The following is a 72,089-nucleotide window of genomic DNA, read 5'->3' as shown; positions in this document are numbered from 1 at the left end:
TGGAGTGCTGCATCAAATGACCCGGCCTCCACAATCACCCGACCTCAACCCAATTGAGATGGTTTGGGATGAGTTGGATCACAGAGTGAAGGAAAAGCAGCCAACAAGTGCTCAGCATATGTGGGAACTCCTTCAAGACTGTTCGAAAAGCTGGTTGAGAAAATGCCAAGAGTGTGCAAAGCTGTCATCAAGGCAAAGGGTGGCTACTTTGAAGAATCTCAAATATAAAATATATATTTTGATTTGTTTAAAACTTTTTTGGTTACTACATGATTCCATATGTTGTTATTTCATAGTTTTGATGTCTTCACTATTATTCTACAATATAGAAAATAGTTAAAATAAAGAAAAACCCTTGAATGAGTAGGTGTGTCCAAACATTTGACTGGTACTGTATGTATATATGATGGGATGTATAGACATTATGGACCAAAAGTATGTGGACAACTGCTCGTCGAACATCTCATTCCAAAATGATGGGCATTAATATGGAGTTGGCCTCTCCTTTGCTGCTATAACAGCCTCCACTAGATGTTGGAACATTACTGCTGGGACTTGCTTCCATTCAGCCACAAAGAGCATTACGCCTTGATCACACCGATAGTGTCATTGCATTTTGGTACACCAGAAGTGTATTAATTTCCATTGGAACGCTGTGTTTGCATTGCAGCCTTGCTTTGCAGAGGTAGTTGCAGTGCGTTCTTTGTGGTGCATGCATTGGATTGACATGTTTTCTTTATTTCACCTTTATTTAACCAGGTAGGCAAGTTGAGAACAAGTTCTCATTTACAATTGCGACCTGGCCAAGATAAAGCAAAGCAGTTCGACACATACAACAACACAGAGTTACACATGGAGTAAAACAAACATACAGTCAATAATACAGTAGAAAAATAAGTCTATATACAATGTGAGCAAATGAGGTGAGATAAGGGAGGTAAAGGCAAAAAAGGCCATGGTGGCAAAGTAAATACAATATAGCAAGTAAAACACTGGAATGGTAGATTTGTAGTGGAAGAAAGTGCAAAGTAGAAATAGAAATAATGGCGTGCAAAGGAGCAAAATAAATAAATAAATACAGTAGGGGAAGAGGTAGTTGTTTGGGCAAAATTATAGATGGGCTATGTACAGGTGCAGTGATCTGTGAGCTGCTCTGACAGTTGGTGCTTAAAGCTAGTGAGGGAGATAAGTGTTTCCAGTTTCAGAGATTCTTGTAGTTTGTTCCAGTCATTGGCAGCAGAGAACTGGAAGGAGAGATGGCCAAAGGAGGAATTGGCTTTGGGAGTGACTAGAGAGATATACCTGCTGGAGCGCGTGCTACAGGTGAGTGCTGCTACGGTGACCAGTGAGCTGAGATAAGGGGGGACTTTACCAAGCAGGGTCTTGTAGATGACCTGGAGCCAGTGGGTTTGGCGACGAGTATGAAGTGAGGGCCAGCCAACGAGAGCATACAGGTCGCAGTGGTGGGTAGTATATGGGGCTTTGGAACAAAACGGATAGCACTGTGATAGACTGCATCCAGTTTATTGAGTAGGGTATTGGAGGCTATTTTGTAAATGACATCGCTGAAATCGAGGATCAGTAGGATGGTCAGTTTTACGAGGGTATGTTTGGCAGCATGAGTGAAGGATGCTTTGTTGTGAAATAGGAAGCCAATTCTAGATTTAACTTTGGATTGGAGATGTTTGATGTAAGTCTGGAAGGAGAGCTTACAGTCAAACCAGACACCTAGGTATTTGTAGTTGTCCACATATTCTAAGTAAGAACCGTCCAGAGTAGTGATGCTGGACGGGCGGGCAGGTGCGGGCAGCGATCGGTTGAAGAGCATGCATTTAGTTTACTTGTATTTAAGAGCTGTTGGAGGCCACGGAAGGAGAGTTGTATGGCATTGAAGCTCGTCTGGAGGGTTGTTAACACAGTGTCCAAAGAAGGGCCAGGTAGTATACAGAATGGTGTTGTCTGCGTAGAGGTGGATCAGAGACTCACCAGCAGCAAGAGCGACATTATTGATGTATACAGAGAAAAGAGTTGGCCTAAGAATTGAACCCTGTGGCACCCCCATAGAGACTACCAGAGGCCCGGACAACAGGCCATCCGATTTGGCACATTGAACTCTATCAGAGAAGTACTTGGTGAACCAGGCGAGGCAATCATTTGAGAAACCAAGGCTATTGAGTCTGCCGATGAGGATGTGGTGATTGACAGAGTCGAAAGCCTTGGCCAGGTCAATGAATACGGCAGCACAGTATTGTTTCTTATCGATGGCGGTTACGATATCGTTTAGGACCTAGAGCGTGGCTGAGGTGCACCCATGACCAGCTCTGAAACCAGATTGCATAGCGGAGAAGGTGCGGTGGGATTCAAAATGGTCGGTAATCTGTTTGTTGACTTGGCTTTCGAAGACCTTAGAAAGGCAGGGTAGGATAGATATAGGTCTGTAGCAGTTTGGGTCAAGAGTGTCCCCTCCTTTGAAGAGGGGGATGACAGCAGCTGCTTTCCAATCTTTTGGAATCTCAGACGACACGAAAGAGAGGTTGAACAGGCTAGTAATAGGGGTTGCAACAATTTCGGCAGATAATTTTAGAAAGAAAGGGTCCAGATTGTCTAGCCCGGCTGATTTGTAGGGGTCCAGATTTTGCAGCTCTTTCAGAACATCAGCTGACTGGATTTGGGAGAAAGAGAAATGGGGAAGGCTTGGGCGAGTAGCTGTGGGGGGTGCAGTGCTGTTGACGGCGGTAGGGGTAGCCAGGTGGAAAGCATGGCCAGCCGTAGAAAAATGCTTATTGAAATTCTCAATTATAGTGGACTTATCGGAGGTGACAAAGTTTCCTATCCTCAGTGCAGTGGGTAGCTGGGAGGAGGTTTTCTTATTCTCCATGATTTATCGAACGTATGTATCAAACTGTATGTGTAGACTGCTTGACAGAAATGGTAGCAGAAGATGAATGTTGAACTTTTGTTGCATACATATCCAGATGATGCTGCATACCATTTTGCGCAATGACGCTGTCGGTGGGATCAAGGTGTTTGCGAGGTCGGGCAATTAGGACTGGCTCACAGTCGGTGTTCCAATTCACCCCAAAGGTGTTCGATGGGGTTGAGGTCAGGGCTCTTTGCAGGCCAGTCAAGTTCTTCCACACCGATCTCAACAAACCATTTATGTATGGACCTCACTTTGTGCACAAGGGGCATTGTCATGCTGAAACAGGAAAGGGCCTTCCCCAAACTGTTGCTACAAAGTAGGAAGCACAGTATCGTCTAGAATGTCATTGTATGCTGTAGTGTTAAGATTTCCCTTCACTGGAGCTAAGGGGCCTAGCCCGAACCATGAAAAACAGCCACAGACCAATTATTCCTCCTCCACCAAACTTTACAGTTGGCACTATGCATTTAGGCAGGTAGCGTTCTCCTGGCATCCGCCAAACACAGGTTCGTCCATCAGACTGCCAGATGGTGAAGCATGATTCATCACTCCAGAGAATGTGTTTCTACTGCTCCAGAATCTAATGGTGGCAAGCTTTACACCACTCCAGCTAACGCTTGGCATTGCGCATTGTGATCTTAGGCTTGTGTGCGGCTGCTCAGCCATGGAAACCCATTTCATGAAGCTCTCGACGAACAGTTCTTGTGCTGTCGTTGCTTCCAGAGGCAGTTTGGAACTCAGTGGTGAATGTTGCAACTGAGGACAGATGATCTTTACGCACTACACGCTTCAGCACTAAATGGTCCTGTTCTGTGAGCTTGTGTGGCCTATCACTTTGTGGCTGAGCCGTTGTTGCTCCTAGACGTTTCCACTTCACAATAACAGCACTTACAGTTGACCAGGGCAGCTCTAGCAGGGCAGAAGTTGGACTTGTTGGAAAGGTGGCATCCTATGAAGGTGCCACTTGAAAGTCAATGAGCTCTTCAGTTAGGCCATTCTAGTGCCAATGTTTGACTATGGCGATTGCATGGCTGTGTGCTCGATTTTATACACCTGTCAACAACGGGTGTGGCTGAAATAGCTGAATCCACTAATTTCAAGAGGTGTCCATATACTTTTGTACATAAAGTCTATGTACATCAATAGTTGAATTGGATAGCCTTGACTAGAATACAGTATATACATATGAAATAGGTAAAACAGTAAGTAAACATTATTAAAGTGACCAGTGTTCAATGTCTACTGTATGTACATAGGGCAGCAGGCTCTATGGTGCTTGTATGAGTAACTGGGTGGTAGCCAGCTAGTGACAGTGACTAAGTTCAGGGAAGGGGACTGGGTGAACGCTGGCTAGTGATGGCTATTTAACAGTCTGATGGCCTTGAGATTGAAGCTGTTTTTCAGTTTCTCAGTCCCAGCTTTGATGCACCTGCACTGACCTCGCCTTCTGGATGATATGCACAGGCCGTGGCTTGGGTGGCTGAGATCCTTGATGATCTTCTTTGCCTTCCTGTGACACCGGGTGCTGTAGATGTCCTGAAGGGATGTCCTGAATGAGACATGGATTGTGTGCCATTCAGAGGGCGAATGAGCGCGAAAAAATATTTAAGTGACTTTGAACAGGGTATGGTAGTAGGTGCCAGGCGTCAAGAACTGCAACACTGCTGGGTTTTTCACGCTCAACAGTTTCCCATGTGTATCAAGAATGGTCCACCACCCAAAGGACATCCAACTTGACACAACTGAGGGAAGCATTGGAGTCAAATGGGCCAGCATACCTGTCAAATGCTTTCGACACCATGTAGAGTCCATGCCCCAACGAATTGAAGCTGTTCTGAGGGCAAAATTAAGCTGTTCCTAATGTTTTGTAGACTCAGTGTATGTCAGACGTGTTGGGAAAACCAAAAGGTGTTTGCGGATAAGCTTGCTTTTTAAATATTTTTTGTTAAACCATTTGGTCATGTTTCTACGTAGGCTTGCCCATGCCTACAGTTAGTGGACTAAACTCCACTCCATGTTGATACTTCAAAACATTTATTAAACGTCCAGCTTGTATCTATCTATGTTTGTCCTTTGTAGTTGTGGGCCTTTCTTTGTTTTATGGAATCCATACTTTTTCAATAAATGTTAATGAAATACCACAACGACTGTTTCCTTGTTGAGATTCAATTGGCACATCCACATTTGCACTGAGCTGCCATCTTAGAGCAACAGCAACGAGCAAACAGTCGGTGGTTGTATTTTAGTCATGTTTACTCTATCAGATACTGGGTGCGCCCTCTAGTGAGATACCGTAGTATGACATTTAAAAAAAATTTAAAACACCAAACATGAGTCAAACTAATGTTGGGTTGAAGACAGACTTGGTAAACAATTTCAGGATAAAGAAGGGTCACACACATAGCTCATTTCTGAACTTGTTTGGAATATCCATTGCAAAAGCACAACTTTACTCAATGTGTGAGTAAAGTTTGAAGAGACGTCGACTGCTGTTGCTTTTGCTTTGACAGCGGTTGTTTATGAATATGCCAGGTGCTTTCTTGGAAGTAGGAAAACAGCAGACTCAAGCGATGTCAATGTTTGACCGCTGGCTTCCTATAGGTAATACTCATACTGTAAGTTTGACCTATTAATTAATATGACCCACAATATAGAGTTCCAAATAGTTATGGATTCTTAAGTTATAAAGTGTATATAACTGGGCTTTACCTACATACCTTACTTTTTTCTGTGACTTCATTTAAATGCTGAAAAGTTATCAAGACTTCAAGTGTTCCCCATCTGCTCTAAAATCTGAGACATTAGATTGTTTGATTAGATGTCATGACTCATATTGTACCCAGATAGCACACATATTTCTCGCCAACGTTAGCCTGATGTTTACAGGATACATCGGGAAGATGTAGTATGGAGAGCGTTTGGTAATTGGCAAGATGTCAGTGAGACGTATGTGTGCTATCTGGGTATTCAATGGTCTAAATTGGTCAAATTGCACCAGATAATCTGCTTTACCCACATTTTACTGGTGGTTGAACTTGAAGGTGAATCAGAAGTGCAGAGAAAGTTGTTTCCCATGTGGTTTCCCCTGTCACCACTAAAACTGTGATCACATTGCACCATCTAGAGGCAAAAGTGAGCCTGCTATATCTTATGTCAAACCCTGCATACCAACTAGTCAAAAGCCTAGTTTATACCTGCGGTGTATTCATTACGTCTTGCAACGGAAAACACTTACCATTTAATAACCTAACAGAAACAAACAGAGCAAATGGAACGAAGGGACCGACCTGTCCAATAGAAACTCTTTTTCGTTGCAAAATATTTTCCATTGAATACACCCCTTGTTCTAACATGGATCCTGTGTCCTGATCTTATCCACATTCTGATTGTGCCCACATTTTCAGGCGTGTCTGCACGGGGTATTGTATTTGATCTAGCACTGTCTCATCTCATTCTTCACATTGTGACCAGATTTCCTGGTCCTGTATGACGCATATTGAAGCCATAAGTCAATGTTGTCAGCTGTAAATGATTTTAGAGGGCGGTATAATGATGATTTAAATCAAATAGTATTTTATTTGTCACATGCGCCAAATACAGTTAAAGACTTCACTGTGAAATGCTTACTTACCAGCCCTTTCCCAACAATGCTGAGTTATAAAGTGAGAATGATTTGTAACACAATAAAATAACAATAACAAGGAGTACCGGTACCGAGTCAATGTGCACAGGTACGAGGTAGTTGAGGTAATTGAGGTAATATGTACATGTAGGTAGGGGCAAAAGTGACTAGGCAATCAGGATAGATAATAAACATAGTAGCAGCAGTGCATGTGAAGAATGTGAGAGTGTGAAATTATGTCTATGTGTGTGTGTGTGTGTGTGTGTGTGTGTGTGTGTGTGGCGTCAATATGCATGTGTGTGTGTTTTGTGTGTGTTAGCGTATGTAGTGTGTGTGTGTATGTGTGTGTTGGTGTGTCACAGGGCCAGTGTTGTGGGTGGGCCTTACGGGGCCTGGCCCACCCTACCATACCTCCTCGCCCATCCAAATAAAATGTTGAAATATTGATCATTTATTTGACCGAGACGCACACCGACAGAAAGATGAGTCAATCTCAGATAAAGCATCGAACGAGCTAAACAGTGCCCCTTTGTCTTAGTATGTGTAGACCATGTGTCTGATACTGTCTGGACTAAAAGTGTATAGCATCTCGTACTATTTCTGTCTAGACAGCATCAGATACAGGACTACATTTAGTAAGACAAAGAGGCGCTGTTTCGCTCATCGGATGCTTTCTCTGGTGAGAGAGATTCTGCAGAGAGGAAGAGGTGAAGCAAAAGGGCTTACTCTTGCCATAGTCTGTCCAGAATAAGCCCGATGCATTTCTATGGGCATAAAATGCAGACTTAAGCTTGACGCGTACCTTCCCACCTTTGGGACAACAACTCCCATTGTTAGGGCGGAGACATGAGCATCTCATCATAATATACGGAAGTCTGATATCAGCCTCTTGAAAATCGTAAAGGAATGTTGGCGTGTGCACAGTGCACTATTAAGATGCTGGCTTCCCCTAAAGTAAACAAGGCACTCCCCCGACCTCCTTTCAGCAAATCTGACCATGACTCCATTTTGCTCCTCCCGACCTATAGGCAGAAACTCAAACAGGATGTACCCGTGACAAGAACTATTCAACGCTGGTCTGACCAATCGGAATCCATACGTCAAGATTGGTTTGATCACGCGGACTGGGATATGTTCAGGGTAGCCTCAGAGAATAATATTGATTTATACTCTGATTCGGTGAGAGAGTTTATAAGGAAGGGCATTGGATATGTTGTACCCACTGTGACTATTAAAACCTACCCTAACCAGGAACCGTGAATAGATGGCAGCAATCGCGCAAAACTGAAAGCATGAACCACCATATTTAACCATGGAAAGATGACTGGGAATATGACTGAATTCAAACAGTGTAGTTATTCCCTTCGCAAGGCAATCAAACAAGTGAAATGTAGGTATAGGCACAAAGTGGAGTCGCAATTCAACGACTCAGACATGAGACGTATGTGGCAGGGTCTACAGGCGATCACGGACTACAAAAAGAAAACTAGCCACGTCACGGACACCGACGTCTTACTTCCAGACAAACTAAACACCTTCTTTGCCCGCTTTGAGGATAATACAGTGCCACCGACGCGGCCCGCTACCAAGGACTGCGGGCTCTCCCTCTCCGTGGCCGACATGAGTAACGTGTTAACCCTCGCAAGGCTGCCGGCCCAGATGGTATCCCTAGCCGCGTCCTCAGAGCATGAGCAGACCACCTGGCTGGTGTGTTTACGGACATATAAAATCTCTCCCTATCCCAGTCTGCTGTTCCACATGCTTCAAGATGGCCACCATTGTTCCTGTACCCAAGAAGGCAAAGGTAACTGAACTAAATGACTATCGCCCCGTAGCACTCACTTCTGTCATCATGAAGTGCTTTGAGGGACTAGTCAAGGATCATATCACCTCCACCTTACCTGCCACCCTAGACCCACTTCAATTTGCATACCACCCCAATAGGTCCACAGACGATGCAATCGCCATCACACTGCACACTGCCCTATCCCATCTGGACAAAAGGAATACCTATGTCAGGATGCTGTTCGTTGACTACAGCTCAGCATTCAACAACATAGTACCCTCCAAGCTCATCATTAAGCTTGAGGCCCTGGGTCTCAACCCCGCACTGTGCAATTGGGTCCTGGGCTTTCTGACGGGCCACCCCCAGGTGGTGAAGGTAGGAAGCAACATCTCCACTTTGTTGATCCTCAACACTGGGGTGCGTGCTCAACCCCCTCCAGTACTCCCTGTTCACCCATGATTGCGTGGCCATGCACGCCTCCAATTCAATCATCAAGTTTGCAGACGACACAGCAGTAGAAGGCTTGATCACCAACAACGACGAGACAGCCTATAGGGAGGAGGTGAGGGCACTCGGAGTGTGGTGTCAGGAAAACAACCTCTCACTCAATGTCAACAAAACAAAGGAGATGATCGTGGACTTCAGGAAACAGCAGAAGGAGTACCCCCTATTCACATCGACGGACAGCAGTGGAGAAGGTGGAAAGTTTTAAGTTCCTCAGCGTACACATCACGGACAAACTGAAATGGTCCACCCACACAGACAGTGTGGTGAAGAAGGCGCAACAGCGCCTCTTCAACCTCAGGTGGCTGAAGAAATGTGTCTTGTCACCTAAAACCCTCACAAACCTTTACAGATGCACAATTGAGAACATCCTGTCGGGCTGTGTCATGGCAACTGCACACAACCGCGGGGCTCTCTAGAGGGTGGTGCGGTCTGCACAACGCATCACCCGGGGGGAAAACTACCTGCCCTCCAGGACACCTACAGCACCTGTTGTCACAGAGAGGCCAAAAAGATCATCAAGGACAACAACCACCCGAGCCACTGCCTGTTTACTCCGCTACCATCCAGAAGGCGAGGTCAGTACAGGTGCATTAAAGCTGGGACCGAGAGACAGAAGTTGCTTTTCAATCTCAATGACATCAGACTGTTAAACAGCCGTCACTAACACAGAGAGGCTGCTGCCTACATACAGACTTGAAATCATTGGCCACTTTAATAATGCTACTTTAATAATGTTTACATATCTTGCATTACTCATCCCATATGTATATACTCTTTTTATACCATCTATTGCATCTCAATTAGTATTTGGTAGCATTGCTTTTAAATTGTTTAACTTGGGTCAAACATTTCGGGTAGCCTTCCACAAGCTTCCCACAATAAGTTGGGTGAATTTTGGCCCATTGCTCCTGACAGAGCTGGTTTAACTGAGTCAGGTTTGTAGACCTCCTAGCTCACACACACTTTTTCAGTTCTGCCCACAAATGTTCTATAGGATTGAGGTCAGGGCTTTGTGATGGCCACTCCAATACCTTGACTTTGTTGTCCTCAAGCCATTTTGCCACAACTTTGGAAGTAAGCTTGGGGTCATTGTCCATTTGGAAGACCCATTTGCGACCAAACTTTAACTTCCTGACTGATGCCTTGAGATGTTGCTTCAATATATCCACATAATTTTCCTCCCTCATGATGCGATCTATTTTGTGAAGTGCACCAGTCCCTCCTGCAGCAAAGCACCCCCACAACATGATGCTGCCACCCCTGTGCTTCACGGTTGGGATGGTGTTCTTCGGCTTGCAAGCCTCCCCTTTTTTCCTCCAAACATAACCATGGTCATGATGGCCAAACAGTTCTATTTTAGTTTTATCAGACCAGAGGACATTTCTCCAAAAAGTACGATATTTCTCCCCATGTGCTGTTGCAAACCATAGTCTGACTTTTTTATGGCGGTTTTGGAGCAGTGGCTTCTTCTTTACTGAGCGGCCTTTTAGGTTATGTTGATATAGGACTTGTTTTACTGTGGATATAGATACTTTTGTACCTGTTTCCTCCAGCATCTTCACAAGGTTCTTTGCTGTTGTTCTGGGATTGATTTGCACTTTTCGCACCAAAGTACGTTCATCTCTAGGAGACAGAACGCGTCTCCTTCTTGAGCGGTATGACGGCTGCGTGGTCCCATGGTGTTTATACTTGTGTACTATTGTTTGTACAGATGAACATGGTACCTTCAGGCGTTCGGAAATTGCTCCCAAGGATGAACCAGACTTTGTTTTCTGAGGTCTTGGCTGATTTCTTTTGATTTTCCCATGATGTCAAGCAAAGAGGCACTGAGTTTAAAGGTAGGCCTTGAAATACATCCACAGGTACACCTCCAATTGACTCAAATGATTTCAATTAGACTATCAGAAGCTTCTAAAGCCATGTCATCATTTTCTGGAATTTTCCAAGCTGTTTAAAGGCACAGTCAACTTAGTGTATGTAAACTTCTGGAATTGTGATACAGTGAATTATAAGTGAAATAATCTGTCTGTAAACAATTATTGGAAAAATTACTTGTGTCATGCACAAAGTAGATGTCCTAATCGACTTGCCAAAACTATACAAGAAATTTGTGGAGTGGTTGAAAAACGAGTTATAATGACTCCAACCTAAGTGTATGTAAACTTCCGACTTCAACTGTACCTTAAAAAAAGGTAGGAGCATGGATCAGAAAACCATTCCGTATCTGGTGTGACCACCATTTGCCTCATGCAGCGTTACACATCTCCTTCACATAGAGTTGTATCAGGCTGTTGATTGTGGCTTGTGGAATGTTCTACAACTCCTCTTCAATGACTGTGCAAAGTTGCTGAATATTGGCGGGAACTGGAAAACGCTGTTGTACACGTCGATCCAGAGCATCCAAAACATGCTCAATTAGTGACATGTCTGGTGAGTGTGCAGGCCATGGAAGAACAGGGACATTTTCAGCTTCCAGTAATTGTGTACAGATACTTGAGTCATGCATTATCATGCTGAAACATGAGGTGATAGCGGCGGATGAATGGCACGATAATAAACCTCAGGATCTCATCACGGTATCTCTGTGGATTGAAATTGCCATCGATAAAATGCAATTGTGTTCCTTGTCCGTAGCTTATGCCTGCCCGTACCATAACCCCACCTCCACCACGGGGCAGTCTGTACGTTGACATCAGCAAACCGCTTGCATACACAATGCCATTCATGCTGTCTGACATCTGCCTGGTACAGTTGAAACCAGGATTAATCTGTGAAGAGCACACTTCTCTTATTTCAGCTCATGAAACATAGGAACAACAATTTACATTTTTATATTTTTGTTCAGTATAAATGTAAGTTTTGCAAAAATTATATAATTAATCCTGTCTAAATAAAAATAATCTAAATACTTCACCAGAGAGCATGACTTAGCCTGGAAACCATGTGTTTGATGTATTTTATACTATTCCACTCATTACCACGAGCCCGTTCTCCCCAATTAATGTGCCACCAACCTCCTGTGGTGTAGACTTATGCCTATTTAGGAATCCTGCAATTTGGGCAGCACGCTAATAGCTGATTGAGTTGCGGCTGTCAGTGAAATGCATCTAAAATTTGTGTGTCTTGAGTATAATTTAAAAAGTTTCAACAAAAAGAAGAGGGGTGGGTAGCTATGATGTGGCATGTAGAGGAGACCGGGGATGGTTGTAACACATTTCACCTTTTCATTCGTTTCTCAGAGATCGTTTATGGTAGTGTATTCAAAACTTGATACAAACAACCTACATCTGTCCTGTACAACTTAGTGTGGTTACTATATATGTAAATCAAACTGCAAATGCATGGTGTTGTCTTAAATACAAGGAGTGAAGTGTTACAATTTACCCCATGGTCTGGGTTAGTTGTAACAGTGCTTGTGGTGAATTGTAACAGAATGAAAAAAGTGCGTATATCATGACATGCAACTAATTATTGAACACCTTAATTGAGACCACGAGAGCATCATTGCCCTATTTAACATTTTGTTTGGCAGAAATAATAATAAATAATAAATACATGTTTATTATTTTACCCTCTACTAAATGGTCTTTCTCAAACAAACAACATCTAAGCTAAACTAAACATTTAAAAGTTTGTGGTCTGTGTGTGTGTGTGTGTGTGTGTGTGTGTGTGTGTGTGTGTGTGTGTGTGTGTGTGTGTGTGTGTGTGTGTGTGTGTGTGTGTGTGTGTGTGTGTGTGTGTGTGTGTGTGTGTGTCTGTTGGCGGGTGTATCCGTCAAAATCACAGTTAGTAATTTACCTGGGCCCTGCTTTTGGGAAGGGGCGTACATCAACTGTGTTGAAACCAGAAGAGTAATCAGGTGTTTCCCAGCCACAGCCTGATACATGTGGGGATGTGGCCTGTGAAGTGGCTGGAGAGGTGGGCTGGAAGGCAGTTGGAGAGGTGGCCTGAAAGGTAGTTGGAGAGTTGACCTGGAAGGCAGCTGGAAAGGTGGGCTGGAAGGCAGCTGGAGAGGTGACCAGGAAGGCAGCTGGAGAGTTGACCTGGAAGGCAGCTGGAGTAGTGGGTTGGAAGGCAGCTGGAGAGGTGTGCCGGAAGGCAGTTGGAGAGGTGGGTTGGAAGGCAGCTGGGCCTTTCTCTCCCAGTGATCCCTTGTTTTCGAGCTGCAGCTTTCTTCGTTCCCCTCGGACCGCTAGAAGATAGCGTACATTATTATGCTGATGTCCGGGAAGGCACACGCCTGGACCACGGCGGTGTTGGAGCGACACTCCGCCGTCTGCCTCAGTCTGGAGGTATTCGTGGAGGAGGTGAGAAATGTTTTCGAGGCTCCGGTGTCCGGGAGAGAGGCTGCCTGGAAGTTACTCCAGCTTCGGCAGGACACCCTCAGTTTGTGTGTGTGTGTGTTTTCTGAGTTAAAACCATGTCTGACTGCCCCTTGTCTCCTGTTTCCAGGCCCAGCCCTCTCCCCCGTATCATCGACGGCCGACCGGCGTACATGATGAGACGTCTCCTGAAGGTTCGACCTCGGTGCAGGGGATTCCAGTACCTGGTTGACTGGGAGGGTTATGGCCCGGAGGTGAGGTGCTGGGTCTCCGCTAGGGACATCCTGGACCCAGGCCTCATCTCTGAGTTCCAATGCCGGCACCCCGCTCAACCAGGTATGTGCCCAGGTAGGACGCCAGGTGGCGTCCCTAGAGGGGGGGTACTGTCACGCCCTGATCTGTTTCACCTGTCTTTGTAATTTTCCACCCCCTTCCAGGTGTTACCCATCTTCCCCATTATCCCCTGTGTATTTATACCTGTGTTTTCTGTTTGTCTGTTGCCAGTTTGTCTTCTTTGTCAAGTCAACCAGCGTTTTGTCTCAGCTCCTGCTTTTCCCCAGTCTCTCTTTTTCTCACCCTCCTGGTTTTGACCCTTACCTGTCCTGTCTCTGAACCCGCCTGACACCTCTGCCTGCCCCTGAACCTGCCTGACGTCCTGTACCTTTGCCCCACCTCTGGATTACCGACCTCTGCCTGACCTGACCCTGAGCCTGCCTGCCATCTTGTACCTTTGCCCCTACTCTGGATTATTGACCCCTGCCTGACTTGACCTGTCGTTTGCCTGCCCCTGTTGCTGTAATAAACATTGTTACTTTGACACAGTCTGCATCTGGGTCTTACCTTCAAACCTGATAGATAAGGCTGACTTCCGGGTTAAGCGAGCAGTGTGTTAAGAAGCAGTGCGGTTTGCATATTTTAATCATCTACTCCTGTCTTAAAATGTGGACACATACTGAATGCAAATAATAACTGGACAAAGGACCAGGTATAAACAGGGCTATAATGGCTGCATTTAGACAGCCAGCCCAATTCTGATATTCTTTCCACTAATTGGTCTTTTGACCAATCACATCAGATCTAGTCACTTAAAATACCAATTAGTGAAAAAAAAGATCAGAATTAGGATGCCTGTGTAAACGTAGCCAATGAACCTTATGCATATGTTGGGTTGGCGAGATCTTGTATTATGGTTTACATGCAAACGCTCAGTAAAAAAAATGATATATACATATTTGGATGTTTATTACCGTGCAATTGGTTTCTCACAGGCTTCCACATAGGTCTGTCACGATGATCCTCATAAAAATAACAATTATAAAATTCCTTATAAACTCAGCCTTGGGTTAAGTTAACCCTTCATCATGACAAATATTGTACAATTTAACAGTGGATTCAGTGGTGTGTAATGTGACGTCAACTGTGAGTCTGAAACCTTTATGATGCTCAGTTTAAGTCTAAGAGTAGGATTTTACACTTTTCAGACATATGTATTTAATTTTTCCTTATACACATAGTCATGTACCTTAGGATTTCACGATCCTGATTCCTTAAAAGTAGCTTTCATTCATCATTTTATATAATAATAAAAGCTATTATTTTGTCAAACAATCTTTAACTCTTGACTTGACCAACCTGCAGACAGGTGTAAGGTCATTGTGGGGGCTAAAGACAGAAAGAGCCCCACATTAAAGTAAATGTACCTTAAAAACACACACACAACCATACACACACACACACACAAGATACAGCGAAGGCACAGGTGATGTTGTGTATCTGCTCAGATGCTGTGCTAGGCTCAGTCACACCCTGATGTGGATCTGCTTGCGGTAGAACTCATAGTCCTCTGGTACAGTATCTGATGGAAAAAGATAGAAAGAAATATTATAACATAGCCAGGTTAAATTCAAATTCAAGAAAATGTTCTTCTGAGAGCGTTGACGTACCGTTGCAGCGATAGCCCAGGTTGGACCAGATGATTTGCTCCTGGGAGAAGCAGAAGACGCCCAGCCTCCCGCCCCTCATTGAGGTGTCCACCACCACGCCAGAGTCTGCCACCAATGTCATGCCTTCATACAGCCTCACCCTGTGACATGGGTATACACAATGATCTCTCTATACACTGAGTGTACAAACCACCTGCTCTTTCCCTGATATTGAGTGACCAGGTGAATCTGGGTGAAAGCTATGATCCCTTATTCATGTCATCTGTTAGAGCGTGAATGGTCAAGACAAAAGACTGAAGTGCCTTTGAAACGGTTATGGTAGTAGGTGCCAAGGGCACTGATTTGAGTATGTCAAGAACTGCAACGTTGCTGGGTTTTTCACTCTCAACAGTTTCTTGTGTGTATCAAGGATGGTTCACCACCCAAAGGACATCCAGCCAACGACAGGTCATTTATTAAAGAGGACAAAGGAGGCTGACACAAATTGTGCAATAGACGGGCTACAGTCCAGTATAACATTGGTGCCCAAAGACCCATAAAAAAATGCACAATTCGGCGTACCTTGACACGAATGGTGTATGGCAACCAACGACATTACAGAGTTCCACTTTCAGAAAAAAAAAAAAAAATGCGGTTGCAGTGGGCTAAGGAACAAAAACACTGGACAATGGAGAATCCCGGTTCCTGCTGTTTCACGCTGATGGGAGGACTAGGGTATGGAGTAAACCAGTACATGTATCCATCATGGCACGTGTCAACATTGCAGGCTGGTGGTGGTAGTGTGATGGTGTGGGGTGCGTTTTCATGGCACACATTGGGCCCCTAGATAAAAGTGGAGCAACGTTTGAATACCATATGATATCTGAACATCATTGCCAATCAGATGCATCCCTTCATGGCAGCAGAGTGTCCATCTGCGAATGGATTTCTTTAGCAGGATTATGTCCCATGCCACAAGGATAGGATTGTCTAGGAATGGTTCCACAAAGATGACAGTGAATTCAGCTTACTGCAGTGGCCTGCCCAGTCACCAGATCTCAATCCAATTGAGCATCTGTGGGATGAGATGGAACAAGCTATTCGGAGTAGAGATCCAGCCAACTTGACACAACTGTGGGAAGCATTGGAGTCAACATGGGCCAGTATCCCTGTGGAACGCTTTCGACACCTTGTAAAGTCCATGCCCCGACGAATAGAGGCTGTTCTGAGGGGAAAGGGGGTGCAACTCAATATTAGGATAGTGTTCCTAATGCTTTGTACATTCAGTGCATAATCTGAATTATATACAGATAGCCATGAAGAGCTATAGATATATCTCTATACAGGAAACGGCTCAATTAAACAGTGAGGAACGTTTGTGATGACGAAGTGCATTGGCAGGAGAATACAACTAGGAGTATAGCATTTGTGGCTGTAATGCCCTTTGATGTTTTGCTCACCTGATGTAGCCCACCTGCGGGCGGTGGCTGAGGTGCCAACGGTAAGATGTCTTGTCCCTCCAGCCCACATTCCTGGGGTCCTTCCACAGCAGGGTGACCTCACCCGGGGTGTCGCCCGTGTGCCACAGGGCATTACGGAGGTACTCACCGGGACCCGTACGTGACTTAACTGCCTGTAGCGCAGAAGGAGTAAAGTCAAGTGTTTGGCTGTGGTAATCTAATATCTATTACATTTGAAGTTGAGGCATGTAGCTGGAACAACACAACAGGATGGAGGTGGGATGTGTATTCCTATTGACATAAGACAACTTTGAAGGTCTGAAAACATCTGACACACGTTTGATGTTGGAGTATAATGTCCCTTTAAAGCCAATAGATGCAGTTTTCTGTGTGCCCCACCTTCAGTTGCAGGCCTGGCTGGGCCATGGCCCTAAAAGGCAGCGACTGCCAGTAGGTCTGCTCCATCTGTTTCCACATGACCACGTAGAAGCTGGACGAGTCCTGGTAGCCGAAGATGAAGCCTACGTAGTCATCGTCCGTGGCCGTGTTGATGTGGAACGTCCCCTCAAAGTCTACCCCGTTAAAGGCTGTGATGCCTGGTGGGGATCAGGTGGAGGGAGAGAGAGATACTTGACTTGTCATGCTCTTTATTGATACATCTTCATTTAAAACTGAGAGAAAGTGGGATAAAGACAGGGGGAGGAGGAAAGAAAGACAGACAGAAAGATACACAGAGCGGCAGAAGGAGGTTTACAGACTTACCTATGGCCAAACCAGGGTCACTGTTCATGGTTTGAACAATTTCCATACCCTTAAACAAAATTCCAGAACAATTCTTAATTAATTAAAGTACATACAATATAATGTTTGTTTTCTATCTGGGAATATTCCAAATGGTCACCCGATTGAGCACTATCCAGTTGGGGTCGATTTGGGCTTCGCCCTCCTGGTCCAGGATGACCGTCTGATAGGCTCTGAAGTCGGTCATTGTGACCTCAGCGCTCTCTGGACACACGTCAATCAAGTCTATCACTGAGTCATTGTCAAAGTCATTCTCGCACATGTCACCAATGCCATTTCCTGATTGGATAAGGGGGACAGAGGGAGAGATCAAAACACAAAATATACCACTCTGAGAACACCGATGGGGATGGGAGTATAGAGAAAAATAGGTTACTCTGGTATGACATACAGTATATTTTAGGACAAACATAGGTTCCTGTGGTAGCTTGTCAGCAGGCCAATAAAATTCCAAACATTTAAAACAGAATATGAAATTCTAATCTAACTTTAATTTCCAGTAAAAAGTGCCCCCCCCCCCGTGCGTGTCTGGAAAGTAAAGTAACAGATTGGGCCTTTAATCCTGTTTAGACTGGGCTACAAAGCATTTCTTTCACTGTGACTCCTTCCATACTGTCAGTGTCTGTCTGGCTGGGGTTGGGGATGAGACGGCAGTTATCCGGCCCGGGAGGTCCCGCATCTGGAATGCCATCGTTGTCGTCGTCATCGTCGCATTCGTCGCCGATGCCGTCGTTGTCTGAGTCCAGCTGAGAGCTGTTAGGGACGTCTGGACAGTTGTCCCTGGAGTCCTGGTGGCCGTCCCCATCCCTTGACACGTGAGGACAAGACAGGGACACTAGAAACAGGCTCATTGACCCAGCAGGCAAGACTGGTTGAAATGATGTCAGCCTGATGTATTTTTCAACGTCATGGTCACGTTTTTCTTTTTCCCAACACAGTTAAACCAAAACCACGCCCCGTTATTCAGAGGGGCGTTCTACTACACTCCCATTGGCTAGCTAGCAATGTAACACTCACAGGCCATAAGCACAGAGACAGTGACCTTCCAAGGTAAGGAAGGAAAGTGTAATTGAAAAATTAGCTGCCTACCGTAATGCAGTCCTATTATTATCATGTTTGGTAACATTTGCCAATGTATTTATTTTCAGAGTTTCAATGAGTTGTAAAAATGTCTCAGAGAACTCTGCTGAATTCCCTCAACTGAAGGTCAGCTAAGTTAACCTAGGCTACTTAATAACGTTATTAGCTCGGTATTTGAAGTTGTTATATTATTATTAGTAGTCTATTATCAGGTAAAAGCATATGCTTATTATTCATAATTTCTCAAATATTTATTAGCTAATCATTCTGCCGAATCGCTATGCTACAGCCATTGAATCTGTCTTTGAGCGTTAAGGGACGTCAATGGCTAGCTCGGTCCATGACATTATGTTATTATATTTTTCAATCTTGAAGTACATGGGCAAATGTTATTGATCAGTGACTGAAATTTCACGCTACGTGATATTCACTTCCAGACTTGGAGACTTGGAGAGTGCTCAAAGCGTTGTAGAACGCCCCTCTGAATAACGGGGCGTGGTTTTGGCTTAACTACGTTGAGAAGAAGAAAGACGCATCATGGTCAGTTTATATACTTATTGTAAAAGACAGCTTAACCTGGTTCAGCCTGGTTGTCATCTGGAGATATAACCAGATAACAACCAGGTAAAGGGTTAATTTTTGGGTTGTTATCTGGTTCTGAAGTCCCCTAAACCAGAAAACTAGTAGGATCACTCACATATCCTGGTTGGTGTCACACACATCTCCCACCAGGTCATTGTCCACGTCAGACTGAATGGAGAAAATATGTTTCAAAGATTTCCTCAATAAACTATATTTTTATTTCAGCGTTAATCTCTAAGAACTGTATTCTTGACCTCTGACCTGCAAGGGGTCGTTGACTTCTGGGCAGCTGTCACATGCGTCTCCCACTCCATCCCCGTCACGGTCCGTCTGCATAGGGTTGGGCATCTTGGGACAGTTGTCCAGCACGTTTGGGATACCTGGCGAGAGGATGAGAAGGAGGAAGATGAGCGATTGAATTACGGTCTTGGGTCCGTATTCACAAAGCGTCTCAGAGTAAAAGTGCTGATGATCTGGGATTAAGTCCTCCCTGTTCATATACTCTTATTCATTGTGATCTGAAAGACAAATGTGATCCTATATCAGCACTCCTACCCTGGAGGACTGAAACACTTAGGTTTTCCATTCTCTCCCTCTAATCAGGAACTAAATCAGACAAGGAACACAATCAATACAATGAATCAATCAATTAACTACCAGTGGGGAAAAAAACCTAGCAGTAATTTGGTCCTTGTGGGACAGTAATTGAATAGCCCTGTCATAAGCGATCCATAGCCTACCATCCCCATCAATGTCATTGTCACAGGTGTCGCCAGCCCCGTTTCCGTCGGTGTCCTTCTGGCTGCCGTTGGGAACATTGGGGCAGTTGTCACACGCGTCCCCATATGAGTCTGTGTCCGAGTTCTGTTGGTCCTTGTTGGGGACCAGACGGCAGTTGTCCTAGAAAAACAAAGAGGAAATACAAAATGGTGGGAAGTGGAGTCAGGGAGATTCCGTTTTGCTTACTGAACATAACCCCGCACCGACAGAATACAAGGCTAGACTGACCTCCACGTTCTGGATTCCGTCTCCGTCCGCATCTTCGTCACACTGGTCACCTATGCCGTCTCCATCTGCGTCTTCCTGGCCAGAGTTGGGTGTGTTCACACAGTTGTCCTGCACAGGGAACACAACACATCATTTTTATGGCAAGTAAGACATTTTGTGTGTGTGTGTGTGTGTGTGTGTGTGTGTGTGTGTGTGTGTGGACATGCTTACGGCTCGACAGTGATAGTCATTGTCTATGCAGGGGAGAGGCTGGTCGGGGTAGCCGTCGCTGTCTGTGTCTGGACCACACGTATATCCATTTCCTGCCCAGCCCACATTACACTGGAAGAGATATTCAGAGAGAATATACTAAGTAGTAAAAAATTGGAACATGATTTCTTAATGATGTGATACTGTATAGCCAGATTACAACCAACTGGTTTCTGTTACAACCAGATAAAGACGTCTTTTCCATGACAATACATTTTGGGAAATATGTCATATTTTGGTGTTTTGTCTAGTTGCTAAAACGATATTGAAGAGATAGTTCACCCAAATAAAAAATGGCATGTTGGTTTCCTTGCCCTGTAAGCAGTGTATGGACAAGGTATGACCGCAAACCATGCTTTGGTTTAGTTTCCCTGGTACTAAAACATTAGCATGTGGAAACAGTGCTAGGGAACTAACCCAAAGCATACACTATCCATACACTGATTACAGGGTAAGGAAACCAATGTGTCATTTTGTAATTTGGGTGAACTATCGCTTTAGCAACTTCCTTTTTTTAGCCTATTGAGATGTGCTATATGTGTCTTACCTCGCAGGAGACCTCGGCAGCACCCTTTATGACACAGTGGGCGTTGACGTCGCAGGGGTTGAAGCCCAGCGTGGCGCAGGACCTCCGCAGGAAACAGCCCACCGTCTGGTTGCCCACAAAGCTCTCCTTACACAGACCACACCTGAACGAGCCCTGAGGGGGGAGAGGGACAGGAGGGTAAAGGGGTGTGTGAGAGAGAGGAAGGGTGAGAGGGAGAGATGGAGGAGGGAGTTGGGGGAGACAGAAGGGGAGAGAGAGGGAGACAGAGAAAGACACAAAGAGAGAGAGAGAGACTACTGACCTCTGTGTTGATGCAGACAGAGTTGGGGACGCAGGTGTTGGAGAGGTCAGCACACTCATCCACATCTGTGCACTCCTACAGAGACAGACAAAACACAACAATTTAAGGACAATACATCATGGCCATAGAGGCAATCACTTTGGCACGGTGCACATCCATACAGTGGGTGAGAAGAGGTGTCAATAGTGATGGTGTGTGTGCATGCCATGCATGTGCAAGGCTCCCGTGTGCGTGTGTATGTGTGAGTGTCGTGTGTGTGTGTGTGTGTGTGTGTGTGTGTGCAAAATGTTTATGTGTGTATGTGGGTGTGTGTGAGAGGCATGTTGGTCAGACCTGCTTGTGGCTTTTGGCAAACTCCATCCCAACCCCACTGAGGACGGATCCTGAGAAGCCGACGGGACAGGGTTCACAGGTGAAGCCCTTGGCCGTGTTTACACACCCCTCGGGCGAAAAACAGGGCCGGGCTACAGCACACTTAGACATAGAGACAGAGAGAAACAGAACGTAACAATACAAATGTCATTGTATTCGTGTTATTTTCGCACTGCAAAGTGCTTCACTTAATGAAGGCTGGCCGCCAAACATCAATTTTCTAATTGTTATTCTCTTGCAGCTGGGTTGTCGAAAGAAATAATGTGCCAACTTATCTACAAAGCTTTTGGGAAAATAACCCAAGAATGTTAAGTAAATGATGGGAACATATCATGCTTATCATTTTTTGGTGCTCAAGAAATAGAACCCTTAGAATACCTCGTCAATGTCCTGGCAGTGGGTGCCATTCCCCGTCATGCCTTCTGGGCAGGCACCACAACGGTACCCTGGGTACTCCCGGGTCTCTGTACAGGGAGCGCCCTTATAGCAGAGGTTGGGCTCGCAGCGAGAGTTGGGCTCGTGGAAGCCTGGTTAACAAAGACATAGAACATACCAGACCAGCGTACAAAATAGGATTAGACATTTTTCAGCATGCCTTCGAGCCTGCACAGAGTACCATACGGGCAGGGTTATCACTTTTTTTTTACGTATAAATGAATGATTATGTAGCCATTGATTCTTGAAGAATAGCCCTTATAAATGCCTCGTGAGCTTAGTTCAACTGTCGTATCCCATCAGAACCCATAAGCTTGTGTTACTCCAATCTTTGTAAACAAAGTAAATGTAAACAAAAACTGTAGCCTCAAAATATAGTTAAAACTATAATTTTGACATCATGTAAGGTCAGTCCTTCCATCCATAGCTCTGTCTATGAATTTCCGAGTGGTTACATTTCTCCAGCCCCATCCCTCAGCTTATTACCGAAACAGTGGCGGGGAGATCTCCTTTTTACAGTGAATTGCCTTTTTAAGGGACTTTTCCATTGGTTGCATTGTGCCAGGCAAGACCAATAAAACACAGCTAAAGTATTTAATAGATTTAAATATATCTCTCTGTTGATTTCCTGTGCTTCTCATCTATTTTTGTTTATCTTTTCTTTATTTTATCCCCTCTGTTTCATACACTAAGGCCCAGCCTTAGTATTGTACTGCTCTTCAAGCACTCACCACACGCTTGGCACTCCAGAATGGTGTTCCTAATCAGAGACATCTCCTTCACCTGTGAAGATCACAAACATACAGCAGTCACCAGAAATGTTTTGTACGTATACTGTAGTTACTTTCGAGAACAAGGGTATTTGTTCCCTGGAAGGTACTTCATTTTATTTTTTATTTTTCAGTGGAAAATGTCATGTTTATTTAATGAATAAAGCTAATATTTTTTATGACATACCTACAGTAGAAAAGGGGATAATGCAACTTTATTTCTCAACTCCTAATATTGACCAATTACACTCAATGGGGTATCTGACTTAGGCTTTGATAAACTATCTAGCAAATCTATTCATTTTAAAATGTTGATTACTTTTCCTTGCCATTATCATTCACCTGATAAGACAATACGTGAATCACTGTCACTTCCTCCTGTGCCTGTCTCCTCCCCTCTCGCTCTCTTACCTGTTCCCTGATGTCCTCTCGGAGTTCACCCAGGATCTGGTTGAAGATGATCAGCTGGCCAATCAAAGCCTTGGTATGGTCACCTGACACAGATGTCCAACCATTAGAACATAAGCACAGGGAAACATTTTAAAGAGAATGATAGCATTATACCGGTAACTATAATTGTTAGTTAGCATTTGGGTAGGGGGAGGTTGATAAACCAGAGTTTTTCTGATTGATACTCACCCAGAATGGCATTAACATCGGCACCAGCTATGGAGACAGAAAAGTCCACACAACACAGTCTAGTTACTTTAATCACAACACAGTCTAGTTATCTTGATATACTATTCCTAACAATGCCTCTCACATACATGAACTACTACCTGTAAACATCCCTGGCATTCAAATGGTCATGCTGAAAATAGAAAGGAGGACAACCAACTTGTAATGAGATGAAAAAAGAACAACCAATATGACGTTTATATGTTATTTATGTTGTCTCACCACTAGAGGGGGTTAAAGTGATAAGAATACAGTACTGAGATCAGCTTCTATTAACCCAACGAATCCCACCGTATCGCCGGCACGTTTCGGACTTCTAACCCCTTTTAAACATTGTGCGTTTGAGCTACAGACTTCTGGGTTGGGTCCCAAAGGGGTCCGGGGCCGGGTCTTTTATACAAAAAGTCTGAATGGTTTGAGCTACTAAACTATTAAAAGCTATTTATGAAAATCTGAGACTTTCACGAACACGTACATTTTGCTCTATGACGCTCACAAGCTACACAAGAGTCATTAGAAGGTAAGGGGTTCTTCTACATAGAAGATCATTGGAAATTCCAGGACATAGTGTCTATAATACTGTAATAAGCTTACATAGTTGCTGTCACAAACTCAAAACTCCACACAGTTGTCACTGACTAGTTGGATATTCATTTCCCAGTGAGCAAACAATTTCTGTACTTACAGCATTCGTATACATTTATTTTGATCAGGTTTTTGCTTTGGCAAACCTTATTTCTTTATTGACATGTCAATAAAACTCATGAATGCAACTGTTTATGTCAAATGTTGTGTTCTACTTTATTGTGAGCTTAAATATAACATGCAGATAAAGTCAGATAAATGAAAAGCCAATTTTTGCTGGGCTCTCTGGACTGACAGTTAACTGACCAACTACCTAAGGTGAGGTTTGTGTAGGAGGATGTGGATGGGCATATATATCAGCAGATACCAAAGGTAACAGTCTCTCTATATAGATGGGTTGCCTCCCAAAATGTACCAATGTTCCAGCTTTCACGTCTGTAAGTAATACATGTCAATTTGGCATAGAGGAAAGGGCAGAGTTGGGATATCTGGCTTTCCTACATCACTGCCTTATGCACCTGTTGCCCTAGCTTGAACATCCCCCGGACACAAAATAGTACAGTAGCTAGCAAGATAGAGATCACGGAGGTAATTGTTTATGAGTGCATTTCCCAAGTGGCTAGTCTGAAACAACTACCTTCACTAAAACCACTACAAAGGTTTTGCCTGCAAACATCTTCCTTGTGATTTGTTTGGAGAGTTGTCTGTCTGAAGAGGACCTTCACCGGAACATTTTTTTACCCCTTTTCGAAGTTACCATGACAGTGTTTCCGAGACTAAAGTGAACACAACATTATAATAAATGAGTATGAGGATCATTTGCATGTGTTTATGGTTGTATACCATAAACACATGGGGTGGCAGGTAGCCTAGTGGTTAGAGCGTTGGACTAGTAACCGAAAGGTTGGAAGATCAAATCCCTGATCTGACAAGGTGAAAAGCTGTTACAGGTGTCCTATAGAGGAGACCAAGGCGCAGCGTGTGGAGTGCTCATTGTATATATTTTAATGAACTCTAGACAAAAATAACTAAATGACAGCCAACAGTTACAAACTAAACAGAAAGCAACTACCCACAAAACAAACAAGGCTGTTCCTAGGGTGTCATTGAAAATAAGATTTTGTTCTTAACTGACTTACCTAGCAAAATAAAGGTATAAAAATACAAAGATTTTACCTGAATTTTGAAAATATGTATCACCCTGAAATGGACAATCGGTCAAGATTCCTGCTTTGGCTATGGAGCCACCCAGAGCCAGTTTCAGAGAGTCCACTGAGCCCTGAAACACACACATGCACACAGTACAGTTAAAGATGCACTATGTAAAAATAATTTAATGGTTGCTAAAATTCTATTAGTTTGCCTAATTTCAGTTTGTGTGACAAAACAAGCAAGTATAGTGTAAATATAGTTGTACCATCTAAACCGCTGTGAAGTACATTTTCCATAACCAAAAATATTGTATTTTCAGCTCTTTGAACACAGAACAATGAGCCAGATATTTCTCCCAGTGGAGGCTGCTGAGGGGAGGACGGCTCATAATTATGGCTGAAATGGTGTTTGATGTATTTGATACCATTCCACCTATCCGCTCCAGCCATAACCATGAGCCTGTTCTCCCCAATTATGGTGCCACCAACCTCCTGTGATTTCACCGGATGTATAAATGTGAAGCATCAGGTTGGAGTTTCCGCTCACTACCAAATATGGTGATGAGAGGAAGCCCAATGACTGGCAGTGGCATATTGTTCTGCCCAACATGATTAGTTGCACATGCAAACCGGCACATGATTCATTTGCTCCCATTGGAAATGACAGTCTCTGGTCTGTCTTGGGTTAGTTATCAAAATCTTTAGTGCGTGTTGCAATAACTCAATTCGCCCTTGAACTCCTCCTAAACAATGCAAAACAATGTACTTTGTCAAAGGGTAAAGTCTACATAACGCAGTCCACTCTGTTTGTTACAGATTCTAGTTTTGGAAACAGAAAATTGAATATTCTGTATGGATCAAACGTTTCATTGATGAGAAAATTTGCAGAAAGTCGGCCAAAATCCATCTCGCTTCATCTTCTCACCGTGCCGGTGTTGTGCCGAAAATCTCCCCCCCTGACAGAATCCCCCCCCCCTACTTCTAATTTCCTTAATTTTTGGACTAGAGTCAAATACTTTCTGTGACACATCAGAGTCAATTACTTTCTATAGAACAAACTTCACGTCAGGATAGTCAACCAAAATGAATAATTAATGTATGTATGTTATATTAAACATAGAGGAGGAAGTAAAATGTTGGCAAGCAATAAACATTTCAGAACAATGGCTGAATTATCCTTACACTTTCAAAAATACTAGTCAAATAAGACATGGGAGAGATGATGAATTTTGGCAAAAATATTTATTTATAGACTAATACAAAAATCAGTAGCGGATTTAGTTACGGGCGACACCCATGGCGGCATCCGCCGCTCCCGCACTGAAGGGGGGGGGGTTTGCCCAGGGCGCCATACAAGCTACACTTGAAACAAATAGCTAAACCGAAAACCGTAGACAAAAATGCTTTCTGTTACTAAAATCAGTGAAATGTGGGCTAAACTGACAACGGAGTGAAGAGCAGAAATCTCAACTAGCAAGCAAGTCGCAGCTAACAAGTGGGGAGAATTCTGGCAGGGGGGAGATTTTCGGCACAACAAGTGGGGAGAATTCTGTCAGGGGGGAGATTTTTGTCACAACAAGTGGGGAGAATTCTGTCAGGGGAGAGATTTTCGGCACAACAGCCGGCCACTGGGCTTCCTCTCATCACCTCATTGGTAGTGAGTGAAAACGCCAAGCGGATGCTTCACATTTACACACCCAATGAAATATCTGTCTCAGTGTTCTATCTGTGTGCGTTCTTCACAGAGTAGGCCTTCCCTAACGGAAATATGCAAATCAATTATAGAACGCGCCAATAGGATATCACTAGCTCGTCCTTAGCTCTACCCACCTATTTTCTTGTTCTGCCCACTATGATAAATTTGGTTCCATTGGAAACTACAGGCCTTGGTCTTTCTTGGGCTAGTTATAAAATATCTTTGGTTTGACGCAAAAAAGAAACTTAAGTACGGGATATATAGCATATATATAGCACAAATAGAACAGATCTACCACTTCTTATACAGTGCTCAAAAAAATAAAGGGAACACTTAAACAACACAATGTAACTCCAAGTCAATCACACTTCTGTGAAATCAAACTGTCCACTTAGGAAGCAACACTGATTGACAATAAATTTCACATGCTGTTGTGCAAATGGAATAGACAACAGGTGGAAATTATAGGCAATTAGCAAGACACCCCCAATAAAGGAGTGGTTCGGCAGGTGGTGACCACAGACCACTTCTCAGTTATTATGCTTCCTGGCTGATGTTTTGGTCACTTTTGAATGCTGGCGGTGCTTTCACTCTAGTGGTAGCATGAGACGGAGTCTACAACCCACACAAGTGGCTCAGGTAGTGCAGCTGATCCAGGATGGCACATCAATGCGAGCTGTGGCAAGAAGGTTTGCTGTGTCTGTCAGCGTAGTGTCCAGAGCGTGGAGGCGCTACCAGGAGACAGGCCAGTACATCAGGAGACGTGGAGGAGGCCGTAGGAGTGCAACAACCCAGCAGCAGGACCGCTACCTCCGCCTTTGTGCAAGGAGGAGCAGGAGGAGCACTGCCAGAGCCCTGCAAAATGATCTCCAGCAGGCCACAAATGTGCATGTGTCTGCTCAAATGGTCAGAAACAGACTCCATGAGGGTGGTATGAGGGCCCGACGTCCACAGGTGGGGGTTGTGCTTACAGCCCAACACCGTGCAGGACGTTTGGCATTTGCCAGAGAACACCAAGATTGGCAAATTCGCCACTGGCGCCCTGTGCTCTTCACAGATGAAGCAAGTTCACACTGAGCACGTGACAGACGTGACAGAGTCTGGAGACGCCGTGGAGAACGTTCTGCTGCCTGCAACATCCTCCAGCATGACCGGTTTGGCGGTGGGTCAGTCATGGTGTGGGGTGGCATTTCTTTGGGGAGCCGCACAGCCCTCCATGTGCTTGCCAGAGGTAGCCTGACTGCCATTAGGTATCGAGATGAGATCCTCAGACCCCTTGTGAGACCATATGCTGGTGCGGTTGGCCCTGGGTTCCTCCTAATGCAAGACAATGCTAGACCTCATGTGGCTGGAGTGTGTCAGCAGTTCCTGCAAGAGGAAGGCATTGATGCTATGGACTGGCCCGCCCGTTCCCCAGACCTGAATCCAATTGAGCACATCTGGGACATCATGTCTCGCTCCATCCACCAACGCCACGTTGCACCACAGACTGTCCAGGAGTTGGCGGATGCTTTAGTCCAGGTCTGGGAGGAGATCCCTCAGGAGACCATCCGCCACCTCATCAGGAGCATGCCCAGGCGTTGTAGGGAGGTCATACAGGCACGTGGAGGCCACACACACTACTGAGCCTCATTTTGACTTGTTTTAAGGACATTACATCAAAGTTGGATCAGCCTGTAGTGTGGTTTTCCACTTTCATTTTGAGTGTGACTCCAAATCCAGACCTCCATGGGTTGATAAATTGGATTTCCATTGATTATTTTTGTGTGATTTTGTTGTCAGCACATTCAACTATGTAAAGAAAAAAGTATTTAATAAGATTATTTCATTCATTCAGATCTAGGATGTGTTATTTTAGTGTTCCCTTTATTTTTTGGAGCACTATACTTGCTTTCAATGAGAATGACAGATCTATAACTCACATGTTAATGTGAATTTGGTTGGGTTGCCAAGAAAGTTACATATTGCAGCTTTAAATTGTGTGCGCAGTCTTATTGAACTCTCTCACACACAAAGGGGCATGGTAAGTGGAAATTCATGCTAATTTGTATTTGGAGTAAAGTACCACTTTAAATCAATGTCTAGGCCTAAGACTATGTTTACGCATGACAGAACAGCTATTTCCATGTTAAAATGTTACGGGGTGCATTTTCTCCCAAAAATTGCTTATGGTAGGCCACTCCGGTACAGTAGGTCTACCTGGCCACTTTTAAAATTGTAACTTAAAGTGGGTACAGCCTCAGTGTTCACAGTAAACACGTGCAGGAAGTTCAGCAGACCTGTAATTTGCTCAGTGTCCGAAAACAATTAGAGGGAGCAATGACCCCAGGTCTTACTTAGACAAATTGAGGCACATGCTCTGGGTTGTGTTCATTGGGGCACACTGTGGCAAAAAATTATCAAAGCGCTGTGAGATGGAAAACAACTGTTTCTTATTGGACAAGTTCTGATAGTACCTCCCCTGTTTCACTCCCCTTCCGACCGTTCCTTCTGTTTTATGGCTAGTGAACATGATCCTGGTCAGTACCCATGTACACCTGCATGCATATCTCATGAGCGGCCCATTCAAGATAAGAGACACAAACTAGGAACAATAGCTGCAGTGTACCCTCTCATTTTAGATCTTTCCTTCCTCCCTCCCTTTCTCTCTCTTTCATCCATCCTGACACAGCACTCTCTTTGTCCACAGCGAGTGTGGTATCTATCAGTCAGATAGTCATACATGCTGACAGCACCACATGGTTACAGCTAACTAGTTCTCCATTTAAGCTTCAGCATGAGCCATAGACATGTAGCTGAGAGATAGGATGTGCAGCTCAGCTCTGTTCCATGTATTGGAAAGTAGACATTTAACTGCTCACAAAACTTGAAGTTGCCTGTGAAAACTAATGTCTACAACATCTTATTAGCCATGGAAAATCTAGGCAATTTGATTAAGTGGCATAGATGTCAGTTGTGGATAGAATATTAGGCATGTAAAACAACCATAAATGAGCAACACTCGTGAAATGAAGAATTTGTCTATCATCGTGGGCAGACTGGGTTTGTGTTTCATGTACTGTATAGCCAAATTAATGACCTAATTACATGATTTCGATGGGGATCTGGAATACTCTCTGTATTTGCTTTAGTCTTAAAGTAGTGTAGTAAAAATGGTTAAGTTAGGAAGTACGATTAGAGACTTTCTGAGTCTGAAAGCATTCTCTGAAACGTGTTCTGAAGAAATAGAGGTAGACTAAGCAGTATGACAATCTGCAGCCGTGCCACTTTCTGCTTCACAAAAACTATTGGCTCTTCCCAATTATTGCACTCCCTTGAGGCATGCCCACATTGGGAAGAGCCAATAGTGGCAGACATAGGGCAGATTAAAATGTTGTTGTTGTTGGTTTCTGTAAGCAGGATGCCGCACTGTGTATGATGATTTCTTATTTCTGAGTCTACCTTTAACTTCAGTCTAGGACTGCTGGGAACTTAGAAAAAATATGAAAAAGTTGTGTTTTATCACCTGTAGCCTGGCATAGGCCTTCTGCCCATTGCGAATCTCCACAGACTCTGCCTCTGATGGGAGCTGGACCAATGACGGCAGGACCTGTGCTGAGTCGGCCAATCGGCAGTTAACATAGAGTTCCATGTGGAGGTGGTTCCGTCGGAGCCCACCCACATGGAGGATGAGTGACTGGGTGCGTCCGTCGGAGAGGCCGGGGTTCTGGAGGTTCACTGTGTGGAGTTTACCGTCCTCACGTACATAGCGCACCAGAACTGAGAAATATAGAGGATAAAAAAATCAGGTAATCTCTTGTCGACAGATCCACGGAACTATAACTGGTACCATAGAATTTGTCTGGAAGGAATGGAATGCGAGGGATAACAAGCAGCAGTAGTTCCTGTGTTTGGATTTTTCGTCACTGGTTATTTGGACAAATCACAATTTCGCAGGTGTTAGCATCTTTAGATTTTTGGAAGAGGAGGGTACATTTGGCACATAGACTTTCCCCTAATATCTCTTGGACAGTAGTTCCTAGTTTTGGGTTTTCGTTGTTCCATAGCCACAAAGTCAAAATTGGCTGTATCGTAAAAATGCATGAAAATATAAAAAAAAGTGATTTTTGCTCAAGATAAACACGGTTGAAATTAGCAGAAGGGAGGGGTTTGGCCAAGAGTTTCTGTTTGAAAAGGGGAGGAGACTTCGCTTTCTACAAAGGTAATCACAGTTGTTAATGGAACCCCCCCCAATTTTTTTTACAAACTTTCGAGAGATAATTTGACTGAGATGAACTTGCCCGTAATTTGCAAAGAAAGAGGGTGGAGCTCCATGTTCCGGTTCCACTCCTCATTCTAGGATATCTTAATCCCTTCTCTTAACATGTATGGACCCAGAATTTAGAGATCAGGCAACCCCGAGCATCATTGAAGCTAGCCTACATAGAACAGTTTGTAGAACGAGAACACCATATGAAAAAACAACAACATGCATATTGGTCATTGTTTTGCAACTATACAACCCTCTCAGATCTCCAAGTGTCAATGGGGTATGGCTAGGGGTCGATTGGGGAATCCCACTAGTGGGATTGGGTGACTATGTCTTAGGTATAGGCCTTGAAGAGAATCAATTTAGGCTACAACAAAATATCTATCTACCACACTTCCCTCCCTATCCCCTCTACTGACAATACCCTACCTTTGTTGACCTTGCCCATGAGGGCCACTTCCAGGTACTTCCTGTTGTCGTCTTTGTTGTAGACGCCCAGCAGCACTCCTCCCAGTTTGGGCGGCAGTCGCAGAGTGGACACCAGGTACAGGTCCGACACGAAGCCCAGAGCCCCCGACATCTTCCTCACCGCGGACGCACTCTGCTTGGCGTCGTGCAGCTCCAGCATGTCAATCACTGAAAGATGGTGGTCCAGTTTGAATACTTTGGAAATGCATCCGTCAACCTCTTTTCTGCAGTCAAATGACCATGGCCTCATGGGTGGAAAAGCCACCGAAAATCCAGTGTTTCTATATCAAACGTTTTTGTTAAATGTAAGTCTTCTGTGATGTATATAAAGTATAATATTGGGATGCAAACTCAAAATTGAATACTCAACTCTATATCTGACATGGTACAGGTGTCTTTTTTTAAGCCCATAACCATGTTTGTGAGGTGTACACTTTTGTTTCAAAGTAGATTTGTTTCAGACTACCAAGAAACATTGTGTTTTCCTGATTTAGCCCGCTGCAGTAAATTAAGTGTGCACATGTGTAGGATGTGAAAAAAAGGAGGGCTGGATAGTGATGCAAAGGGTAGAACAAGAGGGATATTGCAATAGAGAGAAAATAGGCATACACAAAAGAAAGAAGGCGAAACAGGTGACACAAAAAAATGTATATGGGAGAGAGTCAGAGAGATGCAGTGAGAGAAAAAGAGAAAGGATTCATTTATTGACAATGAGGGATTCATCCTTTTGAGTTTAATGCCACTTTGGAAGGTTTATTGAGAAAGTATAAGCCAGACACAAACTCAATGCCTCTTGTCTTCATCGTTCTGGTCCGTTGCCCCTGCCGCAAAATTAACACATCTCACAGAAAATACCAGCCTTTGCTGTCACTGTTGGTGGCAGAATTTATGTCTGTCGGTGAACTGGGTGCTGCTGGAATCTTTTCTTTATGAGATGACTCTCCATTTATGGTGAAATGTATTGGTCTTATAAACATAAGTTAATGGCCAGGGTTTAGCAATAGCGCCTGATGTGCAATATACAATACGTTCCTTTGCTTTTTTCTAGGTGTCTGAACATATTGGAAACACTTTGAGAGGTCAGAAATACTGTAGGGAGAAACAAACTGGAGTGCAGTTGACAGGGAAAGTCTTAAAATGCTTGTAGCTTCATGAGTTGCAAATGTGTGCAGCAAACAAAAATTGAAATGTATAAGTTCTCACTTGTAAAGTAACAAATGCTGTATGTACAAGGCCTAGATAAATGAGATAATTTCCCCTACGAGTGTTTTGCCTGTTCTCTCGTCCAGGGGTGTGTGTGTGTGTGTGTGTGTGTGTGTGTGTGTGTGTGTGTGTGTGTGTGTGTGTGTGAGAGAGGGAGATGAGAGAGATGGCAGAATAATCTGATAGACATACCAGCCTCTTTCTAATCGTTCTCTTGCCTCCCTAGTGGCTGCAAATTCAGCAGTCTGCATGACACTAAAGCCAAAGACATCAGGGGTGCCTCTAACCACCAATTCTCCCCTTGCGGGTGCCGTTCTCTGCATTCCTTCCCCCCTTATAGTACAGGTCCACACTGTAAGACTTTTATGTAATTTTAACAGTAAAATACTGTAGAATGCACAGTAAAATACCTTAAATGTGTTTTACAGAATTAATGCTGTAGATTGCACTGCATTATGGGTAAAATGCTGAAAAATACTGTTATTAACTGTAATTGTAAGCCTCCTGTAAAAATTACTCTAACTTACTGGATTTCTTTACAGTAGTACCCGAACACTACTGTAGTTGGCAGCGCCAAACAGGCTGTGGTGTGTGTGTGTGTGAGAGCGAGAAAGAGAGCTGTATCTCGTACTTCTCAGGGCAGGTCTGCCGGTTTTGACTAGCAGAAGTTACTTTTCTTAGCAGGTTACGAGAATTAACGCAGCGGGTTACGATAATTAGGTTAAAGTTAGGGAAAGCTAAAACGCTAACAATGTCCCCGACATGACTCGAACCTATCTACAACCAGGCCTGCGAACAGAATTGATTTCCACTAATGCGATGCTCCGCACCAAATGGTGCCCCAAACGGTCTGTGAGGGAAGACTCATGAGAAAATTAGCTTTCTGTTCTACGCGAGCTATTTTGTATTTTCATGGAAAAGTCTTCTAAATATTTTTGAGCAGCTGCTAGGTACCGTTGAAGTCGGAAGTTTACATACACTTAGGTTGGAGTCATTAAAACTCATTTTTCATCCACTCCACAAATTTCTTGTTAACAAACTATAGTTTGGCAAGTCGGTTAGGACATCTACTTTCTGCATGACACAAGTAATTTTTCCAACAATTGTTTACAGACAGATTATTACACTTATAATTCACTGTATCACAATTCCAATGGGTCAGAAGTTTACATACACTAAGTTGACTGTGCCCTTAAACAGCTTGGAAAATTCCAGAAAATGATGACATGGCTTTAGAAGCTTCTGATAGGCTATTTGACATCTTTTGGGTCAATTTGGGGTGTACCTGTGGATGTATTTCAAGGCCTACCTTCAAACTCAGCGCCTCTTTGCTTGACATCATGGGAAAATCAAAAGAAATCAGCCAAGACCTCAGAAAAAAAGATTGTAGACCTCCACAAGTCTGGTTCATCCTTTCGAGCAATTTCCAAACGCCTGAAGGTACCACGTTCATCTGTACAAACAATAGTACGCAAGTATATACACCATGGGACTACGCAGCCATCATACCGCTCAGGAAGGAGACGCGTTCTGTCTCCTAGAGATGAAACTACTTTCGTGCGAAAAGTGCAAATCAATTCCAGAACAACAGCAAAGAACCTTGTGAAGATGCTGGAGGAAACAGGTACAAAAGTATCTATATCCACAGTAAAATGAGTCATATATCGACATAACCTGAAAGCCCGCTCAGCAAGGAAGAAGCCACTGCTCCAAAACCACCCTAAAAAGCCAGACTATGGTTTGCAACTGCACATGGGGACAAAGATCGTATTTTTTGGAGAAATGTCCTCTGGTCTGATGAAACAAAAATAGAACTGTTTGGCCATAATGACCATCCTTATGTTTGGAGGAAATAGGGGGAGTCTCGCAAGCCGAAGAACACCATCCCAACCATGAAGCACAGGGGTGGGAGCATCATGTTGTGGGGGTGCTTTGCTGCAGGAGGGACTGGTGCACTTCACAAAATAGATGGCATCATGAGGGAGGAAAATTATGTGGATATATTGAAGCAACATCTCAAGACATCAGTCAGGAAGTTAAAGCTTGGTCGCAAATGGGTCTTCCAAATGGACAATGACCCCCAAGCATACTTCCAAAGTTGTGGCAAAATGGCTTAAGGACAACAAAGTCAAGATATTGGAGTGGCCATCACAAAACCCTGACTTCAATCTTATAGAAAATGTGTGGGCAGAACTGAAAAAGCCTGTGCAAGCAAGGAGGCCTACAAACCTGATTCAGTTACACCAGTTCTGTCAGGAGGAAACTTGTGGAAGGCTACCCGAAACGTTTGACCCAAGTTAAACAATTTAAAGGCATTGCTACCAAATACTAATTGAGTGTATGTAAAGTTCTGACCCACTGGGAATGTGATGAAAGAAATAAAAGCTCTACTATTATTCTAACATTTCACATTCTTAAAATGAAGTGGGGATCCTAACTGACCTAAGACAGGGAATTTTTACTAGGATTAAATGTCAGGAATTGTGAAAAACTGAGTTTAAAAGTATTTGGCTAAGGTGTATGTAAATGTCCAACTTCAACTGTATGTATTATTTCCATATACTATATACTTCTATATACCTACTGCAGGTTTCCTTAACTAAGCTACTAACTAGCTAGCTAACTTTAGCTTGTTTGTATTGTGTTCGCTAACAGTATAGCCAAGATGACATGTCGGTCAGTTGTGTTGATCTTTCTTGCTGGTAAAATAATCAGTGTTATTGTAGCTATAGAGCAAATCATTTTAGTATTAACAACGTGCAGAAATCCATGTGTGTGTTTCTTTGGATAGGCTACTTAACCGGTGGGTGCATGACATGGGTGACATGGTGCTAACGCTATGGTATTAGTGGCAAAGTGGTCGTAGGCTTCACCGGACAAAAATACAGTTCATCTAGGGAGGGAGCGAGAGTTTAACTATGTCGAATACACATTTAGTTTGTCAGCAGGCACGGATTGACATTTTGCCTTGGGATGTATACTTTTGGGGTAATTCTGTAGTTGGAATGAGAGGAATGGAACTGTCAGATGAAAGGGGAATGGTGCTTGCTAACGTTAGCTATAGCTCAGAGATGGCAAACTCCATTGGACACTTTCCTCTAAATATCTCTGGTTAACTTTAGCTCTATTCATTCTCGGGGTGCGTGTGATTTAGCAAAAGTGTAGTGGAATATTCCCCCTATGCTTTTGTTATCCTTATTAGTCCATTCAATTAATAAATTCAGCAACAACAGGCACAGACTGATATTTTACCCTGCAGGATATTAAAGTTATCTTTTATTTTCTTCAGATTGTGTGGTTAGCTTGCTAGCATTATTCAGGGAGTTGGTCGTGGCATTTTTCCCACGTGAGTTGAATTTTCCTCGTTCTTTTGCTAATCTTTCAGAAGTGATCCTTATCAACCATTAATTAGGCAACGTTAAATTAATGACATCTGAAACATCAGGCACAGGCTGATATTCTATTTAGTCTTGTAGTCTATAATTATTTTGTTTAGATTGTGTGGTTGGCAGAAGTTGCATATTAATGTATAGCTTGATAGCTCTTTTGGTGTGTGCATGCAATTTGGTGGCTGGGGGGTAGTGTAATTTTCATATTGCAGGCTGGCTGGTAGCTGGAAGTAGCTTTATTGGGAATGTACACGTGCAAATCCTGCAATTTCTGTTTCCTAAATATTAAAGCATTCATTACACATGCAAAAAAACATATAAATGTTGCGAACTACAGTGTTCCTTGTGGGGTGGAGTGCCCTTGCATCAAAGCATCAATACTTGTTACACTACCCCGACCTCATCCTGCAATTTGGGTGACTCATTCGTTTGTGGACACCAAGGTTTGAGAGCAAGCACTCCGACTTCAAGGAGTGTGCCAGAAAACTTGTCTGAGAGCCACCAGTTACTCCAATCTTACTTATGCAGCGGCCAATTGTTTCCACATAGCATCGAAGTTGTTGGTTTCATGAATTAATTTGAGAAGCAATTATATAACAATGCCATTCAGGGAGCTGGACAGTCAAAAGGGTTCACAAAGCAAAGGACTGTAGAGGTGTCTAAAATGGTATACAAAGTAACAACATATACACTAAAGGCCTTGTTGTTGTAATGGGAGAAAATGATGACGGATACACATTTGGAAAGATCTCACTGATTCTGGACACAGAATCACAGGTCCATTTAATTGTTGGGGTGTATCAGTCTGTGTCACTGGTCGATCTCGAGGTTCATTTTATACCAGATTCTCTGATTAATTATGTGTTAATAAAGATAGACTGAGTAATTATTACCCACTACCAGTTTATGAAGTGTCAGGTTTCTCTGTTGTTTCCCTGCATCACTCAGTGTGTTCTCCTTAAACCAGTGTAGGCATGGAGGGTCTTCAAGATGCAATTAAACACCAATTGCCCGAGTTGGAGACCGAGATGGTGACATCTTTGCCGGAGCATCTGAGGGCAAATGTTGGAGTGGAGAATATTAACGACCTTGAATATGTTCAGCCGGAGGACATAAAATACCATTTGATGCCAATATAGTGCCGGGAATTGCTTCAGTCCTTCAACCAAAGAGGTGAGATCTTGATTGATAAATGTAACATGTTTATGTAATTGTTATGAAAAAAGGTGCTATCTAGAACCTAAAATGGTTATTTGAGATCCCTTTTTGATTCCAGGTACATGTATAACCCTTTTGGTTCCAGGTAGAACTCTTCTGGGTTCCATGTAGAACCCTTTCCACAGAGGGTTCTACATCGAACCCAAAAGGGTTCTACCTGGAGCCAAAAAGTTCTCCTATGGGGACAGCCAAAGAACCCTTTCGGAACCCTTTTTCTAAGAGTGTAAACACACACACAAGGTTAAAAAGGTTCTGTAAATAATTAGTTTGTTTGCCATCAAAATAAATGGTTTATGCTATGATGGAGCGAGGCATATGCAATAAAAGGGACGGAAATGACAAAAATACATGAAAGTACACAAATATACAAATGTTTCTGTAAATTGTTTGTTTGTCCTCTTGTGCTGGCATGGAGTGCAGCGCATAGCCTAACATACTGTTTTTCTTTGTATTTTTTTTTTAAGAAACTGAAAATAGGATCTGCAACAATGGATAGGACACTTGTCCTCCTCCAAGCATCAGCGACCTCCAGGAACAGTGGCCTTTCCTTTTCACCAAGTTATGGCTTTGCGACCACTTCACTACCCTCACTGGCATCGTGATTGACAGTCACCTGACTCAAACTCTCCTGAACAAGGGTAAGAGAATTGTCAACTTTTTTAAAAGCCAAAAGACCAGGTTGAGGAGAGAGATCCAGTGCCTGCTGAATGAAATCGACGGTTACATCAAAGGCAGTGACGATCTAACAGCCACTGCTGCCATTCTTTTGTTGATGACCCACTTCAAAGAGAAGGACAAATCTCTGCTCCTCTTGGCAGATGTAAGGAATAGTGTTTTTAGACTTATAAAGTTTATATGATTAATGGTGTTTATACTGTACACATGATTTTAATATGTTTTATATGTATGTTTAGTGATTTTAGGTCACTGCAACTCGGGTTGATGTTGAGGCGCAAATTCCTTGGCCAGACACACCAAGGCTGATCATGCTTGGTAATACATTTATTGGATTTAAGGTGGAACAGAAATATATAGTATTGTGGTAGCTATCTAGAGATGTCTAGTAAGTATACACTAACACCCTTATTTTTGTGTATTTCAGGAAATACTCTATTGGGTTCCTCAAAATGGATGGTGTCTATCGAGAGGAGAGTGGTCTGTGTTATGAGTAATCTGAGTGGTCTGCTGCCCTCTCTGTGCTCTTCAGCACTTTACCAGGAGTCGGCCTCTGCAGCCTTGGAGCTGATACAGAGGTAAGCATTGAACATTCATTGATCCAACACTTACATTTAGCATTTGTTAGTTACATTTCAATGATATTCTTATTGTTATTTTTTCAATGCCTCAACTGATTTAATATACACTGCTCAAAAAAATAAAGGGAACACTTAAACAACACAATGTAACTCCAAGTCAATCACACTTCTGTGAAATCAAACTGTCCACTTAGGAAGCAACACTGATTGACAAATTTCACATGCTGTTGTGCAAATGGAATAGACAACAGGTGGAAATTATAGGCAATTAGCAAGACACCCCCAATAAAGGAGTGGTTCTGCAGGTGGTAACCACAGACCACTTCTCAGTTCCTATGCTTCCTGGCTGATGTTTTGGTCACTTTTGAATGCTGGCGGTGCTTTCACTCTAGTGGTAGCATGAGACGGAGTCTACAACCCACACAAGTGGCTCAGGTAGTGCAGCTCATCCAGGATGGCACATTAATGCGAGCTGTGGCAAGAAGGTTTGCTGTGTCTGTCAGCGTAGTGTCCAGAGCATGGAGGCGCTACCAGGAGACAGGCCAGTACATCAGGAGACGTGGAGGAGGCCGTAGGAGGGCAACAATCCAGCAGCAGGACCGCTACCTCCGCCTTTGTGCAAGGAGGAGCACTGCCAGAGCCCTGCAAAAAGACCTCCAGCAGGCCACAAATGTGCATGTGTCTGCTCAAACGGTCAGAAACAGACTCCATGAGGGTGGTATGAGGGCCCGACGTCCACAGGTGGGGGTTGTGCTTACAGCCCAACACCGTGCAGGACGTTTGGCATTTGCCAGAGAACACCAAGATTGGCAAATTTGCCACTGGCGCCCTGTGCTCTTCACAGATGAAAGCAAGTTCACACTGAGCACATGTGACAGACGTGACAGTCTGGAGACACCGTGGAGAACGTTCTGCTGCCTGCAACATCCTCCAGCATGACCGGTTTGGCGGTGGGTCAGTCATGGTGTGGGGTAGCATTTCTTTGGGGGGCCTCCATGTGCTCGCCAGAGGTAGCCTGACTGCCATTAGGTACCGAGATGAGATCCTCAGACCCCTTGTGAGACCATATGCTGGTGAGGTTGGCCCTGGGTTCCTCCTAATGCAAGACAATGCTAGACCTCATGTGGCTGGAGTGTGTCAGCAGTTCCTGCAAGAGGAAGGCATTGATGCTATGGACTGGCCCGCCCGTTCCCCAGACCTGAATCCAATTGAGCACATCTGGGACATCATGTCTCGCTCCATCCACCAACGCCACGTTGCACCACAGACTGTCCAGGAGTTGGCGGATGCTTTAGTCCAGGTCTGGGAGGAGATCCCTCAGGAGACCATCCGCCACCTCATCAGGAGCATGCCCAGGCGTTGTAGGGAGGTCATACAGGCACGTGGAGGCCACACACACTACTGAGCCTCATTTTGACTTGTTTTAAGGACATTACATCAAAGTTGGATCAGCCTGTAGTGTGGTTTTCCACTTTCATTTTGAGTGTGACTCCAAATCCAGACCTCCATGGGTTGATAAATTGGATTTCCATTGATTATTTTTGTGTGATTTTGTTGTCAGCACATTCAACTATGTCAAGAAAAAAGTATTTAATAAGATTATTTATTTCATTCAGATCTAGGATGTGTTGTTTAAGTGTTCCCTTTATTTTTTTGAGCAGTATATTCTATGTTGGGTTGTGCCGGTTCCTGGTTCGAATAAACCCTGAAGGAAACAAATGCACAGCGAAAGTAGAAGTGAGCCGCAAGACCGGAAAGGTCGTTCAGAGGAAGCCATTGCCAATTGACCTACATGTTACACGCTTTCTCACAGACCTGAAGGAGTTTGAGTGGAAAAACTCCAACATGTAAGTACACAAACAGACACACCTGATGAACACAAACTTTATTTGTCAGTTGTCATCTGCCTTTTTACCCAGCGAGTAGTAGCAGTCATAGCATTAGTAATAGTAATAGTAGTAGTCATAGTCATAGTAGTAGTCATAGTAATAGCAATTTCTCTCTTTCTATTCTTTCTATTTCCATGTTTGTCCTAGTTGACGTATCAGAGCTAAGGAGGATCAGAGTTTCAAAGATTGGGGTGATAATCTGCATGCCACCGAGATTTATTCGAGACTTTATTCGAGCATCTCTCATTCTCTCAGAAATCCTGCCCAACGAAATCCTGCCATGAAGGTTGGGTCAACAAATGATCTGCTTGCGCCATCCCGGAGCCTGTTTTGACTTGCGGTGGCGTGCTTCTCTGGCTCCAGTCTAGCCCTGCTCGCTCCTCTCTATCATCCTTCTCTCTCAGGCCCTTTCTCTCTCGATCTCTCTCTCTCATTTCTCTCTCAAAGACAGGCAGGCAAGCAGTTCTTGTTATAGTTCTTTGTAAAAATGTCTCCCTGTTCAACTGTTGTTTTCCTCTTTTTCATTGATCTGTTTAGATTTTTTCTTACATAATCCTGTATTTTCAAGAATGACCTATTCTGATGTTTTGGTTTGTGTATCGTGAAGTACATTATTGGCCAGTGTTTGTCAATGTTCTTATCACTGTATCTCTCTCTGTCTCTCTCTCTCTTTCTCTCCCCTACTATCTGGAGTTGTAATGTTGCTCTTTTCAAATGTTGTTCTTTATGGTTAAAGTGCAATTCATGTGAAATTCATGTTATGAATTTGAATAAATATATTTGTACACGTATTGTTTTTCTTACAATATTACATTTCAGGGAGCTGTCTGCTAAAGACAACCTGCAATGCTTTTAGTATGGTAAAATAATTGTATATTACTGTAGGTATTTCCCTGTACATTTACAGCATTATACTGACACCACAGTTGCCATAGTACTGTAAACGATATTACAGCATCACTGCTGTAAAGCGAAATTACAGTATTAAACTAGCAACTGTGGTGCCAGTATATTGCTGTAAATTTACAGGGAAAAGCTTCACAGTGCAGGATTTGTTCAGTTTGAATTATATCAAGTATAGTGACCAACTGCATTCAAACCCAGTTCTTCTGAGCACCAGAAGAATAGCCAATTAAGCTAAAACGTTCAGGTGTAAGGTAGTTACAGTACTTATCTCTGCATGGTTTACCAAATCACCAGTTAGTAATGAACCTAATGCCTAGGCTTTAGTTCAGCGGGTTAACACAGTATCGTGGTGTGTAGGAGACCTGTAGGTTCTAAAAAATGATGTATATAAACCCTGGATTGCTGATACTATGTATTGGCCAATGAGAGGCTTAGAAGCCACCAGTCGGCCATATTGGCACTCCTCAGAAGAAGCAGTCCTCCATATGAATGAATGGAATTCGACAGTATTTCAATTAAATGTTACAAGGACAAATATACATGTATTTCAGTATTTCTTTGTTGTAGTGGGGGCAGTAACAGAACTTTCAATAAAAAATACTTTGATATGTTTTTTATCTTTATGTTAAGCTCACATAATATACAGTGCATTCGGAAAGTATTCAGACCTCATCACTTTTTTCCCACATTTTGTTGTTACAGCCTTATTCTAAAATTGATTAAATGTTTCTCATCAATCTATACAATACCCCACAATGAAAAAGCAAAAACTGGTTTTTAGACATTTTTACAAATATATAAAATAAAAAACAGTAATACCTTATTAAAACCTGTTTGGGATAGGGGACAGTATTTTCACGGCCGGATAAAAAACGTACCCGATTTAATCTGGTTACTACTCTTGCCCAGAAACTAGAATATGCATTTAATTAGATAGAAAACACTCTAAAGTTTCTAAAACTGTTTGAATGGTGTCTGTGAGTATAACAGAACTCATATGGCAGGCCAAAACCTGAGAAGATTCCATACAGGAAGTGCCCTGTCTGACAATTTGTTGTCCTTCTGTAGCATCTCTATCAAAAATACAGCATCTGTGCTGTAACGTGACATTTTCTAAGGCTTCCATTGGCTCTCAGAAGGCACCAGAAAGTGTAATGGGGTGTCTGCTGTCTCTGGGCGAAAAACAGTTGGAGAATTTGTTAGTGGTCAGCCTGGGAACAGTGAGACTGAGAGTCGCGTTCACGAGAATTCTCAATTTTTTTTCTTTTAGCCTTTGAATGAATACAACGTCGCCCGGTTGGAATATTATCGCTATTTTACGAGAAAAATAGCATAACAATTGATTTTAAACAGCGTTTGATATGCTTCAAAGTACGGTAATGGAATATTTTGACATTTTTTTGTCACGAAATATGCTCGCGCGTCACCCTTCGGATAGTGACCTGAACGCATGAACAAAACGGAGCTATTTGAATATAACTATGGATTATTTGGAACCAAAACAACATTTGTTGAAGTAGAAGTCCTGGGAGTGCATTCTGACAAAGAACAGCAAAGGTAATCCAATTTTTCTTATAGTAATTCTGAGTTTAGTGAGCACCAAACTTGGTGGGTGTCAAATTAGATGGCCTGTGATGGCCAAGCTATCTACTCAGAATATTGCAAAATGTGCTTTTGCCGAAAAGCTATTTTAAAATCTGACACTACGATTGCATAAAGGAGTTCTGTATCTATAATTCTTAAAAATAATTGTTATGTTTTTTGTGAACGTTTATCATGAGTAATTTAGTAAATTCACTGGAATTTTGCGGTGGGTATGCTAGTTCTGAACATCACATGCTAATGTAAAAATCTGGTTTTTGATATAAATATGAACTTGATTGAACAAAACATGCATGTATTGTATAACACAATGTCCTAGGAGTGTCATCTGATGAAGATCATCAAAGGTTAGTGCTGCATTTAGCTGTGGTTTTGGTTTTTGTGACATATATGCTTGCTTTGAAAATGGCTGTGAGATTATTTTTGGCAGGGTACTCTCCTGACATAATCTAATGTTTTGCTTTCGCTGTAAAGCCTTTTTGAAAACGGACAATGTGGTTAGATAAAGGAGAGTCTTGTCTTTAAAATGGTGTAAAATAGTCATATGTTTGAGAATATTTCGCGCCACGCTCTACCATTGGATATTGGTGAGGCGTTCCGCTAGCGGAACGTCTGTCCCTAAAAGGTTAATTAAGTATTCAGACCTTTTGCTATGAGACGTGAAATTGAGCTCAGGTGCACCCTGTTTCCATTTATCATCGTTGAGATGTTTCTACAACTTGATTGGAGTCCACCTGTGTTATATTCAATTGATTGGACATGATTTGGAAAGGCACACAACTGTCTTTAAAAGGACTGTTGTATGGGCCAGTACCCATTAGAAATCAGTATGATGGACAGGTGTAATTAGAATATCTCAACTATCACCTCACTCTCAGTGGGTCATAGTTAACGTTTACACAGACACACACACACCTTGAGGTGACATCCATTCGATCGCTGCATCATCATTGTGGGCAGGTCCTTGTGAAAAACTATGCCCATCATCTATTGTTTGGCTCCATTGCACCATATGGTTCAGCAACCACCTACTAGTGGGAGGTGGACCCATGAGTGTTTATTGTTTCACTGGTGGAATATTATTGCTATCTTAACACCAATTAGCGGACATCTGGTCATCTATTTTGTCTTGTATAGAGACAACAGCCATTGTATCCCAAATTAAGCAAAAAAAAATATTGACTATAGCTGTTTACCATTTCAAGTTTAGGAGCTCTTTAGAAAGCAAATGTATGCTTAATATGTGTCATTTACAGTGCAATCATAAAGTATTAAGACCCCTTGACTTTCCCCATATTTTATTGCCTTATTCAAAAATTGATTAAATTGTTAGATTTAACGGTGTGTAGATTGATGAGGAAAAAAATAAATGTAATCCATTTTAGAATATGGCTGTGAGGTAACCAAATGTGGAAAAGTCAAGAGGTCTGAATACTTTCCGAATGCACTGTATTATTCACATGACATTGCAATGTAAAATGATAGAGATTATGTAGTATGCAAAAAGCAACTGGGGCGTTTTTGTGGTGTGGTCCTTCAATTTGCATGACCCCAAATATTGAACGAGGTGATGAGCGATTGCAAGCAGTTCAGAAAAGCGCACATTTTGCTTTCGGCACAGAAGTGTCCATTTTTTTTTTTTTTTAGACACTCGAGTCTATAATTGGGTAAATTGAACTTAGCCTAATTAGAACACCGCTTTCATTAAAAATTCTAGTGAATTTGATAGGAATTACAACAGTAATCGTTAGCCTTTTTACTATTGAATTATTTTACAGAAGTTGTGGCACACAGTCAGTGAACGATGGAGAGGGGCTTCACTAACATTGCAATGAAAACTAACATCAGAATAATACTTTGTCAAAGTATGCGTAATTTTTTAATTACCTTGCATTTCTGAAGACCTGCTGAAGCCCAAGAGAAGCGACGCGCTCACAAGTAGAACATTTTGCATAAGCCTCGCCATATCCATCGTAAAGGCACAACGTTTATGAACGTTCCCCAAATAACCTAATGTCTAACTTTTCAACTGTGACTCCACCGAAGTAAAGAAACGCAAGTGGAATTGTGTGAAGACTCCTCGACGGGCACGCTGACCAGCGCGGATGGGTTGTCAAGAAATTTTGTTTCGCACGGTCAGGCAGAAGAATGCTTCGGGTGAAGGTGAAAGATGTCAGCGTGTCTCACTCGTGATCCGAGCAGCTTGGGATGTGCTGCGCCGAACACTTTCCTCATCTCCCAACTGAGAAACATGAGATGGGCTGCGAGCTACTACAGACAGTGAACAGGGCAATATAACGATGCTTGTCAATCAAATAAAAGTTTTACTGCCTCTGTGCGCTCACTGTCTCCAGCTTGCATAGCCTAATGATAAACTGACAATTATAAGACTGCTTACTTGTACATGACTGCAATCACACTGCATTTTTTATTATGGTGCAATGAGTCAGTTTCATTTGTGTGCATAAGACTTGTTTCATTCCCTTACAGAAAAAGATTGCAGTTTTGAAACTGCAGTAAAAATGCAGTAACTGCAGTGGACTCTGGTATTTTGGACATAGTAATTACAGAATAACTGCAGTATACTGCATTCTAACTGCAGTTATACTGCACTCTGACTGCAATCTTTTTTGTAAGGGTTGAGCTCTCATAAATAAGGGATATTCATTTAACAACAGCACCCTTTTATAAAAAAAAGAATCCCACAGGATTGAATTAACAATCCTACTAGACCAGGGCCAACAGCCAAATTTGACCCTTGACAACATCTGGTATGACCTGCCAGCGTCTTCCAGAATGATCTTATGTATTTATGAACATTTGTTTTTATTGTCTCTTGGCCCAAGTACCACTGCTGAGATTCTGTCATGGCTTTGGGTTTATGCCTTCAGATGATACTTTTCTTTTCTGAAATAAAGTGGTTGCAGATTGATTCTTGAGAGACTGTTTAACCTAAAGTATAATTAGTGTGATTGATCTAATCCATATATGTCTCATTGGCAATGTTTTGGCCTGCATTGTACAAAATGGCAACACAGACAGGTCAAAAGGTTCATGTCGAGACAAAACATATGGTGAAAATAATATCCCCCTCCTCGTTGTAGTTGCCTCAAATGTAGATCATCATAGAACACACAAACATTGTTGTCAGTTGGAGACATTTATCAGCATATTATTGAGTGTGTATGTATTTCACTGTTTATATGCAACCTCAGAAGAGCAAGAACAAGGGCTTGTTCAGGAAAATGTAACGTAACATAACATTCAGATAGAAATGTTTTGTGGAGACAATATATGATTGTTTGCCCAGTAGACTATAACGGATTGTGTCTGATGCTCTATTTATGACATTTCTATACTACATGAACAAAAGTATGTGGACAACTGCTCGTCGAACATCTCATTCCAAAATCATGGGCTTTAATTAGTGAGGTCGGGCACTGATATGGAGTTAGTCCCCCCTTTGCCTCCACTCTTCTGGGAAGGCTTTCCACTAGATGTTGGAACATTGCTGCGGGGACTTGCATTCAGCCACAAGAGCATTAGTGAGGTCGGGCACTGATGTTGGGCGATTAGGCCTGGCTCGCAGTAAGCGTTCCAATTCCTCCCAAAGGTGTTCAATAGGGTTGAGGTCAGGGCTCTGTACAGGCAGGGTCAAGTTCTTCCACACCAATCTTGACAAACCATTTCTGTACGAACCTCGCTTTGTTCACCGGGGCATGGTCATGCTGAAACAGGAAAGGGCATTCCTTTCCTGTTGCCACAAAGTTGGAAGCCCAGAATTGTCTAGCATGTCATTGTATACTGTAGCGTAAAGATTACCCTTCACTGGAACTAAGGAGCCTGAACCTTGAAAAACAGCCCCAGACCATTATTCCCCCTCCACCAAATTTTACAGTTGGCACTATGCATTCTGGAAGGAAGCGTTCTCCTAGCATCTGCCAAACCCCGATTGGTCCATCGGACTGCCAGATGGTGAAGTGTGATTCATCACTCCAGAGAACGCGTTTCCACTCCTCCAGAGTCCAATTGCGGCGAACTTTACACCACTCCAGCTGACGTTTGGCATTGCACATGGTGATCTTAGGCTTGTGTGCGGCTGCTCTGCTATGGAAATCCATTTCATGAAGCTAATGACGAACAGTTCTTGTGCTGACGTTGCTTCCAGAGGCAGTTTGGAACTTGGTAGTGAGTGTTGCAACCGAGGACAGACAATGTTTACACGCTACGCGCTTCAACACTCAGCGGTCCCGTTCTGTGAGCTTGTGTGGCCTACCACTTAGTAGCTAAGCCGTTGTTGCTCCGAGATGTTTCCACTTCACAAGAACAGCACTTACTCAGTGGGTTTTGTCCAACATGTCTCTGGACCTACTCACTGCCACAGTCATACTCTGGACCTAGTTTTGTCCCATGGAATAAATGTTGTGGATCTAAATGTTTTTCCTCATAATCCTGGACTATCGGACCACCATTTTATTACGTTTGCAATTGCAACAAATAATCTGCTCAGACCCCAACCAAGGAGCATTAAAAGTCGTGCTATAAATTCTCAGACAACCCAAAGATTCCTTGATGCCCTTCCAGACTGCCTCTGCCTACCCAAGGACGTCAGAGGACAAAAATCAGTTAACCACCTAACCGAGGAACTCAATTTAACCTTGCGCAATACCCTAGATGCAGTTGCACCCCTAAAAACTAAAAACATCTGTCATAAGAAACTAGCTCCCTGGTATACAGAAAATACACGAGCTCTGAAGCAAGCTTCCAGAAAATTGGAACGGAAATGGCGCCACACCAAACTGGAAGTCTTCCGACTAGCTTGGAAAGACAGTACCGTGCAGTATCGAAGAGCCCTTACTGCTGCTCGATCATCCTATTTTTCCAACTTAATTGAGGAAAATAAGAACAATCCGAAATTTCTTTTTGATACTGTCGCAAAGCTAACTAAAAAGCAGCCTTCGCAAATGGAGGATGGCTTTCACTTCAGCAGTAATAAATTTATGAACTTCTTTGAGGAAAAGATCATGATCATTAGAAAGCAAATTACAGACTCCTCTTTAAATCTGGGTATTCCTCCAAAGCTCCATTGTCCTGAGTCTGCACAACTCTGCCAGGACCTAGGATCAAGGGAGATACTAAAGTGTTTTAGTACTATATCTCTTGACGCAATGATGAAAATAATCATGGCCTCCAAACCCTCAAGCTGCATACTGGACCCTATTCCAACTAAACTACTGAAAGAGCTGCTTCCTGTGCTTGCCCCTCCTATGTTGAACATAATAAACGGCTCTCTATCCACCGGATGTGTACCAAGCTCACTAAAAGTGGCAGTAATAAAGCCTCTCTTGAAAAAGCCGAATCTTGATCCAGAAATTATAAAAAACTATCGGCCTATATCGAATCTTCCATTCCTCTCCAAAATTTTAGAAAAAGCTGTTGCACAGCAACTGACTGCCTTCCTGAAGACAAACAATGTATACGAAACGCTTCAGTCTGGTTTTAGACCCTGAGACTGCACTTGTGAAGGTGGTAAATGACCTTTTAATGACGTCAGACCGAGGCTCTGCATCTGTCCTCGTGCTCCTAGATCTTAGTGCCGCTTTTGATACCATCGATCACCACATTCTTTTGGAGAGATTGGAAACCCAAATTGGTCTACATGGACAAGTTCTGGCCTGGTTTAGATCTTATCTGTCGGAAAGATATCAGTTTGTCTCTGTGAATGGTTTGTCCTCTGACAAATCAATTGTAAATTTCGGTGTTCCTCAAGGTTCCGTTTTAGGACCACTATTGTTTTCACTATATATTTTACCTCTTGGGGATGTCATTCGAAAACATAATGTTAAATTTCACTGCTATGCGGACGACACACAGCTGTACATTTCAATGAAACATGGTGAAGCCCCAAAATTGCCCTCGCTAGAAGCCTGTGTTTCAGACATAAAGAAGTGGATGGCTGCAAACTTTCTACTTTTAAACTCGGACAAAACAGAGATGCTTGTTCTAGGTCCCAAGAAACAAAGAGATCTTCTGTTGAATCTGACAATTAATCTGGATGGTTGTACAGTCGTCTCAAATAAAACTGTGAAGGACCTCGGCGTTACTCTGGACCCTGATCTCTCTTTTGAAGAACATATCAAGACTGTTTCAAGGACAGCTTTTTTCCATCTACGTAACATTGCAAAAATCAGAAATTTTCTGTCCAAAAATGACGCAGAAAAATTAATCCATGCTTTTGTTACTTCTAGGCTGGACTACTGCAATGCTCTACTTTCCGGCTACCCGGATAAAGCACTAAATAAACTTCAGTTAGTGCTAAATACGGCTGCTAGAATCCTGACTAGAACCAAAAAATTTGATCATATTACTCCAGTGTTAGCCTCCCTACACTGGCTTCCTGTTAAGGCAAGGGCTGATTTCAAGGTTTTACTGCTAACCTACAAAGCATTACATGGGCTTGCTCCTACCTATCTTTCCGATTTGGTCCTGCCGTACATACCTACACGTACGCTACGGTCACAAGACGCAGGCCTCCTAATTGTCCCTAGAATTTCTAAGCAAACGGCTGGAGGTAGGGCTTTCTCCTATAGAGCTCCATTTTTATGGAATGGTCTGCCTACCAATGTGAGAGACGCAGACTCAGTCTCAACCTTTAAGTCTTTACTGAAGACTTATCTCTTCAGTAGGTCCTATGATTAAGTATAGTCTGGCCCAGGAGTGTGAAGGTGAACGGAAAGGCTGGAGCAACGAACCGCCCTTGCTGTCTCAGCCTTGCCGGTTCCCCTCTTTCCACTGGGATTCTCTGCCTCTAACCCTTTTACAGAGGCTGAGTCACTGGCCTACTGGTGTTCTTCCATGCCATCCATGGGAGGGGTGCGTCACTTGAGTGGGTTGAGTCACTGACGTGGTCTTCCTGTCTGGGTTGGCCCCCCCCTTGGGTTGTGCCATGGCGGAGATCGTTGTGGGCTATACTCGGCCTTGTCTTAGGACGGTAAGTTGGTGGTTGGAGACATCCCTCTAGTGGTGTGGGGGCTGTGCTTTGGCAAAGTGGGTGGGGTTATATCCTGCCTGTTTGGCCCTGTCCGGGGTATCATCGGATGGGGCCACAGTGTCTTCTGATCCCTCCTGTCTCAGCCTCCAGTATTTATGCTGCAGTAGTTTATGTGTCGGGGGCTAGGGTCAGTCTGTTACATCTGGAGTATTTCTCTTGTCTTATCCGGTGTCCTGTGTGTATTTAAATATGCTCTCTCTAATTCTCTCTTTCTCTCTTTCTGTCTTTCTCTCGGAGGACCTGAGCCCTAGGACCATGCCTCAGGACTACCTGGTATGATGACTCCTTGCTGTCCCCAGTCCACCTGGCCGTGCTGCTGCTCCAGTTTCAACTGTTCTGCCTGCGGCTATGGAACCCTGACCTGTTCACCGGACGTGCTTGTTGCACCCTCGACAACTACTATGATTATTATTATTTGACCATGCTGGTCATTTATGAACATTTTAACATTTTAACATTTTGACCATGTTCTGTTATAATATCCACCCTGCACAGCCAGAAGAGGACTGGCCACCCCTCATAGCCTGGTTCCTCTCTAGGTTTCTTCCTAGGTTTTTGGCCTTTCTAGGGAGTTTTTCCTAGGGAGTTTTTCCTAGCCACCGTGCTTCTTTCACATGCTTTGCTTGCTGTTTGGGGTTTTAGGCTGGGTTTCTGTACAGCACTTTGAGAATATCAGCTGATGTACGAAGGGCTATATAAAAATAAATTTGATTTGATTTGATTTGACTGGGGCAGATCTAGCAGGGCAGAAATTTGACAAATTGACTTGTTGGAAAGGTGGCATCCTGAGCTCTTCAGTCAGGCCATTCTACTGCCAATGTTTGTCTATGGAGATTGCAAGGATGTGTGCTCGACCTGTCAGGAACGAGTGTGGCTGTAATAGCCAAATCCACTAATTTGGAGGGTGTCCACATACTTTTGTAGTGTAATGTATCTACAATAGATGCGTAAAAGAGTTCAATTGAACACAAACTGTGGGGTATAGAAGGACGCCAGATTGGCGCACACTGAACAAATCTGATCTAACAATGTGAATATTCATCAAATCTGTCATGATTTATGTATTGTAACAGGCCCACATTGTGTATACTAAAGTCAGATTTTGATATATTTGGCTGTTTTCGCTGCATAACATTAATAGAAGTAGTCCCTTTTCAGGTTTAGAAGAAGTGACTGCTAAATGCTAACTCCCGTTCATATAAGCTGGTAGCATAGCTAGCATAGACAAATGGGTGGTGGTATTCAATGTCGTTTTTAACTGTAATGCAGTTGTTTGGTCATGATGACATGAACATATATTGGGGTTGACATCCATACAAGCATTATACTCCGATTTTTACCTCAACATAGTGCAATATACCATAAACAATAGCCTAAATGTAGGATAATTTTGCTGGTTGCAATGAGGAAATTCGGGATCTTTACCCCACGGCATCTTTCCCCCACGTGTTTCCATGGCATTTCCATTGTTTTGATGCGTTCTATTGACCTCTTTACCGCATCTATGTTCTGTACGTTTTATGCCACTGAAAACTCAGAGTGGTCCGTTCTCACAGAAAGGACAATTCTGACAAGAAATAATAAATTGTTGAGTGGTAAAGAAAGACTACCATGGGTGCCACAAAAGAGCATACGTTTAAAAAAAATCACAGGAAAGGAAGAGGGACAGCATTCTGTTCCACTCAGTGCTCTTCCATCTTACAGTCTACTAGTTAATTGCAAAGGGCTGGGAAGCAGAGCTGTACAGCATCATTATTTCCCAATACCAAACTGTATGCATGTTTTCAATAAGTCACCTTTCTTTGGGTGATCGATAAAAAGAATACTGCCTTCGTGAGACAGAAACATTCTCTGTGTTACCTTAAAGTCCCCTCGGAAAGATCTCAAACAATGTAAATTATAACTTCCAGGTAATACATCTGCTCTACTGCATAATTCTGTCAAATATGTTTTCAATTGTGATTTTAGGGGTTAAAAAAGGAAAGGCATACCATTCTTCAATTATATTAAAACTTACTTGAAGAATCTGAGACAATAAAAGGTATGCCTTCCTAGGATGTCAAGAAAACAAAAATCAAGCACCAAAAAAGGAGACTGCTCAACTAGGCATGTTAGTGGATGCCAAGAGTGGTCTGTTCTGACAAAGGATTATCGTGCATTGTGGGGGATTGAGATTTTTGAGGAATGTAATCCCAGTTCCCATATTGCAGTACACAGAATAAATCAGAGAACGTCCATTTTCCCTTCACAACGTCTCCTTGTCCCTAGTCCTATACAGAGCCAGTACTGCTCATTCCTCTTCCTTCTCCTTGATGTGGTGGGGACCCACGAGCACTGCCTGCGGTCAGACGTGCTGGATGCTGACGATCCCCATCAAAATGGCATAGCCCAGCATCGAGCCCATGGCGAACAGGATTGACAGGATTTGGTTGCGTTGTTTATGGGGCTCATTGTCAAAGTCCCTACCGTCCGAATGGACTGACACCTGGGATGAGTCAAAGAGAAGAAAGCATGAAGTGTCTGCACACAGCGTATCATAACAAAACCAGTTTTTGCAATTGATTGTTAACTCTTACATCTAGATGTGCCGCTAGTGGAACGCCTCGCCAATATCCAATGATAGAGCGTGGCGCGAATTACAAACACCTCAGAAATCCAAAAACGTCAATTTTTAGTGCCTTCCCTGTAGCTCAGTTGGTAGAGCATGGTGTTTGCAACACATGGTGTTTGCAACGCCAGGGTTGTGGGTTCGATTCCCACGGGGGGCCAGCACAGAATAAAAATGTATGCATTCACTACTGTAAGTCGCTCTGGATAAGAGCGTCTGCTAAATGACTAAAATGTAAATGTAAATTTTTCAAACATATGACTATTTTACACCATTTTAAAGACAAGACTCTCCTTTATCTAACCACATTGTCCGATTTCAAAAAGGCTTTACAACGAAAGCAAAACATTAGATTATGTCAGGAGAGTACCCAGCCAGAAATAATCACACACCCATTTTTCAAGCTAGCATATAATGTCACAAAAACCAAAACCACAGCTAATTGCAGCACTAACCTTTGATGATCTTCATCAGATGACACTCCTAGGACATTATGTTATACAATACATGCATGTTTTGTTCAATCAAGTTCATATTTATATCAAAAACCAGCTTTTTTACATTAGTATGTGACGTTCAGAACTAGCATACCCACCGAAAACTTCCGGTGAATTTACTAAATTACTCACGATAAACGTTCACAAAAAACATAACAATTATTTTAAGAATTATAGATACAGAATTCCTTTATGCAATCGCGTTGTCCGATTTTAAAATAGCTTTTCGGCGAAAGCACATTTTGCAATATTCTGAGTAGATAGCCCGGCGATCATGGCTAGCTATTTTGACACCCACCAAGTTTGGCACTCACCAAACTCAGATTTACTATAAGAAAAATTGGATTACCTTTGCTGTTCTTCGTCAGAATGCACTCCCAGCACTTCTAGTTTACACCCAATGTTGTTTTGGTTCCAAATAATCCATAGTTATATCCAAATAGCGGCGTTTTGTTCTTGCGTTCAAGACACTATCCGAAGGGTGACGCGCCGGCACGTATCGTGACAAAAAATTTCAAAATATTCCATTACCGTACTTCGAAGCATGTGAAACGCTGTTTAAAATACATTTGTATGCGATTTTTCTCGTAAAATAGCGATACTATTCCGACCGGGAGACCTTGTTTTCGTTCAAACACTGAAAATAGAAAATGGAGTCTTCACATGCACGCGCGCACCCGTGTCATTGTTCTCAGAACGACCACTTTCCAAAAGCCCTACTGTTTTTCGCCCAGGGACTACAGAGTCATCATTCCCCATTCTGGCGCCTTCTGAGAGCCTATGGGAGCCTTAGAAAATGTCACGTTACAGCAGAGATCCTCTATTTTCGATAAAGAGGCTATAGAAGGACAAGAAATGGTCAGACAGGGCACTTCCTGTATGGAATCTTCTCAGGTTTTGGCCTGCCATATGAGTTATGTTATACTCACAGACACCATTCAAACAGTTTTAGAAACGTTAGGGTATTTTCTATCCAAATCAAATAATTATATGCATATTCTAGTTTCTGGGCAGGAGTAATAACCAGATTAAATCGGGTACGTTTTTTATCCGGCCGTGAAAATACTGCCCCCTATCCTAAACAGGTTAATACAGTTAGAGTTTTAAGTGTTTTGGAGTTGAGTATCACCCTGCTAGACTAGGCACTCAAGATCAGTACGTCTCAACTCTGGTTCTCGAGTATCCCAAACAGTCCAACTTTTTGAGACAACCAATCAACCAAACATCCATTTGACAAGTTAAAATCAGGTTGTAACGGTCGTCGTAGTGGATGGACCAAGGCGCAGCGGGTTGAGTGCTCCTATTAACTTTATTAGAACACTTATAAACAAAACAAGAAAAATTAACGGACGACAAACAGTCTTGCAGGCAACACACAGCTATGCAAAGAACAACCTCCCACAAATCCCATGACAAACACATTCCTATTTATAGGACCTTAAATCAGAGTCAACGATAGACAGCTGCCTCCAATTGAAGGCCCCAACCCCAATTACCTAAACATAGAAATAGAAATGACTAGACAGAACATAGAAATACACTAACATAGAACAATGACAAAAACCCCAGAATACATAAACCAAACACCCCTCTACATACACACACACCCCGAACCATATAAAACAAATACCCCCTGCCACATCCTGACCAAACTATAATAACAAATAACCCCTTTACTAGTCAGGACGTGACACAGGTGTGTTTGCCCTGTGCTACAACAAAAGTGTGTGTACTGTTGGGGATACTACTCGAAGAACGGAGTTGAGAAATAATACTCCAGGGAACTTACCTCCGCCCTCTGAGGGGAAATAGAGGACCAGGCCATTGGTGCAGTAGTGCCACAGGTTGTCCTGGGAGTTGAGGTGTTGGTGGAGTTTCCCATTAGGCAGCTTCACCTTCAGCAGGGGGACTAGGTGACCGAACACACAGGCATCCAAAGAGGATGGGCTTGGGAGACAATGCACAAAGTGGCTTCATCACGGCAGTATACACACTCATATGAAAGACAGTATGGCTTTTGAATTTAGCCGAAGTTCACATAATTTGCTTCGCATGAAATTTAGCAAAAACATTTAACATAATTAGCATTTTGTGCACAGCAGCCACGTACGAATCCCTGAAGAAGAACTTGTGTAAGCCCAGGCGGTGAGAGAGCAGGGTCATGCACTCCAGCACGTCATGGTAGAGCTGTGGAGGGGATCCAAAGCCCCCAGACAACCGTTAGCATGGACATACAGACAAAAGCATTCACAGCCTGAACAGCTGTATTTGCATTTATGAAAAAGGTCATCAGCAAGCAAGTGCACATGGAGCTTATTTATGACCTATCCCTCAATGAAGCCTGAACTTTGTTATGTGTACAGTTAGTTCCACCCTAGGACCGGAGTTGCCCATCCCCCAGTTACAAACCGAGTCATTGCACATGTTGATATAGCATTAAAAAAAATTACAGAATCTTTTAGGGTGGGATCTTTGAGAACAATACCCCTTTATTATTAAACCCCCCCCTGAAACCACCTCACTAATTATTCCTGAACGTGGTTTCCATGGAGACGAACCGCCTGACCCAATTACCACGTGTTGTGAAAACACAGACTGTTTTGGCTTTTTTTCAATTACTATGAACTACCCTCTCCATGTCAGGGTACCAAAGAGGCAATCCAGGGGCCTCTCTTTGGCAATAGCTAGCTGCTGTTTTCAATGTGGACTACTTTGATGTCAGTCCATCCACAGACTTGACCGTATAACCCCTATAATTTCATATCATATTATCAACTCATGTTTCACCTCCTTTCTCTGTGCTTCTCAAGACACTCTTTCATCACTCCCCTCCATCTATTATTTCTCGCTGTCTGAATTATCAACTCTTTTGTTCCTCTCTTTTGCATCACCCTCCTCTTCTTTACCTTTCATCTCAGCCCTCCACCTGTTACCTGCCCATTTGCCGAATCCCATTGTGTCAATTCACACTCTGTCTTATCTTCTCCCACAATATGTATTTTACACCCTCAACCGTCCCTTCTCACCTTCTCCAGCTGATCCCCGGGCTCCAGTGTGGGGTCTCCCCTCACCAGCCTCAGCCTCTCCAGTTGCTGGTTGTGAATGCGGTTGGGCAGCAGGAAGTTGAGTGGGAAGGTGATGTTCTCGGTGTTCCAGTGGCGCGTCACGTCCACTGTTCCCAATTTGTTAATCTAGGTCCAAAAGGCTCCATAACAGCTTCTACCCCCAAGCATAAGATTGCTGAACAATTAATACAATGGCCACCCGGACTATTTGCATTGACCCCCCCCCCCACCCCCCTTGTTTTTACACTGCTGCTACTCGCTGTTTATTATCTATGCATAGTCACTTTACCCCTACCTACATGTACCAAAAAAACTGCATTGTTGTTTAAGGGCTTGTAAGTAAGCATTTCACAGAAAGGTCTACACCTGTTGTATTCGGCACATGTGACAAATAAAATGTAATTTGCTTCCACCAGACACTGGGAGATGAATTCACCTTTCAGCAGGACAACAACCTAAAACACAAGGCCAAATCTACACTGGAGTCGCTTACCAAGAAGATAGTGGATATTCTTGACTGGGCGAGTTACAGTTTTGACTTAAATCTGCTTGAAAATCTATGACGAGGCTTAAAAATTGTTGTCTAGCAACAGTCAACAACCAATTTGACAGAGATTGAATAATTTTGAAAATAATAAACGGGCAAATGTTGTTGAATCCAGGTGTGCAAAGCTCTTAGAGACATACCCAGGAAGACTCATATTTTTATTCATTTGTATATATTTGTACTTTTACCCCCTTTTCTTCCCAATTCGTAGTTACAGTCTTGTTCCATCGCTGCAACTCCCCCACGGACTCAGGAGAGACGAAGGTCGAGAGTCATGCGTCCTCCTAAACACGACTGTGCCTAGCCGCACTGCTTCTTGACACACTGCTCGCTTAACCCGGAAGCCAGCCGCACCAATGTGTCAGCTTGCAGACCCCCAGCCAGCCACAAGGAGTCGTTAGAGTGAGATGGGACAAGGAAATCCTGCCTGGCCAAACCCTCCTCTATCCCGGACGACGCTGGGCTAGTTGTGTGCCGCCTCATGGGTCTCCCGGTCACAGCCGGCTGTTACACAGCCTGCGATCGAACCCAGGTCTGTATGCATGCACAATTGCTTGCACTGTGATGCAGTGCCTTAGACCGCTGTGCCACTCGGGAGGCCCTATGTATTTCGTTTTCAATACATTTGCAAAAAAATCTAAAACTTGTTTTCACTTTGTTATTATGGGGTATTGTGTGTAGATGGGTGACAAAAAAATCTAATCTAATCCATTTTGAATTCAGGCTGTAACAACAAACTGTAGAATAAGTCAAGGGATATGAAAACTTTCTGAAGGCACTGTAAATGGATGGAGGGGAATAGAGGGGGCATACAGTACTCGCTTGAGCAGTGGTCACCAACCGGTCGATCACGATCGATTGGTCGATCACCAAGGCATTTTCTATTTCTTATTTGTTTCGGGTGAGAGGCAGCCTCAGTCAAGTAAAACAAATAAGTGAATTATTATGCTCACTTAGCTGTGCCTTAATTAATACAAAAAATATATATTACCAGTGTGATCATATGTCAAAATTGTTTAAATATAATTTCAAAATGGTCTGAGAAGAACAACATTGGCAGGTAATTCAAGCACAGCCAATATAAAAAAATCTGTGCGATAGATCTCAGCTTGCATTTTGACTCAGAAAGTGATAAAGTGACCACTGGCTAGAGCAACTACATACCTTTTGATCATCATTTGTCGTACTTTATAGATCCAACACAACAATGAAGATCAAATGCACCTTTTTTCAAAACAGACCTGTGAATTAAGAGGACAGGACCACCCTGACTTTTCAACAGTTGATCCTTTTGTTGAAAATAACTTCACTGGCTAGGACTCCTATTTTGATATCTAGATGTTTGATGACATAATGCATGCAATTTAACCAGGGGCACAACAGTATTTAACCTGACCATCTTGGGGTCCCATTTCCCTAATCGTAAGGCCATACTGTTGCTTTATTCCCAGAGGCTTGGTGCAGATGCAAGGGGTCACCCCAGGGGTCGTCAAAGATACTTGAGACTCTTCTGCTTGTTTCTAGATGCATCTCCATCCACCCTGAGACACAATGTCTGTCGTCTGTTTCATTACTGCCCTCTTTTACACAGGATTCCAGATGCTTTTATACACGAAATGCGGCACAGGTTGGTCACGGTAAACTTATGAGGATTCTCCACAGGGCCTAAAGAGTAAATTCAGGCAAGCCATGTCCGTCCCTGAGCCTTGTTCCAATGTTCATACTAGCCTACTACTAAGAATACATGCTCGATATATTGCTGCACACTAAGTGCTATGCTAGAATGGAAATTGGAACATGGCCATAAAGCTTGGTCCTATAGCTGCTAATCAATGCTCAATTAAGCTTCAAAAGTTTTGAAGACTTCAAAGGCTTTGACGATGAATGCCTACTTCCCTTTTAACCTTAAGCTGAGTAGAAGTCAAATATTTCACAGTTCTAAAGAATATTTCACAATAGCTTACTTTTCTTGTAATGTTAAGAGAGAAACTGCATTACCAAGGCAGAACCTGGCATTTAACCTTGCCCATGGAAGGTCATGCCAGGCGAAAGCATATCTATTAGGAGTGGGTCAGACAGAGTTTCTTTTAGCTTTTTCAATGACTTGAAAGCGTTCCTGAATCCACAGGGGTATCTGCTCCGACTCCTCCCCCTGGCACAGACTAAAAGAGCAGAAACCTTTGATATTTTTTTATCATCAACCTCCACCGAAAGGCGATAATGGGAATGTTAAAATGTGTGTGTGTGTGTGTTGATCCCATTCCCCTACTTTAGCATGATCTGCTACACCATAGCCACCCTTTACCTGCTCTTTCTCCTCACTTCCCTTTTCTTTTTCTCTGTTCTACAAGGTACGTGATCAGAGAAAAATAATCTACTAACTGTCTTCTTTTTCGTTCCTCCATCGCCCTCTCCACAGGCAGAAGTTATTTCACCAATGCAGGCAGCAGTTTCTCCTCCAGTAGTGACACAAAGGCCAGAGTGTCTGCTCCTTCCTTGGCTGAGAGGTCATAGTCAGCGTTGTATTTCTGAAAGACAGGACAGTCAGCCACTTAGTTTAGATATTGGGATATCAGGTCCTAGATGAGAGCATGGATGCATGGTCCCCCTTACAAAAGAGTCAATAGAATTCACTAGGAAAAAGGCATTGCAAAAGTTAAAGTTCTGGTGAAAAGGCCTTTACAAAGCTCAAAGAGTTTGAAGAATGTGCTCAACATCCACTGAAGTAGCTAGCAAGTTTACTAGATAGCTAACGTGGAGTGGAGGCTGCTGAGGGGAAGACGGATCATAAGAATGGCTGGAACGGAGCCTATGGAATGGCATCAAACATGTTTGATACCATTTCAGTCATGCTGCTCCAGCCATAACCACAAGCCTGTCCTCCCCAATTAAGGTGCCACCAACCTCCTGTGCTCCAGTAGTCGCCTTGGTAACCAAACAAACAGACTTGCTAGTTTAGCTAACCAAACCATCAGTCCTAGCTCGCCATTATGAAAATCAAATTCAACAATGCCAATAAGGTTTTCAACTTGACTTTTGCTTTCGAAAGTACAGAAGCTCAATACAACATGCAATAATGAACTATAGCCATTGCTGATACACCATGCGTTATAGGGAAATAATGCACGTTCTAGAATGCCCTTCAAGCTAATCAGAAACATGTATTCAACAATGCCATGGTATAAGAAGTTTTAAAACAGTGAAAACTAACTAATCTTTAAGAGAAAAGTGCTGCCAGCTTATTCTGTAGTGTAAGTTTGAGCACTAAAGTTTGAGCACTGTTGTCAACATAAAGCAACCACAAACCATCTATTAAAAACCTTGTTACCAAAGGAAAGACCATGGCAATCATCAGTGTCAATAAATGGAAGGATCCTAGAATGACACCTTAACTTACCCCTCATTGTTTGTCCACTTACTCTACACATGGACCCTTTGCCAGGACTCATTAACCATAAACCTCTTTGCCAAGAAGCATAACTGTCAAACCGCTTCCGTAAGCCACAATAACTATAAAACACTTTGCCAAGACCCAAGACTAAACTAAATGCCATGACCCTGACTTGCACACTCATTTCCAATGAAGTGTTATATTGTCAGTGTCCAAAGAAAAGTATAATGAAAGCAATTGAAAGCAGTCATTCATTTATAAATACTGTGAATACTAAGTCCAATATAAGTATTTGAAAACACCATTTGAATTTGAACGCTGGCCTTTTCCTATGGTGAAATATCTTCTTTTATTTTTTGGTGAAAAAACAAGTTTTTCTTAGGACTCCAATGAGACGGTCCCAATTTGATCCCTACCCCTCCACCTTGGCCCTAACCTCTCAATCTGTAAGGTGGAAGCAATATGGTGAAGGCTTACCACAACACTGCTAAACTGTTGCACAATCTGAGAGGTATACTACAAAGCAGGATCAATGAGTTAACTTTGAGAAAGAACCAGAAATACAGTGAGGGAAAAAAGTATTTGATCCCCTGCTGATTTTGTATGTTTGCCCACTGACAAAGAAATGATCAGTCTATAGTTTTAATGGTAGATTTATTTGAACAGTGAGAGACAGAATAACAACAACAAAATCCAGAAAAAACGCATGTCAAAAATGTTATAAATTGATTTGCATTTTAATGAGGGAAATAAGTATTTGACCCCTCTGCAAAACATGACTTAGTACTTGGTGGCAAAACCCTTGTTGGCAATCACAGAGGTCAGATGTTTCTTGTAGTTAGCCACCAGGTTTGCACACATCTCAGGAGGGAATTATAGACTGATCATTTCTTTGTCAGTGGGCAAACGTACAAAATCAGCAGGGGATCAAATACTTTTTTCCCTCACTGTAACTATTGATTGATTTCTGAAAGCTAAACTTAGATGTGCACGTTTTTGGTTTTCACCCTAACACTACACAGCTGATTCAAATAACCAACTCATCATCAAGCTTTGATTAATTGAATCAGCTGTGCAGTACAAAGATGTGCACCGCGGGGGGGGCGAACCGAGTTTGGGAAACTCTGAATTAGACCATGTCCATTTCAAGCGTATCTCCCTAAAAAAATGATATTAAGGCATGTTAGCTGGATAACTCATTGATCCTGATTTGTACTATACCCTCTGGTGACTTTATGAGAGACCCCTCCAATCTATGCATAGAGTTTATGATCTACGATTTCTACACCTGAGGCTCATAACCCAGCCTATAACACTAAATTAAGCCTAGTGAATCAATATGCCAAGACTTTCTACCAATACAAGTCAATGCTCATAGCCAGTTAACCTCAACTTATAGCCAGTTAACCTCTACCCCAAGACTCACTGTCCATGATCAATAAACCACCATTTCCCTAGACACTAATATATAAGGGCCTCCAGTTTTGCCTACCATCTTCCCTTTGCATACCATTAGTAATTGTATGGCACAAGTGAAATAAACCTCACACTGATGCAGGTGTCCCTTCTTAATACGTTTCTTAACCATACTTCTTAATATGGTTGGTATCATTTTTTTATTTTATTATGAACCTAACCTTTTCCAATTAAATGCAACAGTGTGGACCTCCCCTTTTTGTGTACTGATGATTTCAGGTGAACACAACAACTAAATAACTAGTACCCAACCCAACTATAGATGAGGATATCTTCTAGAGATTCATCACTACCATGTAGTCACTGGAGCTCAAGAAAACCCTTCTGAAACCAAGTTGTGCCTTGGCAAAATAGGATTTATTCTGCATGCCCAGGATATATAACCAAGAGAATATCCCTTGGGGCCAAAAGCATTACACATCGGACATCAGTTCCTGACTATGACGATCCCTACAAATGGCTCCGGATGTCAGTCACCTGTTTATTAGAACCGTTTAGTGTTACATTAACACACATATGTTTCCTACAGAACAGCTCCTAATTTGGAAGGGCATGGTTACCCACATGTTTCCTGTGCAAAGGGATGGGGGGTGGAGGGAGAGGCTGTCTTTCACCTGTTTAGTACTAATCTCCCCTGTGGGAAGGGGAAGAGACATGGTGGGAATAGGACTCACCTGTTTTCTAAGGTGAATGATGACATTACTGGGTTTGGAAAGACTACCAATACTTTCCTCTGTGGTCTTCAGTGCCGGCACGGTACCTGAAACGAAGGACCAGAACAGTCAGACCAAAGGGCGCTTTCAAGGTCGTCTTTATTGCATTCATGCTGAGCAAATTATCAGAGCTCACAACACCTGGAAAAGTGTTTAACATCTCAGCAACCACATTAATATGATATAGAGATCTTCTGAGATGCGTAGCGAGATTGCAAAGAAAACGACCAAGACCGTAACCATTACAACCGCAGACTCGTCTGAACCCCCTGTGGCGTGAAGAAGTCAGGAGGCTACAGCCAAAATGGGCTGGAACACAAAGGAGGTGGTATTGGGAGAATTAAGAATGTCAGGTGCTTGCAAACCTTTTGATGCTTGCAGACGTTTTGTTACCCCACAACCTGTGACCCCTGTTCTACTCTAGTGAGAAAAGGGGGAAAGTGAGAGCTTCCTGTCCTCATATATCAAACCATCGCTCTCTATGTTCCTAAGGGTGAGTGAACGCAGACTGTGAAGTAAAGCTATGTTCTACTCAGGTGATGTGTGACCCCAGTGACTGTATGAACTGTGACCCTTTAATGAGTTCAGTGAGGAGGGAAAGGTCGGATTTCCTTTTCTTCTCCCCTTTACTCAGAAGAGTGTAATGTCGGGTTCACCGAGGGAAAGTTCATTCCATAAAAAGGCATGGTGAGTACATGGGTTGGGCATTGCCAGGGACCTTACAATACGGTATTATCACGATACTCAGGTGTCGATAAGATATGTATTGAGATTCTCCTGATTCTATAGTATTGTGATTCGATTGCGATTTAATGTTCCAAACATATTGCTCACTATACAGTATGTCTGCTGCAGAGAGACGAGAGAGGATGAGAAAATTACTTTCGATCTGTCATGGAAATAAAAGTGATGAAAACATGTTGGCTCACTATTTAAAGAAGATGGAGAACAAGCTGAAAAGGATGAAAAATAGTGGCATTTTGGCGCAGGTACAGCCGACTAGCGCTAGCTAACTATACCTAGCAGAAAAAAATTCAATCGATACTTGGAGTCAAAGTATTGACATGATATCATCCAAAACCCAGTAATAGCCAACCCCATTTTCTGAACCTGCCAGAAAACCGCTGTTAAAAAACATTAAACGCAGATACCCTTGCCCGGGACTGTTTGCAAATTCCGCTGAGGATTGAGGCATTCTGTGACGAGACGAGGGACAAGCTCGGAGCGCTTTATAAATGATCCTCGTTTTTGGGTGACTGCAGGGATGGAGTGAAACGCATAGCCTTTTTCAAATAGAGAGAGTATTAAAAGCCTACAGAACACTAAACAAACGAAATACAAGCCAAGTACGCTAGCCTCAACTTGGCCCAAATTTCAAATTTAATTTGAAATTCTTCTTGGAAAAGTTCAAAACAAGGGCCTGAACATGGCCAACAGCATACTACAATTGGCCTAGTCTGCTCCAGAATTTAGTTCCTGGAAGGAGCTAGCCTAGAGTAGGCTACACAACAAAGTATGTCAACATTAAAGGTAGGCTATGCCTGGATAATAACAAAATCATTGACTTTACAAAATTCCCTGGTTTTCCATAAATCTTGGTTGTGATATTCCTGGAATCAGGAGGGAAAATAAGTACAAAACCTGGGAATTTTAGGAAGGTTACTGGAATGTTGCAACCTTACTCCTGACCAATATGCTTTTATTGTTAAGTAAAAAACAGGTAGCTGGAAAGTCAAAGAATGAAGACAGCAGCTAGACCAGAACATTGGTACTCAGGCAGATGGATGTGTATACAAGAAAATGACCTTTAACCCTCCCACATGAGCATTAGCTGTAGTGCACCCCTCCCTCCCTCAGAGTAGGCCATGGCCTCTGTGTGTGAGTGTAGTTATAATAATAGAGAAGGCTCAGGGCATTGTGTCTACTACCATACGTTAGAAACCATACTCCACCCCTCTCGGGTGTGGGTTCAGTAATGGGAGACCCCACTTTGTTGTAGACGAGAATGAAGTGATTAAACAGAAGCTGACCTGAACATTGTTCATTAACATGGTTTTAACTACAGCGGATTATGCCATAGCTGCCCGAGATAGGGAGAGAGATGAGATAGTCATCTGTGGTCTGTGCTGTTTAGATACAAATCATGGAAGTTGAGAAAGCTTGACAAGCATTCGGGTTTTAGACCCCCTAAAAATACATGTCAAGGAGGGAGCCACAGTAATTGTGAGAGGCCTTTATGGGTCGGCAGGACATTTTTTTGTGGCTCCCAATCACATCTACTCATTTTTTGTTTGAACTTATTCACTGGTGCCATGGTAACCAACTAGGTGTGGGGCATGTTATCAAGATAACTCTAGTAAGGATTGTAGTACTCAAGACCAGTCTCGAGTCCGGTCTCGAGACCACGTATTGAGTCTCTCGGTCCTGATACATTTGTTACTCAGTCTTGACTGAGACCATAATTTCTTCCCGAGACCAGCCAAGACCAGCGGAGTAAAAAAAACTCAGAATGATCAGCTTCCATTCAGACATCGCATAAAAGTGCTTCGCCAGGCCAAATATATACATTCTTGAAACATGAATATATCTTATCGCCTACTGAAACCTGTGATTCCTATTTTACTCATAACATTACTGTCCTTTACTTTCATAAAAAAATATCCTGAAAACTTTTCGCAATTTCCTTGTCTCGCTGGTAGGGAAGAGTGGGGGAAATTGTTGGAAAGTTGTGCGCTCACTATTAGTAAAGGTCAGACTGGGAAATTGTAATTGTATATGTATTTATTATAGAGACATGTTTGGGCAGTGGCAAACCTATTGGACCTAGGCCTCCAGCGTGTGTCAGGCTTGTGATGCTGAAAGGACAGCAACCGTAATACCAGCGAACTCATGTAGGAGAGGCAATTTTTACTTACAAAAAAATATTGTGGTCAGAGTGCAGTATAACTGAAATACTGCGTCTAAATATTTATGTTATCTTCCCCTTTCTTGGGTTTGCTCAAGTTTCTTTGAACCCCTCTCGTGGTGGTGATGGCTGCATGCTGTTTAGACAGCTGCACTAGACGGTGAGATAATCCATGCTGGGGTAATTGAAAACAGGCCAGCCAGGGTCCAAACACCAACAAAAGTGAGAGCCAGTCCCTTTCGATGTGCCACCATTCACAATTACATCAGCATGAATTGTGTGTTAGTTAGATGAACAGACATTGAATTAGGATTTAGAATAATTTAATAGGATCGCTATGTTAACAGCCCTCTGATGTTCACTGCGGTAATTAACCATATGAATTACCCTATGCCAAATACAGAGCAAACACTAAGCTAACCCCTTAATGGTTTAAACAGTCAATGATCTCAAACAAACACCATCTGGTAATCATGGTCACGAAATAGCCTAGTGTTTACTCTGTCCATAAATATTTCAGTGTATGACCTCAGATAATTGTATATTTAGTTACTGGTAGTAAATTAATCTAAACAAAAAGTCAATGCCATTTTAAATAATGTTAATATTTCAACTCACAAATGAATGCATATTGTGGACTGGATATTGCAGTGGCCACTGATCAGCCAATATATTCTTATTTGGTGAGGTTTTAATGGGAGTTGGCATCCAATATGTTGCATTACCGCTACCAAATGAACGGAAGTACAAATCCATCCAACCTACATTCCATAAGATTTTTGAATGAAAAACATGCAGGGCTTGACATTAGCCTGTTTATCCTTCAGACAAGATGTGTGATGTAAGAAACCACTTTACAAAATAAAATGCATTATTATTCCCATTATTACAGAGAATCAGACAAATTATGCTACCTTCTGCCTGTTGGCTACTTAGCTTATTCAAAATACAACACTGCCCCTTTAAGACAAAAAAAATTCTTTACCTGACTCGTTTTCCAATGATGTATAAAAATGTACACATTTTGTGCTCTTGTAGGAAGCAATCACTCTCCTATTTGTGACAACAAATGATCTATTACTGAGCTAATAACTCAGTAACTAGCAAAGGATATGAACAAAATGTGCACGTGTCTACATGCAGCTCTTGCTGTGATCTCAAACCAAGTGCATCTATTCACGACTGCTCATGCTGTCAACACAGTCCAGTTCATAGTAAATGGCACAGATCCATATATGGCAATGGTCTATTTGCATATAGGCCTACTGCAGCTCTGATTGCACTGGTCTGTGTAGAGTACGGGCTGAGTATTAAGTGTCAATGCAATAGATGCATTCTGCCTACAACATTTCTTAAATAGTTTGTTTTGTTTCAGTATTTTGCATTGAAAGTGGTTAATATTGTGTTGATTCAATCACAATTGCCACAGTAAAGGGAAAGGTTGATAGTGTTAACATGGAAAACCCTAGAACAGTGGTCACCAATATTTTCTGAATCAAGATCACTTTGAGTCTAAATGCAAGCTGAGATCTACCGCTCAGATATTTTTTACATGACTTATAAAATGCAAGCATTAACCAATTAAAACATGAACATGAACCATTAACCAAATAAAAACAGTACTGTAGCAATGAGGTTTGTTCAGTAATCTATTGGCCCAATACATTAGCAACGCATATTGGCTTTGCTTGAATTGCCCTGCCAATGCATTGGTGTTTGGGACATTTAAAAATATATATATCTCCAAATTAGAGGTAGGCTATATGAACACATCAGCAGATCCATTGTTGTATTATTGTGAAGCAAACCTGAGTGAGCATACATTTAAATAATTTACTTTTGATTTGTATTTTACTGGGCTGATGGTGCCTGCATCTGATGGTCAGTCTCAGTGGAGGGAGAGAGCACTGGACTGAGGGTCTGCCTCTCAACATCCTCTGCTCACCCTTTCCTCCACTTCCACTGACCAAAAAGACCACATCTTCAAGATGATTTTGAAACTCAAGTCGCACGCATAATTTATGCCACAAGCACAAATTCATGTTTTTTAGTCATATGAACAGTGAAAGTGAAATATTCCTCGATATTAAAAAAACCCAAGCCGCTAATAATAACAACGCAAGCCTATAGATACACTTCCCTACTCATTCATTACTACTGCAGTGCTTGTTGTAGCGCTGGATGGAAATAGGAAGAACGTGCATTTTATGGCTTATAACAGTGGTGAATATAAAGTGCTGACAGTGGTGAATGAACTCACTCATAAAAACCGCATCTATTTGCTGCATTCGTTGACAGTCTCTCTAGTCATGATTAAAAAAAAATTGAAATCTCACAGTATCAACTTTGCTGTAGCTTTCTTTTATGTCTGCTACATTACTGCAGACATGGTTATCTGAGCCATCTGATTGGCCAGCGGTAGGCCTATAGTGCACTTTATTTGCTCTCTGGGCCGGGAAAACAGAGTTTCTACCTTTTAGACACATGAAATGGTTCAAAATGGCAACAGTTTGCCTAAGCGGCGCACAGGGCAGCTGAATCGGGTGCACCTACTGCCAACAGCCAGAGACAAAAAAAATTAAAAATAGGAACACAAGGCTATTGTTGTTTGGTGATCGGCTAGGAATGCCTTGGAGATTGACACCTGTGGTAAATGCAATTTATTGGACATGATTTGGAAAGGCACACACCTGTGTATATAAGGTCCCACAGTTGACAGTGCATGCGAAATCAAATCAGAGCAAAAACGAAGCCATGAGGTCGAAGGAATTGTCCGTAGAGCTCCAAGACAGGATTGTGTCGAGGCAGAGATCAGGAGAAGGGTACCAAAAAATGTCTGCTGTATTGAAGGTCCACAAGAACACAGTGGTATCCATCATTCTTAAATGGAAGAAGTTTGGAACCACCAAGACTCTTCTTAAAGCTGGCCGCCCAGTCAAACTGAGCAATCGGTGGAGTATCCCATCACTGCAACTCCCATACAGACTCGGGAGAGGCGAAGGTCGAGAGCCATACTTCTTCCAAAACACGAACCCGCACTGCTTCTTGACACATTGCCCGCTTAACCCGGAAGCGAGCTGCACCAACGTGTCAGAGGAAACACCGTACCACTGGCGACCGAAGTCAGTGTGCAGGCACCAGGCTGCCACAAGGAGTCGCTAGAGCGTGATGGAACAAGGACATCCCAGCTGGCCAAAACCTCCCCTAACCTGGACAACACTGGGCCGATTGTGCTCCACCTTATGTGTCTTCCGGTCGCGGCTGGCTGTGACACAGCCCCGGATCGAACCCGGATCTGTAGTGACGGCTCAAGCACTGTGATGCAATGCCATTAGACCGCTATGCAACTCTTGAGCCGCAATGCTATGTTTTACATGAGTCATTGGAGATGAAATTACTTGGATTAAAAAAGTTTACCATGAGGTCAAAGGAATTGTCCATAGAGCTCCGAGACAGGATTGTGTCGAGGCACAGATCTGGGGAAGGGTACAAAAAATGTCTGCAGTATTGAAGGTCCCCAAGAACACAGTGGCCTCCATCATTCTTAAATTGAAGAAGTTTGGAACCAACAAGACTCTTCCTAGAGCTGGCCTCCCGGCGAAACTGAGAAATCGGGGGAGAAGGTCCTTTGTCAGGCAGGTGACCGAGATCCCGATGGTCACTCTGACAGAGCTCCAGAGTTCCTCTGTGGAGATGGGAGAACCTTCCAGAAGGACAACCATCTCCGCAGCACTCCACCAATCAGGCCTTTATGGTAGAGTGGCCAGACGGAAGCCACTCCTCAGTAAAAGGCACATCACAGCCCGCTTGGAGTTTGCCAAAAGGCACCTAAAGACTCTCAGATCATGAGAAACAAGATTCTCTGGTCTGATGAAACCAAGATTGAATTCTTTGGCCTGAATGCCAAGCATCACATCTGGAGGAAACCTGGCACCGTCCCTATGGTGAAGCATGGTGGAGTTAATTTCATGCTGTGGGGATGTCTTTCTGTGGCAGGGACTGGGAGACTAGTCAGGACCGAGGGAAAGATTGAACGGAGCCGGGGCTTGTTGGTTCAATGCATGTCAAGATGTCATTAGCACACAATGAAGTTAGCTAACTAACATGTCATGAGTGGGTGTGCATTCTATTTATTCAGCAAAAGGCAGCTAACGTCAGACCACTAGCTAGTCATCTCAGTCCTCACCCTCTGTTGCATTATGTTGAAGGGAAATTATTTATGTGACGATGGGACCCTGTAACTTACTTATTGTAATCAGCTATTGTATTTCTTACCAAAACGATTAGACAGTCTGTATCAACAGAGGGTAAACCCCAATCGCCTTTCCAGCAGTCCAACTCTAAGAGTTCATTCTGTTTGTGCCTTTGTGAGGTATTGTTCGTTTTGACTCTACTAAGCCTTTTCCTAGCTCGTTTGTGATAACCAGTTACAGCCTTCAGTCCTAGTTTTGATTCACCTTCCTGTTTGCCTATCTGTGTATGACCATTGCCTGCCTGTGACCACAATTCCTGCCTTCAATGAAGCGAATTAAACATCTGCCGCGTTCTGCACGTGAATCTACATCTTTTTCTCCCTGAGTATTCATTACAGAAACTAGGAAACTGCCGACTCGTTTTTAGTCGGAGTGAGAGTTTTGGACCAATGATACCTGGGAAATCTGTTTAATATCTAGAGGAAAATCTGCAATGTGTTGGAGTCGGTGAGAGTCACAGGAAGTGGTCTTATTTAGATTTTTTGTGTCTGCGGATCAGAAGATGCGTGTTTTAAGCCATCATGCAGGGCATAGCCCCATCTGTTTTGAGCCCCACCTGGTTAACAAAAAAACTAAACATTTTGTTGTTTTGCATGTTATACATTAATATGTGTCATATATCAGTTTGCAAACAATGTAAAAAAAAAATTCAGTTAATAAAGCCGTATACAAACATGGTCTCTTTTTTGCTTTCTTGAGTAAGGCAGCTCCAAAATGTAGGCGTTTCAGCCTAGCTCAGTGCTTTCTGTGGTGGAGGGGCAGCCAGTGGAAAATACAGAGCTTCGGCGTTAGTAATCTTCTCCAGTTGCGCCATGATTAACTCAGTGTTGGAGTGCCCTGTTAGGGTGAAGGAGACCGAGGTTTTATCTGGAGGTGGTGAGCAGAGTGGAAGTAATGAGTGAGTGGGAAGAAACATTGGTTGTAGAGCCATCACAACCAGTGAAGGTTTCTCATCAATCGAGGGATCGTGAAATGTTAAAAAGGTGGACTTTGCATGACTTATTGCAATGGGCATAAACTTTACAGTACAAGCGGAGAAGTCTGAGAGAATTGGAATCAGTGTGAATGCAGCTTAACTTTTCTTGGGTCTTTGGGATTTCAGAGCCAAGGCCTAGCAAGAAATCCTGTTGGTGAATATTCCACCCTCACAGGCCCCTGAGCCTGTGTAGGCATGTATTTTGGTATGGACTGTGATCGAAGAAGTGGGATGGGTTTTGTTTGTTGACGTGTCTATTTTTGTATATTGTATTTTCTCGTCTTTCCCACAATGGATTTTTTATTTTCTCGTTCAATGCCCTGTCCAGCTGGTGGCGGCAATGCACCATTAACATTGGATGCCAACCGCCGTTAAAACCCCATTGAAGAAGAGCGAGGCCCAACTCTGCAGAAAATCTGTCTTTCTCCAGCAAGGGGGCGTTTCTTTCATTCTATCTCCGGCCAAGCAAGAAGTTTTAATATGGAGGTCAATGAGAGAGTGTCAAATTTGCTCAACAAAAAAATAATAGCTTGTTTGCTTCGTGAGGTTTATTTGATCAAATAGAAGTTGCGTAATGCTAAAGTTGTAACGAGTGTACTGATATAAGTAGTACAGGTGACATCCCGGCAACTTTGAGAAAAAACCCTTTATATCCTCTATGGGCTAGGTGGGACGCTAGCGTCCCCCCCGTGGTGCACTCCATCAACAGCAGGTGCATTTCAAGAGCGGCAAATTTGAATCCAAATAAATGTCAAAATTCAAATTTTTCAAACATACAACTATTTTACACCCTTTGAAAGATAAACATCTCCTTAATCTAACCACGTTTTACGATTTCAAAAAGGTTTTACGGCGAAAGCATAAATTTAGAGTATGTTAGGACAGTACATTTACAAGAGTTGTGTGTAATGTTTTGTCAATTCAAAGACAGGGTCACCAAAACCATAAAACCAGCTAAAATGATGCACTAACCTTTTACAATCTCCATCAGATGACACTCCTAGGACATTATGTTAGACAATGCATGCATTTTTAGTTCTATCAAGTTCATATTTATATCCAAAAACAGCGTTTTACTATGGCATTGATGTTGAGGAAATCGTTTCCCTCCAATAACCGGCAGTCAAGTCAACACCACAAATTAAATAATTAAAATTAGAAAACATTGGTAAAATATTATATTGTCATTTAAAGAATTATAGATTTACATCTCTTGAACGCAATCAACTTGCCAGATTTAAAAATAACCTTACTGGGAAATCACACTTTGCAATAATCTGAGCACTGCGCCCAGAAAAATACGCGTTGCGATACAGACTAGACGTCATGTTGGGGAGATCTAAAATCGAAAATACTATGTAAATAATCCATTACCTTTGATTCTCTTCATCAGATGTCACTTCCAGGTATCACAGGTCCATAACGAATGTAGTTTTGTTCAAAAAAGCTCATCATTTATGTCCAAAAATCTCCGTCTTGTTAGCACATGATCTAAGCCAGCCGGACTTCTCGTCATGAACGAGGTGAAAAAATATATTTACGTTCGTTCAAACATGTCAAACGTTGTATAGCATAAATCATTAGGGCCTTTTTTAACCAGAACATGAATAATATTCAAGGTGGACGAATG

At 42.8% G+C, this 72,089-nt stretch overlaps 1 protein-coding gene and 1 pseudogene across 1 annotated transcript; both read right to left on the bottom strand.

Moving 5' to 3' along the window:
- Positions 1 to 14,383: 14,383 nt before the first annotated feature.
- thbs3b (thrombospondin 3b) lies at positions 14,384 to 45,256 on the bottom strand. Its single transcript, XM_014177695.2, has 23 exons — positions 44,865 to 45,256; positions 31,476 to 31,682; positions 30,303 to 30,556; positions 25,127 to 25,229; positions 23,327 to 23,353; positions 23,099 to 23,181; positions 22,649 to 22,700; positions 21,861 to 22,009; positions 21,444 to 21,584; positions 21,111 to 21,185; positions 20,810 to 20,962; positions 20,224 to 20,334; positions 20,014 to 20,121; positions 19,746 to 19,905; positions 19,267 to 19,385; positions 19,121 to 19,173; positions 17,957 to 18,150; positions 17,444 to 17,622; positions 17,305 to 17,353; positions 16,942 to 17,138; positions 16,543 to 16,715; positions 15,104 to 15,243; positions 14,384 to 15,015 (listed from the first exon to the last, which is right to left on the bottom strand). The coding sequence occupies exons 1-23, from the start codon at positions 44,947 to 44,949 to the stop codon at positions 14,960 to 14,962; spliced, it is 2,868 nt and encodes a 955-aa protein (XP_014033170.2). The 5' UTR covers positions 44,950 to 45,256; the 3' UTR covers positions 14,384 to 14,959.
- A 7,116-nt stretch (positions 45,257 to 52,372) lies between these two features.
- LOC106588530 (metaxin-1-like) lies at positions 52,373 to 63,033 on the bottom strand (annotated as a pseudogene).
- Positions 63,034 to 72,089: the final 9,056 nt, after the last annotated feature.

The sequence above is a fragment of the Salmo salar genome, chromosome ssa27, assembly GCF_905237065.1.
Source record: "Salmo salar chromosome ssa27, Ssal_v3.1, whole genome shotgun sequence".
Taxonomy (NCBI): Eukaryota; Metazoa; Chordata; class Actinopteri; order Salmoniformes; family Salmonidae; genus Salmo; species Salmo salar.
Note: the sequence above shows the minus strand (reverse complement) of the source record. Positions and strands in the feature narration are given on the sequence as shown.

What these genes read in the sequence shown, in the direction of transcription:
- thbs3b (XM_014177695.2), bottom strand. Translation starts at nt 44,949, where the DNA reads ATGGATATGGCGAGGCTTATGCAAAATGTTCTACTTGTGAGCGCGTCG. An exon ending in TACATATTTTCAAAATTCAG is followed by an intron (nt 23,354 to 25,126) that starts GTAAAATCTTTG and finishes CTGTCTCCATAG; the next exon opens with CTGGTGCCGATGTTAATGCC. An exon ending in TGACCCTGGTTTGGCCATAG is followed by an intron (nt 17,139 to 17,304) that starts GTAAGTCTGTAA and finishes GATCCCCACCAG; the next exon opens with GCATCACAGCCTTTAACGGG.